This window comes from Podarcis filfolensis (genome assembly GCF_964270895.1).
Source record: "Podarcis filfolensis genome assembly, chromosome: 6".
Classification (NCBI taxonomy): Eukaryota; Metazoa; Chordata; class Lepidosauria; order Squamata; family Lacertidae; genus Podarcis; species Podarcis filfolensis.
Genome location: NC_139609.1, coordinates 40915019 through 40979018, shown reverse-complemented (window position 1 = coordinate 40979018; position 64000 = coordinate 40915019). Strand labels below are relative to the sequence as shown.

At 42.5% G+C, this 64000-nt stretch overlaps 1 long non-coding RNA gene across 2 annotated transcripts; it reads left to right on the top strand.

The window, feature by feature from the left end:
* Nucleotides 1–6060: 6060 nt before the first annotated feature.
* Nucleotides 6061–34602, top strand: LOC310764993. Of its 2 annotated transcripts, XR_014549400.1 has the most exons (3): nucleotides 6061–6209; nucleotides 28572–28651; nucleotides 33232–34602. It is a non-coding gene; the product is annotated as an uncharacterized lncRNA (long non-coding RNA). The 2 variants fall into 2 exon arrangements; XR_014549401.1 differs by lacking the exons at nucleotides 28572–28651; nucleotides 33232–34602 and adding an exon at nucleotides 11497–12174.
* The last annotated feature ends 29398 nt before the right edge of the window (nucleotides 34603–64000 follow it).

The window sequence follows — 64000 nt, the reverse complement described above, 5'->3', positions numbered from 1 at the left end:
TAAGGATAATAATGAATTAATAATTCTGTATAAGCAGAAGAGAATATATGTGTAGCGAGTGTTTTCTTTTCTGTTGTCTTTTTTTGCTTTTCTTTCTGTTTCTGTTGCAGCAAACTAAAGAATTTATATGCTATTTAAGATGGAAAGTAAAAGTTAAATAATAATAATGATAATAATTTTATCAATATTATTTTCCAAGTATATGAAGACCATAGTGTTCCCAGTATGACTTACATTAATAGCAAGCATATAAAAAGCATTAAAGTATACCGTTAAAATTGCAATAAGACTGTTGGTTTAAATAAACCAGACACAGTAAAATTCAATAATCATCAACAACAAAAATGGCACCAGACAAAAACATTCCTCTTTACCCTGGTCTTTAGCCATTAAATAATATAAGGCTTGTTAAAGCCGTGGGGGGGGGGCTGTTATTTTATCATTATGCTGTCTATTATTGTGATTTTTATTTTGTATTTATTAGTGTGCTCCCTAATGGAGCATCAGCTTTACCTCTTGCAAAGTTTTAAGTTTATCTGGTTTACCAACAGATAAAGTTCAATAGTGAAAGATCCTGTCAGTTTTCAGATTAGTTAGCCAGCGGCCCAGAAAGATTCCCGAATGCTTAAATTCTTTTTTTTCAACAGAATTTGGCATCCTGTCCAGATTGACACCTCATACTGTTGCAGCAGCTGTCAGAGCAATAGGACTCTTAACAACCAGGAAGGAAGCACTGTGCCTAGCCAAAAACAGGGAAGGAAGTAAATCTCTGTGAGATCAGAGGATGCAGTTGTAGATTGCAGCCTGAGGGATTCCTAAGCAAAACTGTCTGTCATTGTTGTGAACCTTTTGACTTCACTGAACAAAGGAAGTTAACCTTGCTCCCAGTCATCTAGCTCAGCTGGGTCTATAGAGGGTTTCCCCAGCTCTTTCTGGAAAAACCAGCAGTGACTGAATCTTCCACCTCCTTCACACATAGATGAAGCTTGACACCTGAGCTTCAGGTTCAAATGTGGGCTTATACAATTGTTAAAAAGCCATTGTTCACTTGGAAATGTGGCGGGGCCTCTGCAGAGTGGGTTTCTCCACCTACTTGCACTTGGCTGGCTCTTCAGGAAACCTATAATCATGTGCTGCACTTGGCTGATCTCTTGATTATACCTTCGTTACCTGATGCTGACACAAGGACACTAAAAAGCACTTGAGGTGGGAACTCAGGATTACCTCACATGGATTATAGTTACCTGCCAAAACAGTTTCAGTAGCCTGCCCTACACCTGGTGACAAAAGATTGTGAAAATGGCAGATAACATTTCTTCCTACCCTTTGGGTATATTGTAATTTCACTAAGCAGGAATATTTATAAGCCCGGGTGTGGTCTAAAGTAGGGGTGGCAAAACCTTTTCAGCCTGAGGGCTGCACAACCTTCTGAGGGCAACATGACAGTGTTGGGCAGGGGCAGAGGCAAACGTGAGTGGAGTAATGAATGTAAACTGTTAAGTTGTGGGTGAACATATCAGACGACACAGCGATTCTTCAAACAGCTCTTGTTTATTCACAGGCCAGAACAGAACTGAACTGAAGGGTTCAGCCAGCCTGTTTATATAGAGCTCCACTACAACGCAACAGTAACCACTTTCTGTAACTATCCAATCACTGAACGTCACTTTCAATTCCTTATTTGCATATGTGGACCTGAGTGAAAACTATCTACAGTATCCCCCTGCTGGCCCAGGGTGAGAACTTCAGTACATTACGTAAACTTTACCAGCGCACAGCACTCAACACTCACTCACACAGCTCTCCTGTCTTCCATTCAAGTAAGAGCCACTATCAGAGTTCAAGCACGCATTCCATCTAGGAAAAACATAGTGGGATGTACATAAGGAGCCCTTTTTGCAGTGCTATTTTTCTCACCATGAATGCCTCCCTCTTTCTCTTAGAATAGCAATGACACCCATTCTGGAACTGCATTCTGGTGAGGCTCCCCTGAAAAAAAGCCCTGATGCTGACCTAAAGACAACATTGTGGCAGCTTTGTTCCTGCTCTGGTCCTGCTGCTGCTGTCAGCGAAACCATGGTTTGACTTAGTTCAACCTGGGCTCAAGGTTTGTCTTCCTTTGCTCCACCTGCAGCAAAGTTTTGTTCTTGAGTTTACAACATGATGGAGGAGACAAGCTAAGCCAAACCATGGCTTAGCAGCAGGAGAATCTGGGAGCACAGGAACCTCCATCTCTTCCAGGAGCCCTCACACTTAATGTGTTTACACTAAGTCATGGTTTGGCTTTGTGTTATGTGCAAGCCAGCTTATAGGAAAAAGCATAATACTCTTGATAATGTGGGAAGTCGATTGCCATTTCACTTGCCTTTCTGCATCTGGAAACAGCCTAAATCTGCCTATATTTAAGGTGGAACTAAGCAGTACAAGAAGGGACACCCAAAAATGGTCTAATTTTGAAGGACAGTGACTTGGAGACAACATTCTGAAAAAGGAACAAAGTACAACATTCAGAGATCTGGGAATCATTTGCAAGGTGCCACTCTTCATTGGTTCTTTAATTCAGCTTTAGGCTGGCCTAAGCTAGCTAAACAAAAGAGAAGGGTAAATGTCTGTGGGGAAAATAATAGAAGGGCTCATCTTTCTTCCATTTTAAGACATGTTCGGTTTTTGTTTTCTCTTTTCCTAATCCCTTACATTAAGCATGGAGTGTGGGGTGATGTTTGGCCAGCCAATCCAGCATAAATGTCCAGGGCACAGGTGTTCAGTTTATTGCCAGTTGTTTTCAGGTAGACATCATCAAGGAAGTCACAAGGCCAGTTCCATGGTTGTAGCTTGCAGGCAATGCCGGATTTACATATAAACTAAACAAGCTATAGTTTAGGGCCCCACTCTCTTGGGGGGGGGGGGCAAAAAAAATTAAAGAAAAAAACCACTGGATGTACATTTCCAAAGTATAAGATAAAAAACAAATAAAATAAAACCTACATACAGCAACAGTGTTTTGTGTTGTGTAGGCTCCTATTTATGTACAAATGGCTTTAGATACCTATTAGGTCCATAAATCACCATATAGCATATATTCAACACAAAAAACAGCAACAATTTGTTGTTGACAAAGGACAGCTGGACATATAAAGGGCCCTATTACCTTCAGTATCTTAGGGCCTCATCAAACCTAAATCCAGTCCTGCCTGCAGGAAATAAACCTGTGGACCTCCAAATGCTGGATTCCAACTCCTATTAGACCCTGCCAGCATGGCCTATGGTCAGGGATGATGGGAACTGTCATTGAAGAACATAGGGAGGGCCAAAGTTTTCCCATCCTGAATGCAGTCAGTAACACAAACTTCTTGAACGGCTTGAGCAAATGGGATTACCAATTGAGAACCTGCATGGTCAAGGTTAGGATAATGGAAGTAACCTGAAAGGCAAAGAAAACGGTGTGCAAAAGAGAGTCCACAGGACTTTTTTGTGCCCTGCAATGCACACCTTTTAAACTTGGTAGTCAATGATGCCTGTTAAATGTTGTCTGGAAGCAAATGGTCTCTTCAGTTTGGTTCAACAGGTCTATAATTATTTCTTTGCACTGGCCACGTGTCAGACTTAGGCATAACTGTTAAGCCATTGAATGAAGCAAGTTGGGAGAGTCGCATTCATGCTTTGAAACCACTGAGCTATCATCTTGGAAGTATATATGATGCTTTAATAGAGAAGCTTGATGACACAAGCCTAAACGGTTTATCTGGAAATACTTCCTGAACTGAAGCTAAGGCCCTTGCTGATGCAGATTATAAGTTCAAGTTTGTGGTATCCCTTGTTGCATGGTACAACATCCTTCTTGAAGTCAATCTTACAACCAAGCTTCTATAAAACAAGGAAGCTGGTTTAAATTAAGCTACAAGCCAATTGCAAGTAACCAAGAATTGCCTTGTGGGCTGCAGGTGTGATGATGGGTGCTACTGAGCAAGTTTTGGTAGATGCTTCTGTTCAAACCTCCAGTCAATCGTGAAGCTTACTAGGTGACCTTTGTCCTGTTACTGTCAAATAGGCCTACCTTGCAGGGTCGCAGTGAGGATAAAATGAAGAGGGAAAGAAGCATGTGTATCTCATTGCTCATAAGATTTTGATAGTCTTATTAAAAATAATAAACAATGTTAACCTTGTATGTTGGCTTAGATTGGCAGCCACTGAGCTCTAGGGCTGGAAATGGTGATTCGTAGGTTATTAATCAATGAAGAGACTGAGCCCCATATTTGCTATTTACTGTTGCCCCACAGAGCTGTATACAGATTTCAGCCCTCTCCTCTAGCCTTCGGGGGGAAACACACACACACACACACACAAAATTTCTGGGAACCAGATGTTGTCAGGGCCTGCTTTTGTGCTCCTTGTTGTAATGTTGTTGTGTCTGGGAGCAGCAATGTCGGCAGGTTCATGCTGGAAACTGAATTGCTGCCATGCTCCATTATTTAGCTAGAGGCGGTTGTGTCTCTAGACAAACCAGTTTTGCAGGGTTTTTAAGCTGGATGCTGGAGAATCTAAAATTGCCCCCATAAACACGGCTGGCGCTGCAGTTTTGGTTGGAGTGACAGTAGCAGACACTTATTGGAATAATGCCCATGACCAGTAAAGCAAGAGCAAGGTTTGCAGCACCTTACAAGCACCTTTACTATGACATAAACTTTCATGGTCTAGTGTCCACTTTGTCTGAATGAGGCAGGAAGTGTAATCCTCGGTTCTTGGTGTATATAGACCGTGGTGTGTGTGCGTGGGTGTGGAAGCAGTGCAATCAGGGGAAAATGAAATGTAAAAAAGTACGGATGGTGACAATTCAATTAGGATTAGAATGCATGCAAAATAAGCATAGCAACCCTTTCCTAAAGAAGCGAAAGGTGATAAAAACACTCAACTTATTAATGCGGAGTTAATATAACAACTGCGGTGGAACACTGTATGCTTTCTTTGCATACATTCCTTCTATACATTGGGATTGTCACATTTCATTTTCCTCTGACCTCGTTGCTCGGTACTTGCAGCTGAGGGTGTCACTCCATGCCTCTGATGAAGCGAGCAACAAATTCGTTGTTACTGTTTCCCCTGCAACACGGGCGACTCTTCTGAAAAACATGACCAGAGCATAAGAAGAGCCCAGCTGGATGAAGCCAAAGACCCATCTAGCCCTAAGGTCCCGTTTGCACATCGGCCAGCCACATGCCTATGAGAAAGATGCAAGCAGAACCTCAGTGCAACAGACATGATCAGAAAACGGTATTTGGAGGCTTACTGCCTCCAGTAGCCATAGTGGCTAGTATCTCCTCACAGTCTTATCCTCCATGAATTTGTCTTTTAAAGCCATCCAAGTTCGTAGCCATCACTACCTCTACTTCGTGAGGACCGACAATAACCCATTCCCCCTGCAATGTCCAGAGTAATTCATAGGAGCCAACTCCAAGGGGGAAGGGTTCTTCAGCAGCCCCCCCCCATAAACTATTTGAAGGGGCATTCCCATTCAACTGGTGTGCATGCACTGTGTCATGTGATCAATTATGGGGAAGGGGGCTTACCTGGCCCCAATATTTTATTCAAGTTGGCACCCCTGTATCTGATACATTTTTAAATAAATAAATATTCACCCAGGTATTCATTTTTAAAAGAAAAGGGAGTAGGAAACCATGCAAACCGTCCCTTGGATGTGAAATTGATGAAGAAGGACTTGCTTGCTAGCCAGGCTTGTCAATTACCCCAGGCCAATAGTGCCTGTTATTGGGAGGGGGAGAGGGAATCCAGAGGAGCCAGGGTCCTTCTCCCACATCAGCAGTTCTCTCCTCTGCATCCCCCATGATGTTTGTGTAACTTGCATCCTGCCAGTGCCACTACAGCAGTCTGGGCGACAGTCTCTTCCATTCCCCCACAGAAATAACTGTCTGCAATACAATCCCCGAGGTCCCAGCTTCCTGGGCCGCCACCCATTCCCTACCGAATTGCTGTGGCATCACTGGGCATCTTCATCCCTCCTGCCTACCACCTGCTCTGCCCTTTCACTGTTTATTCAGCATCTTGGCTAGCAGCAGCAGCATTCTGTCAATGTGTTAGCTAACAAAAGCCCTTCTCAAGACTTTGGTGCTGTGTCAATAAATCGGGTGTTGCATTCAGAGGTGCCATAGATTGAAGTTTAGAAGAGAAGAGGCTCCCTCCAAAGACGAGGGCGTGTGAGTAAGCGTGCCGGGCTTAACAGCTTTTCCTTCTCCCCAGTGGCGATTGCAACAGGATTGCAACAGCCCAGCCTAGCTGAGCCACTGCACGTAGTACGGATGTGTCTGCAGTGCTAACTTCGAGAGAAGACACGAGGCAGGGATTCTCACAATGGTTTCCTGAGCTCTGATAGCAGCCTGGTTTTCACTGGAAGAATGCCTTCCCCTGCTCATTGTACTCTTAAGACTTTGTGGAGTTTGCTCAAGTTCGAGAAAGAGGACAACCTACCTGAGTGGTTTATTATATGCAGCCCTGGCTTGAAAGTGTGCGTGTCACTTCCTTATTTAGTTTGTATTTCCTGCCTCTGCCGTGCATGGTAAAATTCAACATAATAATTTTAAAGTATTTCTCCCAATATTGGTTCCACAATAATAACACAAGACTGTTGCTGAGTCACAAGAGTGATTCAAAGGCACCTGAATCCCAATGTATGTCTGCTCAGAAATAAATCCCATGCTGTTCAGTGAGGCTTACTCCCAGGTAAGTGAGTATAAGGCATCAAATACGCTCAGTTGCCTGGGACCCCTTTCCCAGCCCCAGTAGCTAAGGGCCATGACAGAGAAAAATCTCCAACAAAGTCTTGTTTCCTGGGTGGAACTCGGTTATTGGCATCTCTCCCCCCCCCCATTAGTTGTTCAGCTTCCCTTTTCTGATAGCTACTTGGTAAATTTTATCTCAGTTACAGATGTTGGAAGCTGCCTTATACTGAATTGCAGGGGCAGCCCTAGACATTTTGCTGCCTGAAGCAAAATGTCCCGCTTAACTTCCTCCTAAAGTCAATAATGACAGAGACAGACACAACCTGCCAGGGAGGGCATGCCACAAATGGGGAACCACCACTGAATAGACCCTGTCAAGAGTCAATGACAACCAAAAATAGAAGCCACCTAATTTTGACAACACAGGAAGTGTTTCAGGCAGCAGTTGTGGGGAAGTGAAATGGAAGATGCTGGGGTGCCAGGGGTTCTAGAAGGATGCTCTGAGTGCAATAAGCTTCCCAATATAATTACTGCAAATTCATTTTAATGTGACTATATATTCATGAGTAAAACTCTAATGTGATGGCATCATAACAGTCATGTCCACATTCACTCATCTTTTTGGATTGATCTCATTTCCTTGTTGCTTACCAGAAGCAGAAGCACAACTCTGACCTACTGTCTTTTTTCATCCTAACCCACCTCAAGGACCATGTTTGGTATGAGTGAGCACTGTCCTCTGGGTAGACAGCTTGTGGCAATGGCCCAGTTAATATGTCCCAAGTGGAGCAGTCACATACCATCCCGCACCCCACCTCTGGCCCTGTGTGGAGCAGTTCCACAGTCACAGAACATATCAGCCAATAGAACCATGCCACAGGTTAATATCCACATCACAAGGAATACCCTAATGTTAGAAGAAGAAAGGAGGAAGGTATTGGGTGAAACTCAACATGAGTTCCATCATGATACTCATTTGCATTAAGTCAATAGGTGAGGGACACGTTCTGGGTCACCGCCTCAAAGGGTGTGCACTTAAGATAACACAGTCAGATTCCAAGATATCTACATGGTCTATTGGTTGCGTAGCATGAAGATAAGATGCACATTTGTGTTACATATATGGTAGTGCTTTCCGTTTGAGAAATGGTTTTGTGTATTCACCTTTGACCACCATTACCAGTGTGTCATGCCTTCAGATCTGTTTGCTTTTGAAAACTTCATTTATACTGCCCTGACCTATTTTAGATAAATGGGCTCTTGGAAAGGCTTAAAAGAAATAGCAATTCCATGCATTTTACCAGAATGTAGAGCATGACCTCTCCCCACCAGTGTAATCCAGAACAAAACTCTTGAGGTTGCACAAGGTCAACTAAAACCCAGCAAAAGGAAATGCTTATTAGACACTTGCATGGTTTCATCTGTGGAACTGCCCTAGGATGTATTCTGCCCACCTAACATATATGGTTAGAATCCATGACTGCCAAAAATGCAGTCTTCATTTCCAGAGATAGGCTATCTTTGACTGTTGCTTCCTAGAATTCCTCCATCTCATCCTCATTGTTGATAGAAAGCTAACATTGAGCAAGAACCAGTCTGACTCAACACAGCAGTCCTTGTCTTCTTGAACAGCTTCCTTCCTCCTATAAGGTCATAATGGTAGTTTGAGGATCCACACTGAAGTTCATTCTTACAATCAAGCCAATTAAATGAGGTGGTTGTCCTAACGAAAGGCATAGTTTGAACTAATGAATACTTAGAAAAATGTACTTCCCAAGGACAAGCAGTTGCGAGCAGTTGCCCCCCTTCATTTTTCCACTACATTATTTTATCATCCCAATCTAAATACACAGACACATGCACACTCCAAAGCCTTAGTTTTCTCTAAAGCTAGAATCCCAAAAGTTGGCTCAAAAACCTTTCCAAGCGAGTGAGAGGAAGCTGGGGGGCGGGAATGAGGCTGTTTGTGAAATGGCAGATTCTCTGTCACTTCCAGGTACGAAACAGCAGCAGACAAATCTGGCAAGACAGAAATCAGTCACCCACAGATTGGATTTCTCCCAAGAGCTGCCTGTTGCTTCCTGCTGGTTGTATGAGGAGGAAACGAATGAATATTGTGTTGGAGATGTTATTGTAGTGCCAAGAGATGCTTAGGAAATCTTGGTACGAAGCAGAAAATGTCAGTATTATTGGCAGAGGCCAACAAAACATTTCTTTGCGTGTTCTTCCTTTTCATGGTACCATCGTAGTGGAATGTAACACCTCAAAGGTGCAAGCTTTTCTGGGAGTGAAGTTAGTTAAAAATGTAAGGCAGTCAAGATTATAGTTTTTTATTCTCCTTTCACACCTTGGGGGGGGGGGAGAGACTGTTTGGACTCAACACGTAGCATCTGTTCCAAATCAGTTAGTAAAGATTCAGTTTCAACTTACCTTTTTGTCTTTTTTAAAAAAATTAAACCTGGTGAGAATTGTAGGTGACAATTTAGTTTTAGCAAATTAAAAATGCTGACCAGAATCGGCAACTGCTGATACCAACTGCTCAAGGGACATGATCAGGTGCATTGCCTCTCTCACGCCTCACAATTATATCCTGAACAGTAATGAGGACTACTTGGCAGGCTAGGCAAACACACAAAGCAATATATCCACTGGAATTTTGCACACTGCTTCCAGTGAAAGAGCAGTGACGAGGTGGCACTAGAGGTCTCCATTCTGGGAGCACTGCCTGACCCCACCATCACACATGCTAGCATATCTCCACAATCATTGGGACCCCATGTTTCTGAAACGTCTTCTCTAGTATTATGCTATAATACACAGGCCTCTGGATTGCTGCCAACCATCACTACACTTTCGGTGGGTGAGGGACTATCCTTTGCAATCTCACAAATTAAGTTTTTAAACAACAGATCAGTGCTGCTCATTGCAATTCAACATTTCACAAATCAAAAGAGATGCAGACAACATTCTGGAGAAAACAATAAATGACACAAACAATATAATAAGCCATTATATTCTCTGCTTAGACCACAATCCAAACAATATCTGATTATTATTTACAGAACTGTGTTAAAAATCTGGTCTCTTTGGGATAATAGATGAGTTGGGTCACTTCAATGTATAAAATAGTTTGCAATATTCAGCATTTATAATTTGTTTCCTTTCCATTTTTATTTCTGGAAGTCAAAAGTAAATTGGTCAAATAACTAACTGATATTAGGAACAGTTTGTCTCTTTGCTGCTTCAGATTCTTAAATCTGCAGCCTCTAAGTTTTTTTGTTTTTTGTTTTTGTTATCACTGTAATCATTGTAATCTAAAATACTAAGAGGCGTAGTTTCATTTCTTCACTGCAGGATTAGTATGCACACAGAGGGACTAACCTGTTGTGCATTTTCTAAGCTAGAACCACTTTTGCATTTAGAGAACAATAATTTAACTATGCAATAGCCTGGTCCCAGAATCACTGAAGGGCTCTCTCGTCCAATCTAAGCCTGCCCAGTCACACTGATTGTTGCTCCATGTTTTCCTGACCACACAGGAAACAGCCTCCTCAGAATTTGGAATTCTTTCCCCTGGGAAGCCTGTTTGTCGTCTTCCTGATGTTCTGATGTAAAGGATGTTTGAAAATCATTCTTCCAAATGACACCTGGAAGCATAGTACTGGCTGCCACTGTATTTGCAGTGTCTGCTGCTGCTCATTGCTTTAAATAATTTTACTGCTTTTTTATGCTTTTTCGGTTTGTGTTAGCATTTGTTTTGGCTTTGTACCAGGTGGAATAGAAATGCTAATTATTAACAGCAACTACTACAATACAAAACACTGAAAAATATGGATGATTGCATGGTAATGAACTCTGATCCACAATACCAAGGTAGAATTGTGGCCTGCTTCTCCAAGGGTTGTTTCCAAATCAGGAAAAAGTAACCTTGATTAGTAAGTTTTGCTTGGTTTCTTGCAGTTGTGATAATGAAGTTAATCTCCGTTATGGGGTAGCATACCCTCCTGCATGTTGGATCCCAAAACTGGGGTGCATGTCTTCCTGTCTGAGCTCCCACACGAGTCATGTGACCCACACAAGACCACAGAGCCCAAAAGACATGCTTTTTAGGGCAGTGCTCTCACGGCACCCCAAAACACACATTTTTGGGGCAGTGTGTGAGATTGCGCCCCCCCCAAAGTGTTTTTTCTTGGGCGAGATCTCGGCGCAAAATTGCACAAGATCATGGTGCCCAAAATGCTCTCACAGGAAATAATGGGATGTGCCATGGTTTTCCGGGACACTTGTGGGGTATGGGGTAATAGGCAGGCTGTTTATGTATCAGGCCTGTCTTCCCACAGGCAGAATTGGAGTAGAAAGCTAGAAACAGTGGTAGCCCATGGTGCTAAGAGCTGGAGTCAGGATCCATTTGGAACCTGAGGAACAGGTGAGGGAGTAGGGGAGTCTGGGCTGAGAAAGGTAGTTTAAGCAGCAGAGCCATCCCGACTTGCTTGCCTACGTCACCAAAAGTATATATTTTTAAAATGCGCAGTACTGGAACACAGGAAACTGCCTTATATTGAGTTGGATCATCTTTTCCTGCTTCTAGTTCACTACTGCCTGCACTGATTAGCAGTAGCTCTCCAGGGTTTCAAACAGAAGTATTTTCCAGCCCTATCTAGGGATGCCAGAGATTGAATCAGGGACCTTTTGCCTACAAAGCTCGTGTTGAACCGCTACAAAGCTGTGGCCCTTCCCTGACTGGAATTTGATCTATCCTACACAGAGCTATACATGGCTGCCGGCCAATCAGGAGTCAAAAAGGAACTGAGTCATAAGGACGACCCGGATAAATTTGCATAGAACTTTGAACGCTTGAAATGAGCCATACGAATGCTGAGTATGATGATCTTCCTACTTGCCAGGCTTTCTACAGTAGCTGTCAGTAAGGCCTTCAAGTCTAGAAAATTCCAGATGAAAGTCCCACAGGGGCCCATAATCTGGACTGAGGCTATCACAGGCCCGAAGTCTCACCAACTCATTGCTGAGAAGTGGAAGTCCCGCTCCAAGAGAGCAGAAGGGGATGTCCCACAGTGCACAACACACAGCTACAGTTACCTTGCTGAAGCCCTTTCCACTGACCCTACACCGCCAACAACCTGGCGATTTGACCACAAGGCTCCCATGAGCCGGCTGTGAGTCTTGACCCACCATTTGGGGATCGCTGACACATGCAACGTTCAGAAACGAGAGAGTTTCACTGAAAGCTGTACCCTGGAAATGAACTCCACTAATCAACTGTTCATGATTCCAACAGATGTTTCTGTTTATCAGACAATTGGATCCTCATGTTCAACCCCTGTGTTCTCTCCCCCCCCTTCCTCTTTTAAGACAAGAAGCAAATGCCACTACACATCTGAAGCTTCAGAAACTTGCCATATGATACGAGGAACAAATTGCTAAGCCAGTCAGTAATGCTAAGGTTTGAAGTGGTGGTCCATCAAAGCTGCAGCAGGAAAAAAAAGGAGTGCTCGGGATGGAGGGTGTGTGTGTGTGCTGTACTACATCTCTGTGGTTTTGTTCATAGTGTGTCTGGAATTTTGAAACATCAAATGGACTCTGAGTAAACTTTCTTTTTCCTCTTTCAGAAGTATTGCTTTAGGATGCAGAGATAATGTTCTGTGATTATTATTATTATTCTAAAAAACGGAAATGAGTCTTGGTTTGGTCAAAACCACAACTACAAAAGGAGGTTATTGTTTCTCATGATCCTCTACAATCTCACATCTCATGAGAAAGTACTCACTTGGGTGACCAGAACACCAAGAAATATTGAAGCAAAACTTTTGCTCTGTTTGTTTGCAGAGACCTCGTAAAAATCGAGGCTTTCTTCTATTTAGGAATGACTAATCAGTGTGCAGGATCAACTTCTGTCACATCACTCCGAAGAGGAGCGAAATGTCTGATGGCTCAAAAGGATGTGGTTTAACCGCATGCCACCAAAACCAAAGACGAGGAGCGAAGACTAAACACCTGTTGGGCCCAACACAACAAAGTGATTCAGTTCTGCAGGCACTGGAGACAGAATTTCCTTGGAAATATAATCCTTGGAAATAAGTTAGCTCTTGCACAAACAGCTTTCAGTGACTAATGCCAAAGGTACTCCACTCTCTGCCCCCGCTTTCACTTCTGATCCGTCATCAATTGTTTCCTGAGTTTATCTTGGCGGAGTAGCTCAGTTCAGGAACGTATTACTATTCACAATGCACAACTGAACAACTTAAAGGTAGGGTTCCCCACCCCTAGCACTGAGTTGGAATAACTGGCAGCACCTTCAGACCATTGGGGCCTGTCCTAATAGGTTTTTGATGCCTAAGGCAGAAAATCTGAATAGAGACCTCAGGCCGCGATTTATTTATTTATCCCAATTTATATGCTGCTTGATTAAAAAGCATACTACAAGCTCCAAGCAGTTTACATAAAATAATATAAAAACAGTCATCAGAAAAGACTGATAAAACCTTACTGAGAAAAGAAGACATAATAAAATTATCAAAATATAGATACGATCAACAAATATATAACAAATATATATATTACAAATATATATATTTCATATCTGGGTAGGTTTGCCTAAACAGAAAGGTTTTTAGCAGTCAGTAGACATAGTACAAAAAAAAGGTACCTGCCTGGTTTTAAATGGCAGTAATGCATACCTTCTCTTGTGTGACCAAAGACAGTATTAAAGTTATTTGTTTAATTGCAAGCTCACTTTTCAGAAGACCTAAGTACAGGAACAAAAAAATAATACACGTTTTGTCAAGCGAAAAGCAAGAGAAAACACATATAAAATTTTAAGCGTTGCTTGCCTGGGGTGGCACTTGCCCCCTACCCATCCCTGGCACCGCCATGACTACCCAAAGTCAACTCTCCAGCAGAGAAGCAGAATACCTGAAGGTCAGCCAGTGACATTGGAAATGCATAGCTCCAAGCCAAGGCCTTCTTGCTAGCACTCAGATGAGGGACAGGGCTCAGGCTCTGAACAGGCCTGCTTTTTTCCTTTGCTTCTTCAGGCACATCAAAGCTCAGGCCAGAGTCAAAGCAGCACCTGTCTTCCTTGGGAGTTATCCTAGGTCCTGAAGGACCTGCCCTTGCTTTCTGGAGCCTGTACTAGCTAATTGTTGTTGTGTGACTTCCAGCTCAGTCCCCCGTGGGATGGCAGCCTGGTTGAAACAGGATACATGGTGCATGTGAATTCTCCCTTGGTATGCCAGCCACACTAATATAATAGCTTTGCTCCTGATATGCTAAGAGGCTCCTGAATCCTTGTGACAAGGCAAGGCTACGCTCTTTTAGCTGATTTCTTTTTTTGGATAAGATATACTACAGGATATTCTAAAGAAACAGTCAAATCAAATGGTTCTTTAAAACCAACAACCGTAGCATTTCCCTAAAGGATAAAAGAGAGGGGGCCATCCAGATGAGATAAGGGGCCACTAACCTGTTTTTCCAGAAGCAAGGCCCATTGTGTTCAGTGGGATCTACTTCCATGGAAGTGTGCATGATTCTAGCTAAGGTCCCGTACCCCATGAAAAACATTTTCATTTACCCAGTCATTTTTTTTGACTGAATGATATTCCCAACAACCTGAAATTATTAGCTGTGGGGCAGATGTGATTCTTTTTAGATGTTCTTAATTGTTCTTAAATGTTTTAAATAAGTTTTTATTTTATCTTCAGTTGTATTGTTTTACTACTCTGATGCCTTGCCTGGGCTCCTTTGGGAGGAAAGGCGGGAGAGACATTTAATTGAAGAAATAAAATAAACGAAAGTTGAAACAATTCACTTTCTTTCTTTTTTTAATTTTAAATTTTTATTGGAATTTTATTTGCAACATAACACAACCCCCCCACCCCCAATACACATTAAACGTGAACATAATGTACAGTGAACATAACATACAACAATACAAACAACCAAATAAAAGACTTCCTTTATCCTGTATCTGGCCTCCTTATTTACTTCTTATAAACTGTGTCCTTTATGAATAATTATTAAGATTTTTCTAATTATAACTTAAATATCCACAAAGTCTCCTGCAGACATTAATCGAAACAAGTCCAGGTATGTATTTTAGGGCGCTGTTTTGTGAAGCATTCTCTGCATTTTCCCCATGCTTTTTGAAACTCTTGTCTAGTGTGATCTCTAATTGCCTCTGTTAATCTAGCCAGTTCAATATACTCTTAACATTTTATCTTGCCATTCCTTTTTGAAACAATTCGCTTTCTACTGTCTCTCCGACTGCTGTTTGAAATATTTGGGATGGGAAGTGCTGCTCTTGTTCCTCTACTAGAAAAAGCCCCAAGAGCCGGGTGACTTATACTTGGTGCCGTGGAGATCGAAGGCATCTTTTGTGACTCATGCTGAACTGTCAAGATCATCCAGCAGCAGCCTCTGTCTAGTGGGCCAGGCATCCACTCACTGCTGAACGTGTGCCAGCAGCTGGCATGAGGACTGGGAGCCCTGAGAGGCTGTTTCATTGCTCAGGCCACTGGCACTTCCTTTTGGTGGTTGCCTTCCTGCCGGAAGGCTTGGTTCTTCAGCTGTGTTTTACTTTTTCTTTTGCACATTTGGATCCTGCAAGTTTGATTCAGACTTTTCTGTTTCCTGTTCAATTTATGGCTCTGTTTTTGCTGATGATTAGGCCCCAGAACCAGCTGTTCTGCTGATGAAGATGTCCTCAATTAATTCTAGCCTGTCTGGTTTTCCAGGAAGTCCGTTTGTCTCCCCCAGCCCCCTTCTCTTGTCATCCCTGACTGAAATTTATCAGAGCCGCAGCAGGCAGGAAATTTGCTTCTTTTACAAAAACATACTCCTCTGCTTTTTATTTTTATTGTTTTAATATTTTCCAGTGGTGGGGCTGGGAGACAAAACCTGCTTCCTCTTTAGAAAGCTCGGTTAACCTCTGAAGTGCTTGTTTCATTCATCACGGGTTGCTGCAGCTCCTGGTCACTTGCAGTGGAATTTGTTTCCAGAGTAATCTGAAATTTGTGTTAGTGTTCAAACACACACACACGGCGTGATCCTTCAAAGGCTTCCGCTGCCTCCAACTTCATGAAGTTCCCTTTGTTTCGAAGTCAGATTACTGTACACATCCTTACAGACTGAGGGGCCTAAAACCCAATCTTTCGGTGTTCAGGGAATAAAGGTGGGTTTATCAGTTCCAGATATGTGTCCTGGGAGGTAGGCAGGGGCGATTAAAACTGGAATAATACAGTAGTACCTCGGGTTAAGAACTTAATTCGTTCTGGAGGTCCGTTCTTAACCTGAAACTGTTCTTAACCTGAGGTACCACTTTAGCTATTGGGGCCTCCTGCTGCCGCCACACCACCGCCACACGATTTCTGTTCTCATCCTGAAGCAAAGTTCTTAACCTGAGGTACTATTTCTGGGTTAGTGGAGTCTGTAACCTGAAGGGTCTGTAACCCGAGGTACCACTGTACTTCCGTGACAGACAGAAAATTGAAATTTGCTACAGATGTGCTCTAAGTGGGGAAAAGGCTGTCACTCAGCATGTAGAGCATCTGCTTTGCATGCAGAAGGTCCTGGTTTCACTCCCTGGCATTTCTAGGGAGGGCTGCGAGAGAACTCTGCCTGAAACCCTGGATACCTCCTCTGTATCATTCTCATTTCAGTATACGTGCTGTCAAAGCGAGCATGAAACCTCCTGCCTGTCAGTATAATACAACTCCCTTCCCATGTTCCTAAGGTACACTGAATGTCAGAAAGTCAGATATTATTTTTGTTGGCATCTTTCTGTCTCGAGAGACAATGGAGTGCACTTCTAGGGGTGAAGTCAAACCACTGTGTTAGCAGTGACCAGGAAGTGACCTGCCTGGGGCACAAGCCTCCTCATGGTCTCACTGATGTGGTCTAAAGGAAAGCAGAACAATACTTTTGGCACTAGCTTTGAGGCATCTGATCAAGACTTGTATTTTAAAATGAGCTTAAAATATATATTTGCAGATGCTTGTGTTTTTTTTTTAATGCCAGGCAGAAGACCAGCTGGCTAAAAGACTTTGGCAGATGTTTATCCTCCTGGACAAGGGCCCCCCTGATTTATAGCAGGAGCCAAAAATTCTTAAAGTTGTAAAAGGGAATTACAGGCTGGGAGCAAAAGGTCATACTGACCATACATATTACAGAATACAATCAAGCTGCAAAAACACTAATTAAGAGTTGGTAAATAGTAGGATGATCACTGCAGATGGTGACAGCAGCCACGAAATTAAGAGACGTCTGCTTCTTGGGAGGAAAGCAATGACCAACCTAGACAGCATCTTAAAAAGTAGAGACATCACCTTGCCAACAAAGGTCCGTATAGTAAAAGCTATGGTTTTCCCAGTAGTGATGTATGGAAGTGAGAGCTGGACCATAAAGAAGGCTGATCGTCGAAGAATTGATGCTTTTGAATTATGGTGTTGGAGGAGACTCTTGAGAGTCCCTTGGACTGCAAGAAGATCAAACCTATCCATTCTTAAGGAAATCAGCCCTGAGTGCTCACTGGAAGGACAGATCGTGAAGCTGAGGCTCCAATACTTTGGCCACCTCATGAGAAGAGAAGACTCCCTGGAAAAGACCCTGATGTTGGGAAAGATGGAGGGCACAAGGAGAAGGGGACGACAGAGGACGAGATGGTTGGATAGTGTCTTCGAAGCTACAAACATGAGTCTGACTAAACTGCGGGAGGCAGTGGAAGACAGAAGTGCCTGGCGTGCTCTGGTCCATGGGGTCACGAAGAGTCGGACACGACTAAACGACTAAACAACAACAAATAGTAGGATTTATTGTTTAACAAAATATAATACCATGTGCCTCCCATTAGACTTGAGCCATATTTTCATAAGGTTAAAGGGCAAGAGCTAATAGAAACAGCAGCTGGCTTGAAAGGGGGGGGGGGTGTAAATTTAAGGAGTTGCTTTTGGAAAGTGTTTTTACTAAGTTCCTTTTTACTTTGAAAAGGCCTTTGCTTCTAAAAATCTATATATGTTATGTATGAAATATATTGGCTTAAATGTAATTATGCAAAGGATTTAGAAAGTAAGAAATGTTAGATTCTTATGTTAGATTCTTATTTCATTGATGGTGTGTGAGAATGTGAACCCAAGATCTGTTTTAGCCATCTGTTTTGGAGTGAATAGGGCAATAGGGCAATAGGGTAATAAGGGCAAAAGGTGATCTGGTAATTAAGGTGCCTTGTTGAGGCAAATGTAAGATATATGGCTACTTGTTTGCCATTTATAGATAGAAGGAAATATAGCTCTTTGTCTCCCATAAAAGGTAATAGGAAATGGGTGTATCTTTTATGATTGGTTCTAGCAAACAGCCAGTAGGAATTTCAACCAGGCTGATTGGACAGAGGCAGCCAAAGGAGGAGCAAGGGGGCTGGGCTGAGGAAATATAAGTGCTGGCCATCAGGGCTGGAGGGGCAGAGCTTTGTCTCTGTGTCTCTCATTTATTTGTCTGACAAATAAATTATTATTTTAATTTCTCTATCGCTGCGTTGAATATTTCATTCCAGCTAAGCGTTAACCACAAGCAGGGTGCTACAGCTTGGCTGCAGGAATTGCTGGAAGGAGGCATACAAGGCATCATCGAGCTATCTTAGGGAGTCCATATTTGTGTAGGGTTTACTCCTTCGCCTTTTCTTCTCCCAAAGATATCCCGCAAGGCAGCAGAGGTTTAGGATCAGAGTTTTCCTTCTCCTAGATAGGCTACCTTCTCAGGTTGATGAGCCCCATCTGCCCCTCACTTCCCTCTAAAGCACATGCAGAAACCACCTCCTTGACCATTAGACCCACTATTGGTCTCATCCAGTCAACCCACTGGAAGCTGTGTCTGTATGCAGGGGAAGTCCCAAACTTACTGAGGACTTGAGATCTATCAGCTACCCTCACCTGGTTCAGCCAGCCAATCGAAGCTGTTCCTGGGGTGTGGCTGCTGTGTGGACAGCTTCTAGGAGCCACAGATTAGAGCTGAGTGGAGTGGGGACCAGTTGGGGGAGGGGGGAGGGGACCTCATCCATTTGTCCTCTGGCACACTGCCAGTTCCTTCGTTACCCTAATGACCCATACTTAGGAGGCCATTACCAAGAAGCTGTCCTGGCTATTCCAGTAATTGAATCCTTGCTGAATGCAGGAATTACAAAGGACTCAAACCACACACAAACCCGCAAACTCACAACAATATAGAGGGCAAGGTTAGCATCAACATTAGAGGAATGGACATTTAAGGATCACTTATATGAAAATAGATTTTGTTATGTGACTGGCCATGACAATGGTGTACAGGAGCCACTTTTGCTGAGATGTAGGGGCTGACTTTGGTAATATAGTACCCTGAGTGAGGACAAAATTGCCCCCCTCCCCAAATCTTATTTTCACAATAATTCCTTTTGGTACAGTTACTTTTTATGGATTTTCTCAATAGGTACCTTTATATATATATATATATATTTATAAATATTTATTAAATTTTCCAATTTTATACAAACACAAAAAGAAAAAAAAAAGAAAATTTTTAAAAACAAGTCAATTTCAATAACAATTTTTCAATAACATGTTTCTTTGACTTCCTCGTACCTCCCCTTCTTGTTTTCTAGTTCGACTTGTTAATCCAGCAAATCCTAATCTCTTAACATTCCTTTTAAAATAACACCTTATTTTCCACTCAACTTTTTAAATTTAATGACTTAAACAATTTTAATCCCTATTATCTTTATCATAACAGCTAGAGACCACAAAAGTTCAATCCAACATCTTTTCAGAGTTCATTAATTTTGTAATATTTCTGTAAATAGTCCTTAAATTTCTTCCAATCTTCTTCTGCCGACTCTTCTCCCTGGTCGCGGATTCTGCCGGTCATTTCTGCCAGTCCCATATAGTCAATCAACTTCATCTGCCATTCTTCCAGAGTGGGTAGATCTTGAGTCTTCCAGTGCTTTGCTATAAGTATTCTTGCTGCCGTTGTAGCATACATAAAAAAAGTTCTGTCCTTCTTTGGCACCAAATGGCCGACTATGCCCAAGAGAAAAGCCTCTGGCTTTTTCAAGAAGGTATACTTAAATACCTTTTTCATTTCATTATAAATCATTTCCCAGAAAGCCTTAATCTTTGGGCACGTCCACCAAAGGTGAAAGAATGTACCTTCAACCTCCTTACATTTCCAGCATTTATTATCGGGCAAATGATATATTTTTGCAAGCTTGACTGGGGGGTACCTTTATAAATATAAGTGTTATTATTGTCCTTTTGCATCCCTTGGCTTGGTGTCCTGTGCAGGGTAACTGCCCATGTCCCACTAAATCCGGCACTGTCATACAGACAGGGCAGATTGGAAGGTTCTTTCTATTCAAACCATTGGTGCCAAGGAGAAAGAAGCCATGATATACCCTGCCCATGTGGTTACCTCATTCCCCAAACCATGTAGGAGCACACAACAGAAAAGGAGTTCCCATGTGACTATAACAAAAATGGCATAGTCCTTTCCCTCTTGAACACATCCATAACGCCCACATGTGCCCCAAGTCTGTGGATCTGAATCTAGAACGTTTCCCCGGGTGGCTATTTCTCCTGCAAGACATAATGCAAAGCAAAGGGGAAAGTAGAAGCAAATTTCAGTGTTTTCTGCTTCTTTTAAACTGCCTGAACTGAAGCCTGTATTATTTATGATATTTTGTGGCCATCCTTGAACCGTATCCCTTTGTAATAGCAACGGGGAGGTTTGGCTTGCACAATGGAGTCCCCCCCCCATCTCTGAGGCTGAAGGGAATGGTTTAATGGCTTCCTTCTATTGTCTTATCTCTTGCTATCTTCTCCGCCACTAATGGTCTTTGTTAGAAATTTTATCGACAGTGTGTTTTTTGTTCCCGGAGAACAATAAAGTGAATACTGCTTAGCCAATCAGTTTGGAAAGTACATATGGAAATCTTTAGGATTGCAAAACAGCTCCAAAGGATATTAGTGTGCTGGTTGCTCCCAGCATAGCAAATATTTGGTTTGCGATAGAAACCAAATATACAGGATTAGGCCAAGTAAGATTCCATCTGGGTAGAAATTCACCTAGATTTATGCTGGCCTCATCGGATATCAGCCAGATAAGAGAATACTTCTCAAACATAGCCCTGTCCTGATCTGTCCTTTAAAGGAGGAAAAAGTTGCTATTTTCAGCACATAATACAAGGCCTATGTCCACATTATAGATTTAAAGAACTAGTATACCAGTTTAAAGAGTCATGGCTTTCTCCCCAAATAAATCTGGGGAATAGTCATTTGTTTAGGGTGCTGAGATTTGATAGGAGCCGCCTATTCTTCTCACAGAGTTACAATTTCCAAGGTTCCCTGGAGACAGGGATTGATGGCTAAACCACACTGGGAACTATAGCTCTGTGAGTGGAACTGGGATCTCCGAACAGCTCTCAGCAGCCTTTAGCAAGCTATGATTATCCCATGATTCTTGGGAGGAAGCTATGACTGTTGAAAGTGGTGTGATGCAGCTTTTAATGTATGATGGCCTAAGGCTCAAGCTACACTTTATGTTGACAGCCATATATGAAAGTAGATGGGACGATTTTAGAGCATAAGGAGTGAATTGGTGGGGGTTGCTAAACCGTCCTCTCCCACCTTCCACAACTTAAGGCCTAGGACCCTTGTACCTACGGGACTGTCTCTCCTGGTATGTCCCACGGAGGAACTTACGGTCTGCAAATAACAACACCCTGAAGATTCCGGGCCCCAGGAAGATTAAACTAGCCTTGACCAGAGCCAGGGCTTTTTCGGCCATGGCCCCGGCCTGGTGGAATGCTCTCTCACAAGAGACCAAGGCCCTGCAAGATTTGACATCCTTCTACAGGGCCTGCAAGATGGAGCTGTTCTGCCAGGCCTTTGGTCAGGGTTCAGTCTGACTCATTTTCTCTTTGTATAAAAACAAGTATGAAGGAGGTTTCCCAGCCCGCTCACAGGTCCTTATAATATCAGTGGAAACAGTTGGTCATGGCGAGTATTAACCACTTTCAATTTCAACCTGAGGCTTGTCATTTGTCCAGTTTTAACTTTAATTTTAATTCATTTGAATTAATTTTGGGATGCATTTTACTCGATCGATTGCTTATTTTTATGCATATTATATTATTTATATGATGTTAGCCGCTCTTCTGGCCTGGGAGGGTGGGGTACAAATAAATTATATCCTCCTCCTCATCATCATTCAATTTCATGAAATTTCCCTTCTAGTGGATTCTGAGCCTAGAAAAGGTCCAGACATGGAGAAAAGCAGACCTCCCAACACTTAGTCACTGCTGCTTACTGAGGAGGATATGGAGGGGCAAGGTGGTGGTGGGAGATCAGTGCAGTGCAAATGCATCATCAGCAGCACTGGATTGGCACCGCTGGTGCATTTGCACCACCTTGACTTCCCTGACGCCTTGCCCCCCCCCCCCAGTAAACAGCAGCAACTCAGCTGTGAGGAGGTCAGCTGAGTGCTGTCGCCACACCACTCCATCCACTACTGGGTTAACCTCCTCCTTCATCCCCTAGTGCTGTGATTCTGATATGAATTCCCTCCTCCCCATCCCCAAGTCTGCTATTAAAACTAGTTTGGCTCTCATTGCATCATAAGTTCACTTCCACTTAATGTAAGCAATTAGATTTCAAGTGGCATTATTAATGAGGTGCAGACATTGATTTGCACCTACCCCCTATATGAGTGAGATAAACCACAGGCATTAACAGAAACCAGCTGGTAGCCACATTACTTTGCTATGACTTAATGTGCTTCTGTAATGATATTTTCCTTCTCCATCAACATTTTCCTGTGCCTTCATCTGTATATGTTTATGGGAAAGCAAGAAAAGTGTTGACATAGGATGAAAAGGCAGTTTGGGATCTGCTGTACATGGAAAAATAATAAATATTGTTTCTTAACACTCTCTTTTGAAAATGGTGACAGTTTAGTTTTTAAAATACAACTTACGGCATTAATCCAAGATTGTTGGTAGGGGGGAAATACCAGAAATCAGAAAATTATTACATTCATTTAATTCACATTCTGACCAGTATAAGCAACCTGTGGCTTAGTAGAAGCTTATACATTTTCATTACGATTTAGAGCAGGAGGGGAAATTTTATCTAGGGGTGATTTTAACGTGCAAGTCCCAAGTCATGTTAGTCACCAGTGAACTTCAGGGATCTTGGCAGGAAGATAAGGAAGATAATTTTTTTCATTGGTATTGCCCCCGCCAAGCAAATTCACACATGAAAAGAGGCTTTGTAGGTTTCCAAGGTCCTGACTTCACATTGTTTTCAGGTGGGGAGTTTTCCCCCAACCTTTGAATGACACAGTCCTTTTTTCAATTGGTGTTTCCAACTCATAGGGATACAGATATGTCAACCCACCCCCTCAGATGAAAAAGAAAACCAACAAGTTAAAGAGAAGGGGGTTTGGAATTCCTTAATTACACTATGCCACAACTGTTAACAACTACAGTGGTACCTCTGGTTACATACTTAATTCGTTCCAGAGGTCTGTTTTTAACCTGAAACTGTTCTTAACCTGAAGTACCACTTTAGCTAATGGGGCCTCCTGCTGCCGCTGCACCGCTGCTGCACGATTTCTGTTCTCATCCTGAAGCAAAGTTCTTAACCTGAGGTAATATTTCTGGGTTAGCGGAGTCTGTAACCTGAAGCGTATGTAACCCGAGGTACCACAGTATTTTGTTGCTGTGCTTTGCTCAAGCATCATGAACACGCTTTGGAATGTTCTCTCACCTTAAGGACTTCTGGGAGGGAAAACACAGTGTAGGAATGTAAAAGTAGCTTGTTTTCAACCACTCATAGCTGTCTGCTTCTCTTCTTCACTGTGCTTCAGGGCAGACATTGGCTTTGTAGTACAAAGTGTGCCAGCCAGGACTACTGAAAGGACACGCGGTTCCCAGAAACACACATGAATGTCGTCTGTCCCCTCAGTTTGGCTGCTGACCTCCAGAGTTGTTAGCATCTTGTCTGACACAGACCTGCACCTAGCACCTGCCCCTTCAGTTTGCCAGCCACTGACTTGCACACTTCAGTTCTGGTCATCTTCTAGGGGTGGAGGAGAAATGCAATTCAGTACACATTTGAAGTCGAATCTATCAAATTCGCACTTTCCAAAACAATATACTTACTCAAAACACAGCTAATCTTTGATAGTCACACTTAATTTTGCAGTGTGGCTCTCCAACTGACATTTACAAAAATGCATATATTTTGGGAAGAGTGCAAATACTACTACTACTACTACTACTAATAATAATAATAATGGAGACAATAGTGAATATGACATACAAACGTGCATTATAGTAAGGAAAATTGCTTGCTGAAATTTACCCTCTCAGATGAAAAAGAAAAGGACTAATAGTCAAAACTGCATCTAAAATTGTGTTTATTACAACTTCACACTAAAATTCTGATTAATTTTCATAAGGATTTTTTAAAAAATTAAAAGTAAAGAAGGTGTTTTCTTTTCTTATTCAAGATAAGCAAATGTTATGAATTGCTCAATATATTGCTCCATAGTTCTGCGCCCAGGCTGCATTTTATATCCATATGCACTTGAGCCCCAATGCATCCACCCCACCCCCCGCAGTCTGAGATTAGGGATATAAAAAGGGGGAAAAATAGCAACCATTTCTGGTAAATAGGAGGCATGAAATAGCACGTGGGATTGATACATAGGGGAATGTTCCTGTCTTTCACTCATTTTTTAAAAGAAAAGCCAAGTCCAGGGTGTCTTCAGTTGGCCAGCTGCTTGCAGGCTGGAGAACGGCCTGTTGTTGTCAGGCACGTTTCCATAGATCTTCAGTTTTATTGCTCTGCTGGGGCTACCTGGATGTGGGAAATTGGAATAAATACTCAAAGAGGATGTCTTTAGCTGGTATTTTCAGCCAAATTGATATGAGTCCAAGATTTAATACTTCCTCGCTTTCCACTAACCACATGTTATTGCGAATAACATGTTTTCAGGAAATTGGAAACCACTACAAATGCCGCACACTTTGAACTGGAACATCACCTCTTAATGTGGGAATCAAAAGGCACCTGAAGCCTCATTATGTCCCGTTTTCATCACAAGAGTGAGCTCCATTTATCAAACAGGAAAACTGAAGTGCGGAAAGGATACATTGTTCTGTGTTAATACTGTCAGTTGTGGAGTGCTGTCACAGGACTCCCACCCAGTGCCTTGGCTACAGCCTAGCTGCAAGGGCGCCTTTATTCCTTTAGAATTTACTACTTGATCATATATATATATATATATATATATATATATATATATATATTCTTAATTTGAAAGCACATTCTTATTGGAAAGCCACATCCTTAACTTCAAACATGTAATAATTGTTAGAGAATGACTTAATAGGAAGTACAACCACTGATGTGATATGAGAAGAAATCTTGAATAGTTGGAGCCCTGGGGTGCAGTTGGTGGGAGCTGCAGGGCACCTATGCTTAAAGGCTGTGTTTTTTAGTGGGCTTTATAGAAGGTGAAAGACTCTGAGGTTCATTATCAAGGCTTGAAAAAGGCTCGCATATTTATAAATGAGAGCAAAATCCTATGCATGTCTAATCTTATTAATAATAATTAACATTCACAAATAAGTCCCATTATGTTCAAAGCACTTCCTTCCAGGTAAGTGAGTCCAGGGTGGAAGTTTTAGTGCTCCAAGCAAATGGCTTTCGCCCAGTAAATCAGATCATCTACCACCATCCACCCTGAATAGATCAGAGGATCATCAGTGTACACTGTACAAAACAACTCCCAAGTATTTACTCAACAGACCATGGGTATTTATTGACATTATTCATCTTACATAATTATTCCCTGCTTTTTCAGGCAAGCCTTCGCAAAGCAGCATACAATAGCATAACAAAAACCAAGCAACCAAAACCAACCAACCAATAATAGCAGCATTCTAATATGTCACAAATAAATACATACATATTATTTAAGAACATAAGAAGAGCCTGCAGGATCAAGGCAACGGACCAGCACTTTAGTCACACAGTGGCCTTTTGGAAGGCCAGAGGCAGGATCTGAGAACCACAGCTGTACTCTCCCCACCTGTGAATTCAGCCACTGGTATTGAGAGTCATTCTGCCTCTGGTTGTGGGTGTATCATGTGGCACAGCAAGAAAGCCTCGGAGCACATGAGAATCTTTTGTCATCTTCTGAGTATTTATGGTGCCCTATAACAATGCCTAAACATGCCTGCCATGTTTTGAAATTGGTATTTTACATGCCTAGCCCCAGTAGCTTTGTTTGCAACCTCTGTGAACCAAGCACCTATTTATGTAACACCTGCAGGCATTTTAAACAGCTTTACTGTACATATAGTGAGCTGTTCATTCTCTCCCCCCCCTTAAACAAATTTTGTTTTTGTAGAAGGACCTATAACGTCTCTGAACATAAAAGTATGCTCATAACCCAAGAGTAAGCTTCGATTAGCTTGTTCCAGATGTGGGGAGAGGGAAAAAGCTGTTAGAAATCTCCAGATCTTAATATTTAATAAGTATGCTCAGTGGCTAAAGAAAGGAGAATAGAGAGTCATGGCAAGAGTAACTGAAATTAAAGTTGCAGCCATATGCACACTTATGCATACCATATGCAAAAGCCTTGGACGAGGCAAGAATGTGAGACAGATTACCTCACTTTGGAGGTATTTGGACTGCTTCTGAAGCAACTTGGGTCTGAAGTAGTCTGAGGTGATTGAATCTCTCTGGAAGCAGCAGCAGCAGCAATGCTCAAGGCTCCCAAATAAATGGCTTTGAAGCCACCACTACTTGGGACATGGTGTCCCACTGCTCAGTGGGTGGCTAACAGGATTCATCCGCTCACAAGGGGCTACTATGCCTGCAAATTTCAGCCAGTTCTGCCAAACAATTAAAAAGATGCAGGTGTTTGTTGATGTCTCATCTTAGTACAGTGGTACCTCAGGTTACATACGCTTCAGGTTACATACGCTTCAGGTTACAGACTCTGCTAATCCAGAAATAGTGCTTCAGGTTAAGAACTTTGCTTCAGGATGAGAACAGAAATCGGGCTCCAGCGGCGCGGCGGCAGCAGGAGGCCCCATTAGCTAAAGTGGTGCTTCAGGTTAAGAACAGTTTCAGGTTAAGTATGGACTTCTGGAACGAATTAAGTACTTAACCTGAGGTACCACTGTAAGTGGGAATAACAAATGAGAATTCAGAAAACAAGACGAGACTCTATTTCATTTCTAAGGTGAAGCATGAAGTCAGCCCTACTGTTCTAGCCTCCCAGGCAACACACTAACTGAGCCAATGAGACAAGTTCTGAAGTGAACAGACAGATGTTGCACAGCACTGGGTAGTTCTGATGAACTAATTAAGTAGAGCTTTATTTCTGCCATGGCTCTGTTCCAGCATCTCTTTTCTGTGCTCAGCCTTAACCTTGGAACCCATGAAACAGATACAGCTATATGTGTTCGGCATTTCCTTCACTACAAGTCTCCACACAACACAAAGGTCTATCAGATGATGAGTCTTGAGCCCTGGCATATTTCTTCTAGAAATTAAGAACTACTTCTAAGTTAGAATGCATAGGATGCAAAGCTTCAAGTGCCCTTCTTTAGAATTCACTGCAATCTCAGAACCAGCAGGAGACGTTTGTTATGTTCTACTTTTACACTATGTTTTTAAGCCTTCCAGGAGCGAATCCTGATGATGGATTAAACCTTTTACAAAGCAAATACATCTGAGGCCAAACAAGCTGAGCTATCGCTCTCTTGCCAATACTCTCAGATCTCATAGGTAAGGTCTAATTACAATTTACCTGTCTGGAAGCTGTACAGCAGCAGCAACACAATCCAAGACATATTTATTACGATTAAGTCCCATGGTCTCCAATAGGGCTTACTCCCTTGTAAGTGACACTACTCCTATAGTGTTCAACAAAAGGGGGGCTGGAAAGCCAACCCAATGCATTAAGAGACCTGGATATACGGTAATCCCTAAACAGAAAACATGCTCTATAGTGAAATCTACCATACCACTGGGGAGGTCGGGAAAGATGGAGATATTTATACTGTGATCATATTGGAACATAAGATTAAGTCCATCTGGATAAACCATGTCAAAGGCGCTGTCATATGCCAGAGATGAATTTCAAAGCCTGCCACTCTTGGGGCTGTATGCAGTTTAAGAACTTGGAGGTGGTATTTAGAACCAGATGTTTGGGTCGCTTTAAGTCTGACCTTGAAAAATTCTTTTCTAAATCCCCTGTTCAAAAATATACTTCCCAAGAGTCCCTCATGTCCCAAACTTTCCCCTTCACTTTGTCCATTGTCATTTGATACCACAATGGCAGTATCTCCTTTGACATACGTTCCTGACCAAGATCTTGGTGATGGCAATAACCACAATTAGGGTGGAGCTTGTCTTATGCACACTTGCACTTCTCATAGTCCCTATCTCTTGTAACTTATAGACGCAATCAAATTCCTGGTAACTTTTGCATAAGTGTTACCTGGTAAAGAGTTACAGTGGCACCTTCAGTCATCTTATTCATTCATATGGGAGCAAGGAGAATAAAGACGGGCTGCCGATAGTATATTTCTAAAAATGTAACCTAGGCAATGTGACTCATGATCCACACCATGTGTCATTCAATAAACAGTGTCTTTTGAAAATCTTCCCACCATGAATGGGCTGTGAGTGCTCAAAGGAACAAGAAAAATTGTGGTTCTGCCTACAGAGTGAGTGGAAATAGATGCAAAAACCCTCCCCTTTCACCTCCTTGCCCTTGCAGAGAATTGGATCAAATAGTCTGAGGATTGTGAGATTGCTACATCCCTTCTTCAACGATTCAAGGGCCTGATGCAAGGAAAGGTGTGTACTTTGAGAGGGTCTCTCTTGTTTTCTTGCTGCTTACAGCTGCTATTCACAAGTAGTGTTTCACAGGTTGATTTGTTGTCCTCAGATTAAGTTCTTAAAGGAAGCCTACCTACAAAAGGCCTTGAGCATTCACTGAAGTCAAATTACATTCCGCTTTTGTTCCTTGAAACTTCACTCCCTATTGTGTGGAGGGGTGGATAGAAAGTGCAAACACACACACACATACATGCATGCATTTTGTAGTTGCAAAGGAGTAAAACAAAAATGGAACAAACAACCTGTCTCCTAGCAAAGAGTTCTGCATAGATTAGAAGAGAATAATAACCTTTTGTTTTATCTTTTTTTTAAAAAGCCAACAATGCACTTTTGTTTTGCTTAAGAAAGGAATATTTTTAATAGTGTTGGAGCAGAGAAGTAATCATTTAAGTAAAGGGATGGACTAAGTAGAAACAGAAGAATATTTTGGAATTTAGCCATCAGACCAAATACCATGCCTGGTAATGACTGGTTGATGAGGTACATTTAGGGAAGGGTGGGGGGACCCACATGAACTACAAGTAAACAGGGCTTCTAGTTGTCAGGACCTGCAAATCGTGTTTATGCAAGAATAATTGTGCCAAGCCAGTTTGTGATTGCGGGAGGGGGCACGGTAGTCTACACAAATCATGAAATCTATGTAGACGTGGGGAGGCAAAATACATTGATCAGTCTTCAGACCCCAGGAGTTTCTGACTCAGGCTACAATATCTGGTTCCTAATAAACAAAAGGTATGATGCTCAAAGGTCCAAAGGAACAGGAGTCAGGATGGATAAGCATAGAAGAAGTCCTGTGGGGAAAGGCCCCTCCAGACTGGTGTTTTTTTCTGGGGGTCAGTTGTGCAGTAATGCTCAATAGCATGTCATCCAACATTTCTCTGATGAAAATAGGGTTCAAGCATTGAATTTTAGGCTAACTGGGTGCCATCTCTTCAGTGTTTTTTCCCATTCTGGTTTGTTTGGCAGCAGTTGGAGCAGCTGATTGGAAAACAAGCTGCTTCTCCTGACTTTGCAGCGTCACTTAGCCCTGGAGCAGCTGTATATTTAGAGTGAAACTGAAAGGTGCTGGGCTGGATCCATTTGACAAACAACCTGTCTGCCCGCTCAAGGGTGTGGCTATTTACAGTGTCTGCATTACAATTTGCTAATGCAAGTGGGTCAGGTAACTCAAACCACCCTTGGAGAGGACTAGTAAAAGTCTAGCCCTTAAGTAAACACTTCCCTTCCCTGCAGAGCGAGCATCCTTTGTCATGTGGTGTCTCAGTCGCTTCCTGGTATTGCTGTTCCAGTCAAACACTTCTCTTTATCTCCCTCCGATTATCACACTGGCCACTTCATCACCAAGGCTGTTGTTGCTGTAATCTGGAAGGTCAGTAAGTTCTGCTGAACTGGAAACTTACCCTTCTGAAGAAGAAAAAACACTAGTAGTGTTCTTGAAACACTGACCAGTGTCACATTTTAACTGGGATTTAGCAAGGCTCGGGATTTATTCTCAATGCCAAAGCGTAGCCCTGGAACAAATAGAGAACCAATAATCCTTCAGCCTGTTCTAACAGCAAACTTATTCTCTTTCGGCAGCCAAAGCAGCAACACCCGCACAAAAGACGGAGGTGTCAGTAGGCTTGGGGAAACTCCAAGGTTTGCAGAAATGGAAAGTAAAAAATCTTATGGCAAGCCTCAAAATGACCCAATGAGGACGGAGCATGCTCAGGGCTGGCACTGGAATGCCGAGTGAATATTGCAAGGAGATTGATGGACTAATGGTTAGAGTGTTGGACTAGGCCCTGAGAAACCAGGGTTCAAATCCCCACTCAGCTATGAAGCTCACTAGGTGACCTTGGGCCAGTCACCATTTCTCAGCCTTATCCTACCCCACAGGGTTGTCATACGGATGAAATGGCGGGGGGGTGGGGGAGAACCAGGGACAGCACTTTGAGCTCTTTGGAAGAAAAGGTGGCATATTAATGTAATAAATAAATATCCTGGAATGGGGCATGGTTTGCTGGCTGGAAACCTGAACAAAAGTACTTCATACTACAACGTTTTGTGGAAGGTCCCAGTTCCCAATAGAATTGACGAACAGAGCTGTGCTCTGGTATACAAGAACATTTCACAGCAACATAGGAAGTTGCCTCATATTGAGTCACATCCCTGGTCCATCAAGCTCAGTAGTGTTGACAGTGACTACCAGCAGGGTATAAGGCAGGAGGTATTCCCAGTTCTACATGGAGAAGTCAGGGATTGATCCAGGGACCTTTTGCACACAGAACATGCCCACTACCACTGAGCTTCCTCAAGTCTCCCTTCTTTGAATGGGAAAATGCTCTACATGTACAATGAAGAAACCAGTTGAGGAGACAGTGGCTGTGTACACACCATGCATTTAAAGCACACACCCCCAAGAATCCTGGGAAGTGTGGCTTGTTGAAGGTGTACTCGGTGAGGGGTAAACTACAGTTCCCAGCATTCTTTGTGAAGGAGGGATGTGCTTTAAGTGTATGATTTGTGCACAGCCAGTGAGGCAGCTCTGACAGACACTTTGCGTGGTACGTTTTCCTGGGCTGAATCTCACATCTGCAAAAAAAAGAGGAAAACATTTGAACGGATCCCATGTGAATGTGAGTTGATGACAGGCATGGCACAGAATGTACTCTTTGACCATGGACAGACATCAGTTAGCTAGCACTGGCCCTCCAGGAACTGGAAGATTAGAACTGCTAGATTAGAGATAACTAGATTCCTGGAGAACTGCTATCCTGAGGTGACCATAAACCAAACCCTCACAGAACAATGCACATCGGCTGCAGGCAACAGCTTTTGACTGCCTGGCTTCCTTAGCAGAAATTCAGACCACTGAGATGACTTAGCTGAAAGATTCTGCTTGCTTCTACAGTGGTACCTTGGGTTAAGTACTTAATTCGCTCTGGAGGTCCGTTCTTAACCTGAAACTGTTCTTAACCTGAAGCACCACTTTAGCTAATGGGACCTCCTGCTGCCGCCGCGCTGCTGGAGCACAATTTCTGTTCTCATCCTAAAACAAAGTTCTTAACCTAAAGCACTATTTCTGGGTTAGTGGAGTCTGTAACTTGAAGCGTATGTAACCTGAGGTACCACTGTACTTGGATAAGTGATTCCTCCTGAACTCAGTTCTCTGAGGAAGGTTGTATAGCTGACTCAAAGCGGGTTGGGAGTGTAGATGCACTGAGATCTCACCACACAAAGCATGTGCGTCTGTAGGCAGACCAAGAGTGATGTTTCTCTGCCTTGAAAGCAGATCTTTCAGAATACAGCAAAACTTTGTCCAGACCACTTCCAATTCACTTCAGCACATTGGTATTCACTCTGCAAATTCTCTCTTCTTTTCCACCAGAGATCTCTCAAGTGCATAGAGGGGACTAATCTGTTATCTTTTGGGAATGTTTCCAGCTGCTCCGTTCTGCCCACACCGGCTCTGTTTTGTGTTACCTCAGAAACTGAAACTAACGTGACACCAGTATTGAGAAACCAAAACAGGAAGTTAACACAGATTGCCATATATGGGCCACACAGGGTGTGGAGTAACGTTCAGACTAAAAATACAGCGATATGTAGCTGCCTTCTATTTTCAGTTTGGCTCAATTCCTACTTTCTACACTTCGATGGCATTAAATATAATCTCTCATTCTTGGCATTCAGCAAGGAAGCATTTTGTTTCCTCTCATTGAAAACTTGCATAACTGTGGCTACGAAGTTAGTAAAATAATGCATTTTACTTCAGTTTAGATTGGTGCAAGCTTTAGACAGGCACAATGGAAAGGCAACACAAGAAATAAAAGCCTGTCTCATTCCTCGTCCCCTTATTCCTGAAATTTTGCTATCTCTGGTTTGATGCAGGGTTTTGTGAAACCTGAAAGCTTGCATGCAAGTAATCCAGGACTGTGGAACCTGTGGGCCTTGCTGATGGGAGTCCAGCAACATCTTTCATGCTTAACAGAATGTAGTATATTGATACATTTCTTTTTTTCAAAACCAAAAAACCAAATCCAGTTATAAAAACCCTGCCAGGGTTAACTGGGAGTTAACTGGCTATCTCATACTGGCTCAAGCTCTGAAAGTCTGGGGATTGTAAGCTAAGGCTGGTGTCTTACTAGACATGCACCACGCTGAGTAATGATGCTGTGCAATGTCACAGATTGTACTTGCTTACAACTTACTCTACAAGCACCCCCACTTTCCCTTGGCCTCTCAGGCCCAAATCCAGATGGGGATGATGGAGTGCCTGAGACCAGCAAAAATGCCCCATGTTGCCCTGGTCCTGTATTGTCTCACAAACTCTTAAGGATCATCTGCTTCTTCTGGAACTGTAGTTTGTTATGGGAATGGTCAGTCTGTGAGAAGGGAAACTACAATTCCCAGGAATCTTTGTGGGAGGAAACAATATGCTTTAAACGTGCACTGAATGTGCTTTAAATACATGGTGTTGATTGTGGGTCAACAGAACTGGGGGAAACCAGTCCACTGTTGTCCCTGATTATACTTTTTCTTCTTCTCATCAACAGGGAGGCTCCTATATTATTGACTGAGGGGCTACACCCAACTGACAACAAAGACAGAATGCCATTCAGTCATCTTGTACTAACAGCCACTGCTGTCTTGTTTTTCCTTTTCTAACTCCAGCAGTTGTGTCATTAAAAAAATAAAAATAAAATGCTGGCCTCTCAGCTTTCACACAAAGGTATGCCATATTTGCAGAGAGAGTTGCACTATTATGACCTTGCTTCATGTAGGCAGCTTCACCCGCCCACAAATTTTATGTTGCCTTAGTGCATGCCCTAGAAGCTTTGCCCAATGCCTGTGGTCCTTGCAGAACTACAGTCGCTGCCAGGCAGCAGCTGAGCTTCTAGGTGAGGGGCAATGATAGAACTTGCTCATACAAGTGCTGCTGAAACTTTCCTCCCATTTAGTGAGCGGTGTTGCATTTCAGAAAGGAGATAGGTGGGGCTGAGCAGGCTCATTTGTCCAAAAAGCACTTGGCAAAACTGGAGTAGCATATCAACAAACTCTGGGTTTTCCTTCTGCCCCTGTCTTGGGAGGTTTTCTGTGTTTGCAGGACCTGGAGTTGCGGGTCTGTGGTCATTAACTAGAATTGCATGAAGAGAATGGAAGGAGAGGGGGATTAGCAGTTGCCTATTCTAGTATTTTTGGAGGTGAGAGGAAGGGTAGCTTTCAATGCACTGCCTCGTTCTGCTGTTAATCTTCTCCCCATCTCTTCTCTCTGATCCCTCAAGGCTGTTAACCTGGTTGTGAAAGAGATACGCCACTCATGCTTAGAGCAACTATATTTCTGCAACTGAGCCACAGGATTCCAAACAAGTTTTAAGTCCAATTGAGCCTTGGCATAAATTTAACCCTGTTTAGTGAAGTGAAATCATTGATGCTAGAGAAAAGACCTGGTAACTTTAAAAGAAAAATCAGATGGGATTCTAAGCACTAAGTTACATGGGATGCTCAATGTGTCAGTCAAGCTGCAGGAATCTTTATAAAAAGCTCTAAATAGGAGTCATATGGGGGAGTAATTGGGATGGTGACACACCGAAAATAGCGATAAATCTGCTATCAGGATTTACCCATTTTGGTGTTGTGTAGCTATTTACCACGCAACTATCCTTTTCTACTCTGTGTTCAAGAACTCTGAAGCAGGATACTTCCATTCAGAGGGTGATCATAGATGGATTGCACCTCCCTCCCACCTCAAATCCTGGTAAAATGCAAGCTCTTTCTTTTGTCCCATTCCACCCATTATAATGACAAGCATTGTTAAAAATTCATTTTGTTGTTACTGAAGGGCATAAAGAGCTAGGATAATGTGGCATTTTTTCACACATTAAATGAAAAGCATTTGTGCTGTTGTGAATGATGTTAATAGAAGATAGAAAGCTGCATTTATTTATTTATGTTCAGCTGGATTAAAATTGTATGAGAACACGTGTCTTTGGTTTGTAAATATAATTTTAATTTCTCAGTAGCTAATACACACACACACACACACACACCTCTTCCTAGGGTGTAACATATGAATTAGATGGGATTGTATCCAATACAGCATTTGTGCAAGAAGAAAAGACACATTTTAAGTCAAATGTACATTCTTAGCCATTTTAAGACTTGTGCTGCAAACCAGTTCAAGCAAAAAACCAATATTGAGCATTATGTGTCAAACCGTTCTAAAAGGTCACCAAGGGCGAAATGAGGAGTGTGTGTGTGTGTGTGTATAAATAAAACAAACTGAAAGGGAAGGGGGTGATATGTTTGGGGAACCCCTGAAGATGTGCAGAGATACTACGGTAATTGGTCTTCTGAGAACGATCTGTGTGGCTGTTTAAGCTAGGTAGGCTAAGAGAACCAACAGGCAGGAATCAATCACAGAATTGTAAGTCAGAAGGGATCTTGAGGGTCATCTAGTCCAACAGAAGGCATGTGAAAACATGTGAAAACAGACTCCATCCAAGCTGCTAAGTGTGGGAAAAAATGGAAAATTGTTGACAAAGGGCGTGGGGCATGCTGGCCAGCTAAGCTGTTTTTCTGAATTTCAGAGGAAGACAGCAACGCAGATGTTGATGTTAACATCAGGCTCTCCCTTTTGCTTGGGGAAAAAGAGAGAGAGGGAGAGAGAGCTGCGGTGGATGTCCAAGAAAGATACTGCTATCATTATGCCTTTCCAGTTCTATTTAAAGTCCGCGTAGGAGCCAAGAGGAGAAGCTCAGCATAAACACCACCAGATCAGGGTAGTACCAGGTGTCAGCTAGCCCTGCAAAGTCACTGAAATGTCAAGGATTGTTTTTCCTCTCCTCCCTTGCTTTCGTCTGACTGGGAACTGCCAGTGTTTATTTAAAAGATATCCTTCGCATTTGGCAAGGATGCCAGTGGGGCAGACGTTAATGGATTATTATTTGGAGCTGGCAGGCTGCCAAGGAGACAAGGATAGCTTGGGCTTGCTACCCAAAGCCCCTGCCATTAAGCATGAGAAAAAGAGTCCAAGTATTGGAACTGCCGGGCCTTGTGGTTTTCAGAGTTAGCCTGAACACGGCTTTCCAATAAATGCTCTTTGCTCTTATATTAGATCTGACCTACTAAAATTCCGTAGGGGAGAATGGAAAGAGGTTGGGGGGCATTCAGCTACAGCTTCAAGGTCCCAAAGCAATAATGCCCTAGTTTGGCTGGTTAGTCCGTTTGGTTTTCGTCAGCTGCAGCGTCATGCCGGTTAACGGTGCAAGGAATGTCTTTTTCCACAGACAGAGAGGACCCGATCAGATAGCAGCTAAATGAAGTGGAGGTTTCCACACTCGTTTCCGATGGGTCTTTGATGCAACAAGTCTGTAATGCTGAAACCATCTGCTCTGGCTTGTGGAACTTGTCATTCACATGGCATGTCATTCACATGGACATTTTGCATCAGGCAAAGCTAGCAGTTTCACTCATCTTGTGAAAACCTTGACATACAGATCCACAGGCCAGGAAAAATCCTTAGGAAATGAATTTCCATGGGCAATTGTTGAAATGTTTTTGAGATGCTTTCTGGGCACATCTTAAGCCATCTGCCAGAACAGGACGACATGTGCAAACCACACAAAGTCAGCTGGTGTTTTGACCTCAGCAGTTAAATATCTGTATTTGAATTCAGCCTGGAACTACTGGATCCGGCCACTTGACTCAATGGCACAGGCAGATAATCAAAACATTGGGAAAACTAGAAATTGAGGCATATATATATCACACGTTTACATGAAACTACAAACAGTTCTGTTAATTGTATGAGTTAAACCATCACAAGGCTGCCTCTGCCAACCTGGTGCTATCCACATATTTTTGAACTACCGCTCCCTGTGGTTGATGGAAGTTGTACTCCAAAATATCTGCTGTACTCAAAGACCATAATTCCAAGCCATAATGACCTGGAGGAGAAAGAACAAGTTTCTGTTCTGGCAGAATCAGTCAGTCACTGGGGTCCTCCAAACAGGTTTGGGTTATATAATACCCTATGTCCCATGATCGCTGCTATTTCGACAATGCCCGGTTAGTGCAGGTCCGTGGCACTCCATTCTTCACAGGAACCGTCACAGACAAGTAGCAATGGCTTCAGGGCTTCTTGTTGAGAGGCAGGTGGATCATTCAGCTTCCCAGCATGTTTAGGATTTGCTGGAGCTTCCCTGCCTAAGCTGGTGCAAGGTGAGGAGTTGTCATCAGCTCACAGTGGTCATAGATTGCCCTGTATATGATTTGGAATAAGTTGTTTGGAAACTAAGTTATTCTATAAAAATCATTCCAGGAACAGCCTGTGATTTTGTAGGCCAAATAGACACACTGGGGCATATTTTGATTACCAAACAACGACAGCAACAACTTAAAAAAACAACAATTTTGAGGGGCCTTTTTAAAAAAATAAATAAATCTGGGTCTCTCAAGCTTGCTTTTTAAAAAACAAACAAACAAACAAACAAACAAACAAACAAACAAACCCTTTCTGTTCTTTATATTGGAACTGTTTATTATTTCTTCCACGGAGCAGGGGGAGCCATCTGTACATGTCCTGAAGTATTATATAAATATATATATTTACACAGACCTCCGTTCTGATGACCCTGAAAACAGGTTGCACATTAGCACACGAAACCCATTGCAGCTTCAAAGAAATTCTGTCACATTCCACCAATGCTCTTAGGCAAAGGAATCCTACTAGCAACTCCAGGAGTTAATTTGCTACTGTCAAAAATGATGGGGCAAATGCAAAGTAGTGTCTTGTGTCCTGGATATTTTTAGATCAATATTGTTTACTATTTTGCTTCTGTTCTACAAAGTCTTCTCTTTCATACACACACACACACAGAGAGAGAGAGCGAGAGCGCAAAACAAAAAAACAAAACCCTGCATTCCACAGTTGCAACATCTATGTTCTTTGAGAGTCAACCTTCCTTCTAGTCCATCAGGATGTGTACGCTATAATTAAGGTGCTGAGAAAGACCATTTAGCAAAAGCCAGTAGCTGCAACACAGTAACATTTACTGCTGTGATTGAAAGCATCGGAAGGTTGGGTGGAATTTTACTATGTAGTAGTTTTATCTGCTCAGCACTGGCAAAGGAGAAGAAGAGAAATGAAACCTTAGGCAGAGATTTGTCACTAATGAAACAGATAAAGCAAACAGTTTTACACTTGTTTTCAATGCAGGCAAATAACTATTAGCCCTAGCAGATGAGATATTTTGTGCTGGAAGGTTATTAAGGATTCATTTATTTTACCTGAAGTTCAATTATTTCGTTTTCATTCTTCAGTATTATTGGACCTATAGAATACTACCGTGCCTGGCTGTGGTTTAGTGGGCTCTTCCTCTCTAAGAGATGTGTTTATTTGTTAATTTATTATACTTATCTTCCACCTTGTAGCATTGAGAGGCTCTTGAAGTGGCTTACGCAACATTATGAAAAGTAAGAAACACTGTGACTCACTTCTAGTAAAGGGACAGCAATTGCACGGCGTGCATATGGAACCAGGATCATTCAGGCAGCATTTTCAGCAAAAGGTGGATCATTCAGCTTCCCAGCATGTTTAGGATGGCACTTGGCTTAGCTCATGATGGAGGCAAGTCTTCCTTGCTAGTAGCAGCCAGACAACAGCTCCCTCTGAGGCAAGGGACTGGGGCGGAGCAGCTGGATCTTGATGGAAGCAGTCTCCTCTTGCAAATGCCAAACATCAGCTCCCACTGAAGTCAAATTTAACCATGCTCGCCAAATGGCGGCCCAGCTAGGGCTCAATCCAAAAGCCTATCTATTTTGCCAGAGGTCTCGGAAGGTGTGAAATAAAATGGTCATGTGCAGAGTGCCTATTCCGCTCCGCTGAGTCATTAGCCAGCTCCCATACACCCATAATTAGGGGTTCCCTCAAAAGCCGATTGTCAATTGGCTCAGTCAGGTAGTACTGAGCTTACTTCCAGTTTCCAACCCCATGACTTAAGTCTCTTTGGCTAGCTGTCCTTGAGAATGGCAGCATTTCTTTAAAAATCAGCCTTGGCCATTAAGAATGTACCTGACGGCCACATCCCTCAGCAACACGTCTGTTGTTGCAAGACACGTTGTAACCTTGCAGGACACGTTGCTCTCCATAACTTACTCTCCTGCTTGTAGTGGGTGTACCAAGCTTGCTCCCTATAGCCCCAATGGAACCAGTGTTTACTTTTTCATTGCCCTTAACAGCCACTCTTCATTAAGCCTTCTCCCAGGCTATTCCCTTCCTCCTTTCCCCAAAGGTTTGTTGCTGCCCAACTGGATAGCCTCCCACTCTCAACAGCTGTGCCCTTGCCACAAATGCCAGATTGCTGGGGTTGCTGTCCTTTTGATATAATGAGAGAGAGAGAGAGACACCCACAATAATGAAGGGCATGTGTTTCTTTTTATGCTGTTGGTGCAGGAGCCAAGAAGCAATTGCTGCTCACCAGATCTTTGGAATAGTCCTCTTTAAGCTGTCATGGAGTTTTGTTCTTGATTTGGCATTTTGCTCCTTTCCAAGATTTCATAGGCACATGGAGGGAGAAGGGACTTTGTAGGCCATCAAGCCCAACCACCTGTTGTGGGTAGGCGTTTCAGAGCAATGGCATCCCCAAGAAATGGCTGTCCAACTTCTGCTTGAAGATCACCAGTGAGTTCCATCATCAAACTGATATTATTATTATTATTATTATTATTATTATTATTATTATTATTACACCCTATACCCGTTGATCTCAGGGCAGTTCACAACATAAAATCACAATATAAACACCACAAAATACATACCGTAATTAAAACAAAGACAACCCAATAATCCCCCCCCACTTCCACAACACATTTTAAAAGGGCATCGGATGTCAATCAGCCAAAGGCCTGGTTAGCAAGCAATGTTTTCGCCTGGCACCTAAAGGTATATAAAGAATGTGTCAGCTGAACCTCCCTGGGGAGAGTATTCCATAAATGGGGAACCACCACAGAAAAGGCCCATTCTCATGTTGCCACCCTCCAGACCTCTCGTCGAGGAGGCACACAAAGAAGGGCCTCAGATGATGCCCAGAGGGTCAGGGTAGGTTCATATGGAGAGAGGCGATCCTTACCATTAGAAAGTTTCTTCTGATGCTCAGCTGAAATTTACCCCCTTCTAACTTAAGCCCATTAGAGCTGTTTTTTCACCCTGTAGCAGCAGAGAACAAGGTCACATCTACACCACACATGTAAAACGCACAGCTTCCCTCAAAGAATTCTGGGAACTGTAGTTTGTTAAGGGTGCTGGGAATTGTAGCTCTGTAAAGGGTGAACTACAGGTTCCAGAATTCTTTGTGGGAAGCTTTAAAAGTGCTTTAAATGTATGGTGTGGGTATCAGTTTTAGGAAATAAATAAAAATAAATAAAATGATGCCTTTTGTTCACCTGATGATTTTCTTGTTCAATGAAAAGTCTGATTACCAAATCCAAGAAATGAGGCGGGAGGAGCTAGTTAATGAATTATGAAGATGACTGGCAAGTCTTGGCTACATAGCAAGCTGCCTTCAGCTCCATCCAAAGTCCCCCACCCCCTGCAGCTGCAGAAATAGCAGAGCACATGAAAGGTAATATTTTTTGCTATTAGCGAAGAAAGGGAAAAATGTGATCTTTGCTACAGCCTTGGGAATAATTTTCCAAAGCTACATAGAAAAAGCCAAAGTGAATAGTGCTTTTCTTGGCACTGGCCTGACTGCTTAGCTCACATCAATAATTTTAATGCTTTATTTGTGGTTTGGGTTGTAGCAATTGGTGAAAACCTATGGAGAAAAAAAAGTGACAAAATCTACTAAATATCTCCAAAGTTCATGAGTTGCATTTTTTTTGTGTGGGGGGGTGGGAATACTCCATGTTTTTGAGAAGCCTTAGAAACTATACAGGCTCATAAAGTGAAGCCATAAAAGCAGTTTTACTTTACATTTTCAAACATTGCTGAAAAACATTTTATGAGGTTTTAATTAGAGCTTTATGGTTTGAGGAGTTACAATGACAGATTGTCCAATGTTTTTGGAGATGTCTAAATATTGCACAATAGCTCCGCCACCGGCTAAGCACAAAATACAGCAATTTTATTTCTGGAGCGCACATGTGCTGCATTATTTCCTCTCCATTACTAAAGATTGCCCTGGTACAATATGTGCAGCTGATTTTTGTGGTCAGCAGATAAGATTATCTCTCCCCAAAAAACCTTGGAGCACCATTAAACTAATGCTTCAGCTGGCACTTGCAAGTACAAACGGTTATCAAAATATAGTGCAAATGCAGCATTTTAATCTAGATGTTGGCAGAGGTTTGGGCACTGATGCAGAAACTGTGGACGGGAGACAGTGAATGTGAATAGCTACAGTGTAGATTTATGAAAGGAACTTCCTAGCAGTAAGAACACCTGGCCAACGGAACAAGTTGCCTATGGAAGTTGTGGAATCTCTTTCACTGGCACTTTTAAAGGGAAGTCTGGAGAAACAACTGCCAGAAGTGGATTAGTTTAGCAGAGTGGTTTTCAACCATGGGGCCCTGCATCAGTCACTGGAATTCCTCCTGCCACTCCAAGGCCAGAGACCTGGCTGAGTTTCCTCCTAGTTCTCAAGAAATGGCTCTCTCCCTCTGCAGTGTATGTATCATAACACCCGGCAAAGACAGGTCTCTCTTCACTTGCTATAAGGGACTCTGCAAGGAGTTACAGCTCAAAAAATGCATGCTTTCTCCGAAACGATTCAATGGGGCTTACTCCCAAGGAATAGGACAGTGGACTTAATAACTGTCAGGGTTGTCTTTTTCTGCTGTTGAAGCAATAATTTTGAGAAGGTTGCACACTCCTCACAGAACATCATCATCATTATCATTATCATTTAATAGCCTTTCACACACCTGTCTCAAAACAATGTCCAAAATACAATAAAAACAGCAGTTTAAACCGTTTAAAACAACACAGAAAATAACATCAGATAAATTTAAAAACAGAAGTAGAGACCCATTCACCCAGCTGGGAGAGCTTGTTGGAACAGAAATGTCTTCAGTTGTTTCCAGAAAATGCAGGTAGTGGGTGCCTGTCATATTTTTAGCAGGAATGCTGTGCCACAAAAAAAAAGGTCCAGCTCCTATTATTATTGGTACTAATACTACTAGTAGTTTTAGTAGTATTCTGCTCTTCCTTCACAGGGCATAGGGCAGTGCCTCTGCAACAGTGAGAAGCTAGCTGGTGGGTAGGATATTAAAAGCAGACAGCCAGGTTTTTCTTATGTATCTGAGATTAATTGTTGCAACTGAGATGGAAGAACTATGTGCAAATCTATCCATCTCTGCTAAGAGCATAAGCGGCAGGGAGAGATACTATGTTGGTGATTCATGCGTAGCCAATATGATGTCCTCCAGATATTATTGGACTCACATTCCCCTCAGACCCAGCCAGCATGGCCAAGAGTCAGGGATGAAAGTAGCTGCAAGTCAACAACATTTGGTGTGTACCACACTGTCTACCCCTGGTTTATTTCATAATTTCTTCATACTGACTACTGCTAATTGCACTCGACTGCAGAGGATATTAGAGGGAGATCCAACACATGAAAGTAAACATACAGCCCCAAATATAACCCAGTTCAAAAGAAAACATAAAAACCATTTATATTAAAGAACTTGATGAACCACCAAAAGCACAAGCTAACTGAAAAGACTTCACCCGACGGCTGAAAGATAGCAAAGATGATATCCGAACAACATTATTTGTGGTGAGAAGGTTCCACAATAGGGTACAACCTCAGAAAATGCTATTTTCTCCAGTAGCCACTCGTTTAACTTTAAAAACAAGACCATTCAGATAAAGGCCTCTAAATCAGTGTTTCTCAAACTTGGGTCTCCAGCTGTTTTTGGACTACAATTTCCATCATCCATGAGCGCTGGCTTTTCTAGCTAGGGATCATGGGAGTTGTAGTCCAACAACAGCAGGAGACCCAAGTTTGGGAAACACTGCTCTAAATGAAGGTCTCAGCTCAGTGGCAAGTTCCTCTGTACGGTCCTTAAAATTCTTTGGTGCCAGAGGATGTAGGGTTTTATTGGGGGAAACCAACCCTTCAGACTGTCTGGAAATAAAGTGGATGCCAAGGAAGTTATTTACAGTCAGGTGAAACATGCTCATTAAAGCAGGACTAAGTGCACAATCTGGCTGCAAAGTGCTAGAAAGAGTTGAAGTTTCTGAAGACTTTTTGGAGGCAGACCCTTTTATAACACATTACAGTGACCAAGCTGACCTGTTACTAGGGCATGGCTAACTGTAGTGATATCATAATGGCTAGGATCATGTGAGTAATAAAACATAGTTTTATTGGGGCCCTGGATCCAGTTCAGCATCAAAATGAAGAAAAATGCTTCGGCATTCTTTTCCCATTTAAGGAGAGTGCAGCTAAGGTGGCCTGCAGGAGAAGGGACAGATCAGAGGATGCAATTTCAATTTTGACAAAAGCAGCACCTGTTATAGGTTCCAGCCTCCCACCCAGGACTATAAATTTAGACAGATGGGGAGCCTCAGGTAAAAAATACCTGGCAGCGTACAGCAACCCCTCCCTGATGGTATAATAAAGAGACTGATCAGGTTATCGCAGTAAGATTAAAAATAACCTTTGGCCATGACTTTTGAGATGAAAAGAAAACATTGGAAGGCAGCCAGATTGATCACATGGCACCTGAAGTGAAATGGTTTGAGAAACTGCCAGTGCGGAGCAAATCAGCTATGGGGAAAATATGAACTATACAAACATGTTTTATTCTTTACTTTGGGCATTCCAAGAGGTTCGTTCACATTGCCTTGTCAGTTTGGGAAATAGCCGCAGAACAAATAGATTCCCTAGCAATAACAAAGAGTTCTGTAGGGAGGGAGCTCTCCATTTTTAAGCCATGGCATGAGCAGACAACAGCCCCACAAAGCTTCCATTCAATGAACAGGAGTGATCTGATTGACAGCAGTGCTTTCCAAAATATTCTTGTCTGGAATTTTGGTGGAAGGTGTTACATAGTTCCAAATATTTGTTGCTCTGTTTCTGTGGTAACAAGCCACAGTGGGGCGGCTTAATGCTGAGGCTACGTGAATACGCAGGGTTTGGAACATTTTGGTGAGGTTTTGAGCTTTTTTAACTTCTCCATTGGGCTCCTCTTCTACCTATCTTTTTAGTCCTCCTTTCCAATCAAGCTGTAGGTATCTTTTAATATTAAAAGGAAAATGCACCACCCATTACAAATGAAAGCTAGTAAGTAGTAGAATGTCTACGGGTGCATTCCAGTGCCTGACTCTTTGACTAGGACTTCATTCATGAGAATAAACTGTAGTCTTCTCCTCCTCCTCATCATTGTGGAGGTAGCTTCACCACAAATGATAGATTTTGTATGCTTTTCAAACAAGTTATCCCCTGCGTCATACAAAGGAACCATAAGAACATACATGTTCGGAATTACATCCAAGATGGTACCATTCCTATCTCCTGCACACAAGTTTGCTAGAGTGATTATTCTTCAGTGGCACCATCTTGCACAAGGTAAGACCACTCTAAAGCAACTGAACCAAATGCACAGATACAGCACTGTCTCAGAATTACATTCTTGCACCAGCTAGAAGAACAAGTGCGGAGAAAATAGTTGACCAGGTGCTTCTTGGTTGAGTTGCCTAGATTAGATTTTGAAACCCTGTAAAGCTGTTCTGCATGAGGAGCTTCAGATTGGAAGTGACCACCCCTCCAAGGTGCTGGAGTGACTCCATCCATCCAAGCTGTCCAGTCGCTATAAAGGCTTTCTGCTTAGGCTGGAGTTTTACCTGCAATAATAGTATTTCCTTGCTTTCTAGATGTTTCCTGGTTCTGACTGCCTGTCTCTGGCACTGAGGAGAAGCAGTGAGCTGGGCATTTAATCCTTGATAACACAAAGGTTAGACCACAGAGCCTAGGACTTGCCGATCAGAAGGTCGGTGGTTCGAATCCCCACGACGGTGTGAGCTCCCATTCCTCGGTCCCTGCTCCTGCCAACCTAGCAGTTCAAAAGCACGTCAAAGTGCAAGTAGATAAATAGGTACCGCTCCAGTGGGAAGGTAAACGGCGTTTCCGTGTGCTGCTTTGGTTCGCCAGAAGCGGCTTAGTCATGCTGGCCACATGACCTGGAAGCTATACGCCGGCTCCCTCGGCCAATAAAGCGAGATGAGCGCCGCAACCCCAGAGTCGGTCATGACTGGACCTAATGGTCAGGGGTCCCTTTACCTTTTTAAACACAAAATTCAGCATCAGTTTTCATATACACTAGTATTTTCATTTCTTTCTCTTTTGGCTATGCTCTAATGGTGTGCATATGGTGACATACAGTTTTCCTCACTGTACTGTAGGCTCTCTCGTGTGCACCCACACACATAGGTAGCTGCTTCTACCAAATATCTGTGTCGTGAACCATTGCTGTGAGCAGCTCCCCATGGTGATTTTAACCATATCAGCACAACCACTGAATACTCAAGTATCTGGAGATATGCCCTCCCATTTTCAACTCCTCTGTGACTCTCAATAATGCTAATATACTGAAGTGAACTTCTTCTGCCTATTCCATCATTATTTCACAAGTGATCTCACACTTATTCCTGAGTTTCATCTCTCTCCTTCCCCTTCCAGCTTGAGACTGGCCTTTATTTATCATCATCCTGTTGTTCCCAAGCTACTCCCATGTTGCTCACAAACAGGCTCAAAATGTCTTGCAAACTACAAAATCCAATAACAAGAATATATGGAAGGGCTTATTTATTTATGCATTTATTGTTCCATTTTTACCCCACGCTTCATTTTTTAAAATACAGAGCGCTTCACAAACAAAAGCATTAAAATACACCACACACACACAGCTGAAATAACAGCATCCAACAGACGACACCGCCTATTAAATCAGCTGTCTCAAAGGCCTCCTGCCACACCATCACAAAGCTCTCAAGACTTTGAAAGGTTTATCTTAAGCAGGATGTAAGACTGAAATGAAGGAGGTTCCTGATGCACCAGCATAGGCAACGAATTCCATACGGAGGGCGCCCAAGGGTGGGACCACAAGGAGGACCCCCTCCACAGATCTCAAAAGCTGGTGCATGTCAGGAGAGGCATTTCATAAAGTACTTGGGCCCTGAGCTATTTATATCAATAAACCTGGGTCCAAAGCCAATATCAATATCTTTAAGTAGGCTTGGAACTGAACAGGCAGCCAGTGCAGGTCACAGGGAATTGGTGCCGCATGATTTTGACTTAATACACCACAGAGTTGCTGAGGTGCCCGCAGCCTCTGAACCATCTTCAGACGCAGGCTTCCATAGAGTACTTTGCAGTAAGAATGCCAGCACATGGATCACTGTGGCAGATCTATCCTAGTTCAGAATGGCTGCAGCTGGCAACCCAGCCATGGTGGGAGCAAGTCCCCTTCAGCCTCATGGGCAGGACTCTGAGGAGACACTGCCCTGCTTGTCAGGTGGTGTGGAGCCTGTTTATTTCGAGCAAAGGAGGTGTTAAGGCAAAGGGAGCCAGATGACTAAACTTTGAATTCCCAGACAAAAGGTGTATTTAGTAGACCTCTCATTTAATTATGAAGGGTCAAACAACTTTCTAATTTACGACTTGGTTCATGCTTAAACAAACACCAAAAATGGAACACTGAAACTAAACAAATTGAGCGATTTGGTGAAACATGTGAAGAGTTTTGAGCATGTGCCAGGAGTAACGAAGTGGAAAATGTTCACACCACAGGCTACATTACAATACACCTGTACAAATAAAATGAAAGCCAGGTCCCTCTGATAATCACCTACTGCCTCTATAATGGCTTCTATAACATCATATACTGCGGCTGATTAGGCTGAAGAAAATGGCAACCCTTGAAATTTAGAAGGTGCACTCACCTCTTCCAGTTGAAGTACACACTCAGTAGACTATTTTCAGCACCTAATATATTACCCACAGATCTCTCTCTCGCTCTCTCTCTCTCTGTGTGTGTGTGTGTGGAAAAAAAATGTTTCTGCTAGAAATAATTGCAAAGCTCAAACTCACCTGGCAGTACTTACAAACAAGTTTATAACATGCAAGTGGGGCTTCTGTGCATGGTGGCAAATGGTGGTCATTGCTGTGCATAATGCTATACGATTTAACTACAAGACTAGTTTTTGTGTGGGTTTTTTTGCAGACAGTTAGCTATTTTTATGTCACGTGTTTCCTGCAACTTTTGATTCTGAGTGAAGATTCACCACAGCTAAGTCACATAACTTTAATTTCCAGGATTCAGATTTGAAGGATTGGATAGAATTGTAAAGGAACCTACCTTTGAACAGAGTCACATTCCTGCATCGATGAGTAGCTACAGTCTGCCTTCACACACCAGGAATGAAAAAGCAAAGCAGAGAATGTGGCTTTCAAGGAAATCTAATTGCCCACACATCTCATTTTATGAATTTATTACTACCGATGTTGCAGATTTGTGTCTTGGCCCAAGTTGCTTAATTTGATTTGTTTCTCAAAAAACAAACTTGTTCTTTGTTCTTTTATTTTTTAAGATTTCAAATAAGAAAGCAAAACAAGAATGCATCACAATAAGGATAGAAAATATTACGGGTAAAAAAGGGGGGGGGAGGATGAAAATGAAATAACAAGAGAAGATAGATCCTTAAATTAACAGATCAAAAAGTTCTTTGTTAATCTTTTTTTTAAAAAAATAAATAAATCAACTATTTCAAATCAACCCTCTTTAAATGAAATATGTTGTTTTAAGCAGTTAGCTGCTTTGTTTATGTACATAAATGTATCATTCAGGCAACTGCTTCTTTTTTCCTTGGCTTGGTTTTCTACATGGGGAGTAACAACCAGGGTTAAAGAAATGGTTGTCCAGGTCAGGGGTAGAAATTCTAGTGTCAAGTCTTAGGGTGATATGACTTGACCCTCATTTTTGGCCTTTGAATTAATTTACAATCCCTTTCTTCCTACTACTCAGTGGCCCTCATTCATCTATGTACCTTTATCATAGAAGGAGTAATGGCAATGTGTTTCTTGTTGCCCTGGATTCCACTGGCAGGCCAAAGATCAATCGTGGGTCTTCTACTCATCGAGTCTCTCAACGACTGAGAAGTCTGAAAACCTGTGAAACTCAACAGGAACCCATTAAAAGCAACCCCAGCCTGCATTTTCACAATGATCACTGCCTATGAGGAGGGAAAGCACAGTTAGAAATATCTGACTGAAACATTTTGTGTTGCTGGTAGACCTGTGAATGCTTGCAGACTCGACCATGACGTCAGAGTCTAGCCATCAAGGTTCAGAGTCAGAAGCTGCAAAGTCTCCTGCTAAATCATCAGACCAAGTTTGGGGCTCGGAGTCTGCCTATGGAGATTTAGGGGTCACTAGATCTGGAGCAGATAGATGGGGGCCCACTGAGCAACTTCCCAGATCACCAAGGTCTGCAGGACCATAGCCAGGACCCTCATGGAAATCTTCTGTTGAGGAACCTAATGCTTCTTACAGCTCCTCACCAGTCCAGCGACACAGGGAGTGCACCTAGAGGCAGACAATGGAACAGAGGGGGAGAAGTGTCCTCAAGCCAGAAGTCTGGCCCTTTAAGATCCTAAAGTTGTCTACAATGGGGCTGACCTTGGAAGAGACAGTTGGAGGGCAAGGGCTTTAAAAAGCTCCTCTGTTCTCAACCTTTGTCTGAGGAAGTTGTTCATTTGGAGCTATCCATGGTCCTGCAACTTCTCTCTCTCTCTCTCTCTCTCTCTCTCTCTCTCTCTCTCTCTCTCTCACACACACACACACACACACACACACACACACGATACAACATCACACCTAAACATGACATGTTTGGAGGTAACTAGAGCAGGTATGTCCAAGGCCCATTCCTGTCATTTCACATAAACATTTCACATAGTTTCTGGCCACTGCCACTACCAGTCCATCTCCAGGCAGCAAGAAGTCCTAGAATAGTCCTAGGAGTGGTCATTCTGAGGGAGTATAGAACCATTTTAATTTATCTTTCCATGGATTTTTGTAATACTAAAGTATTGTTTAAATCAGGTTTTTCCTTTGACGCTGAGTCACTAATTTGGGCTAAAAAAAGAATAAATTAAAATGACTGCAGTTAAAGCATTTCTAGCAATGCTCTGAACGTTTTTGAAATCTTCAATGGCAAGGTCACAGGTGTAGTTTGTACAAACATAAATGGGCATGACAAATACCATGACTGCTGTTTTATGCATAACTCCCCCACATATATTTTTGTGTGCGTGCCTTTATCACTGTGACAGCAGTGCTTAGCAATTCTTGTTTTGTGCTGCTCATATCTGAATCACATGTATCAGCTTGGGTAAGAAAGAACATTCAAGAACAGATGGCGCATAGCTCTTTCAAGCCGTATCCTTGTATGAAGAGCTACCAACCACTTCAGATGTGGCTTGCAGCTCAGTTTTCGGCAAGTTCACTCAGAAGCAAGTACCTGCTGTCAGGTAAACATGTATGAGATCTGTCATTGTTAAAGCATTCAGACATGGCAGTACAAAACAGGGAATGATGTGTTGTCCATAACTATTTCACTGAACAAGCGGAAGCTACGGTAACTTGTAAATGATAACAGGGCTGCCGAAAGGAATGCGTAAAGGCTTCAGCAGTCAAAATGTGAAATGTCTGGCAATGTCGGGCCTCAACCCTCTCACTGAACCTGTTACAGTTAAGCATAATACAATGGGAAGCTACAAATGGCTGACCACTTTTATGTACTCAAAGTAGATGCCAGAGCACCACAGGGGGCACAGACTAGTCCCCACACTGTGGGCATGCTAAGCCCTCTTCCCACCCACTTTTTAGGCATAGAAGGTGCTCTATTCACTTACTGAAGTACAGTGGTACCTCGGGTTACATACGCTTCAGGTTACAGACTCTGCTAACCCAGAAATAATGCTTCAGGTTAAGAACTTTGCTTCAGGATAAGAACAGAAATTGTGTTCTGGCAGCCCGGCGGCAGCGGGAGGCCCCATTAGCTAAAGTGGTGCTTCAGGTTAAGAACAGTTTCAGGTTAAGAACAGACCTCCGGAACGAATTAAGTACTTAACCTGAGGTAATACTGTACACAAAGAGAGGATCCTCTTTGCACTGAGGAGCTCTGCATGCATACACTGGTACTTGTGGGCAAGGCCAGGAGCTAGCACACACAGACCCCCTCAAGTGTTTTCTGACTGCCTTGGGGACAGGGTCACCTGAATCTCCCCTACTGTTGCATGTTCCTCAGTACTGTTTCTTTGCAATATTAACTTCATTTACAAATATACAAGCAGAGCATAACAGATGTAAGAATACTCTCCTTCAGGAGATACCTTAGCACCAGAGGTAACTTGTGCAGCAACCTCAATTCCAGCTGGAAATTCTCTGCTCCCTCTTTCTTCCTTTCCAACGCCAAACTTTACTCTCTATCATACTAATCTGATGCCATCCCAGCAGGTTTCTGCTCAGCAGAACAGCCACATCCATGAAGAAATACTCACATTATTTTCTGAATGCCCTCACTACTGAGTCACAGCCATGAAACCTGTCAAACCCACAATAGCAGGCCCTGACCCCACCAGAAAAGGCTTGGGTTCCATTCTGAGAGAGTTAAATGCCTCACATCAGGAAGATTCCTGAGGGGAAAGACTAATAGACCAGGCCATAGCAATTCAACTTGGACTCTCACACACACTTCACCCTCTGTGTCTGCAACTTGATAGGCAGTCAGAGGCCAGGAAACATGGGTAGCCTCACATTTCTAGAAGTAAGGACTCAGGCAATTTGATTCCTCACTTACTTTCCCCCTTAATCCTGCAAAGTAACATCTTACCTGAGATTTTCAACAGTGCTGAGCTGAACCCTGTCCTCCAATTTTCAAACGTCTTTTTCCTCTGAAGGAAGCTTCTATTTTTCTGCTTTTTAGAATTTCATTGGGTGTGGGCTTTTGAGGTTTCCTTACCATTGCAATGTGGCTAAGGGTAGTGGTGTATTTTTCCTTCCAGTAAACATTTACCCAGCTCTCTGCAACCTCCCCAGCTACCCACACTTCCTGATCTGAAAAATCTCCCTGGGAGGAGTTACCTCCTAGGCTTTAATTGAAATGTGGGCATCCAGGAAGGCTGCACAGTGCTGACCATGAGAGATGATTTGTAGGATTGAAAGAGGAAATACAAACACCCCATGACCACCTCAAAAGTAAGGTAAGCACAACAGTAACACTGCACCCTGACCTTAAGAATTCCACCAACATTTTTTCAGCCCTTTGCAAATCCTCAAATGCAAATTCTTTTCTCATTAATTGATGGAGATTGGTCAAAAAATGGGAAGGAAGGAGGGCAGATTTCAGGCATCTGATGATCAATTCCCTCTTCAGTTCAAAGATGAAAAGAGGGCTGGTTGTGACTTACAAGTTTTTGTGTGAAAGACAAAATGTTAAAATAATTCCATGAAGCGTACTTCCGAACAATGAGGATTTTCTGAAACGGAGTATACCGAATCTGCCATGGTGTCTTTCTCAGAACTAATAAAACTGCTTTTTGTTCGGGGTTGGATGGGGGTTTAAAGTGAATGAGCAACTAATTCTCCTCATTTAAAAAGTAATGAGTGCTACAAGAATGAGTGCTATGAAAATAAGCACGTGGGAGTTCTGCACAAAAGCAACAATGTGCCATTTGTTGTGTGATTGATGTGCTGCAAAGAGAGTAATAGCATTACTTTGCTGTTCGGTTTATGCAGGTGCTTAAACCTTACCAAAAAACTTTCAAGCTGCGAGGGTTTCTTGGGCAGGATCAAAGTGTGACTCATGTAGAACTGGTGTCAGTAAGAATAGGGTGCAGTGAGAATAAATGACAGCAGTCCAGGTAAAAAAATGAACACCAGCTATCAGAGCTGAATAGGCTTGACCAAGGGCAGAATTTACTCATGTAAATAATACTCTGCACTCCTAAACAACAGCTGATGATGGATGAGCCAGAACAAGGATCTGCAGAGCAAATTAATGAAACTAAATGTTACGTGTTCTCTCTCTCACTCTCTGTTTCTTTGGTTCCCAAACTATTGTTGAAGAGGACCCATCAAAGGAATTCTCTCTGAAGCATAGCTATTGAAACATCCTCCCTTTGAAACATCATGCCACCTAATCGAGACATTGTTCACCCTCGGATCCTTTCATGTTGTTATGCCTACAGCACAAAACTGGCATCCTGTGGACTCATCTCAATGGGGCCCACAGATCCCTCTGAACTCAGCACTATGATATTGCTTGTTTTAGCTTATAATGTACAAAGAGCAGACATATTCTATAATATAGTGGTATTTCACACAATGGCACTTTTGACACAACATTCTGAGTTTGTCCGTGGGATGGCCTTGGGGTGATTCTTCTTCTTCTTCTTTTATATTTTTCCCCTCAGGATTCCAACTGGCTTATGAAATTAAAGTGCTAACATAAAAAATAGAGGGCAGAAAAGAAAAACCATTCCACTACATCTACTTATGATCAATTACATACTAGCCACATTCTTATTATCCAAACCATCACTTGTTTAAAATTAAAGTTAAAAAAATGGTATTGAAAAAGGAATGTCATGCCATGTTTTCGAAAAGCAGGCAGAGACAAGTTCAGCCAGGCCACTGACAGAACGTAAGGAATGTTTTATATCTTAGACTGCTGCAGCTGAATACAATCTCTCTTATTTCAATACACGCGTTCCAGAGAAGTCTTCATTATTAAAATGGTGGTCTGGTAAATCTCACCACTGGAAAATTTATGTAATGCTTTAATTGTCGGTTTAGAAACTTGGATTATTGGGTAGCAACACTGAGGACTGTATCCAATGTAAGGCATACTCAGTATAGACCCACTGAAATTAATTGATGTAACTGAGGCCTATTAATTGCAATGGATCCTCTCTGAGTAGAACTTAGTTAAAATATTAGAATCATATAATTGTAGGGTCATCTAGTCCAACCCCCTGCAATGCAGGAATCCATGACAGATGGCCGTCCAACCTCTGCTTAAAAACCTCCAATGAGGGGAACTCCACATCCTCCCAAGGGAGTCTGTTCCACTGTCGAACAGGTAGGTAGGTAGGTAGGTAGGTGTATAAATAAATAAATAAATACAACTGAACATTAATAATAATAATAATAATAATAATAATAATAATAATACTTTATTTATACCCCGCTCATCTGGCTGGGTCCTCCCAGCCACTCTGGGCGGCTTCCAACAAAACACTAAAATACAATAACCTATTAAACATTAAAAGCTTCCCTAAACAGGGCTGCCTTTAGATGTCTTCTAAAAGTTTGGTAGTTATTTTTCTCTTTGACATCTGGTGGGAGGGCATTTCACAGGGCGGGCACCACTACGGATAAATACCGATAATAAAGCCCTATAATAAAATAGTAAAGAAACACTATGAAAATTCAATCTTTCCCCCTCGGGGCAAGATGGTCCTTAAGTGCCCCTGTGGTGGCAGTTGGGAGAAAGCAGGGTCACCTCAGCTGGCACACTAGAAGCTGGAGCAAAGGTGGGGTAACCTCCAGGCTGTGGGCCTCCCCAATAGGCTCATGAGGCCATTTTGGCCAAGCCAAGCCCACATGCCCTGCATCTAATGCCATATATCTAAATGGAAGGGAGGGCAGCTGAGCAGGCTGTTTTGCCTCCTCTCTCTCTTCCCCTCAAGGCAAGATGGCATTTGACTGGTCCAGTGGGAGCCATCAAGGAAGGAAATTTTTGTTGTGGCTCTGTCTATATCCCAATGTCACAAAGACAATTGGTAGAAGAAATCCCACCTGCCCCATCCTATGCGATAAAGGCTACTGTGCAGAATAACATTAAATACTTTTTGATTGGATGCTGTGAGGCATACATGGCAGAGGTCAGTGTAACAAGACCTAAATCAATTTAGAGTAGTTCAAAGGTAAGGGAAACTGTGAATCTGTGTACGTCGTAAAATTAAATACAATAGCAGAGATGGTTATTTCGCATGGGGAGGCTCTGTGTCCTGAAACACAGGACATCCTTTTGCAAGAAGGGGCCACCTTAAAGGGGAAAGGGCACCCATCAAATCATAATTCAACTTCTGATGGGTAAACATTCCTGAATTAATGTGTGATATTTTAAGTAAACAGAGAGGATGGAAGCCTTTAAGAAAGGAGCATAGCTGCTTTTTTTGAACATATATGCAACAAAACTGGAAGGTAGCCAATTTTGTAATAAGATTTTATTAAAAGGCCTCTGAAACTGGAGGCTGCTTGCTTGTCGCTGCAGTTGGGCTCCAGCTGAGGCTCTAAGAGGGAGTTGCAAGCTTGTGTTAAGAGCTGACAAACCTAACATGTCTGAGCATTTTTACTCCCAGCTGTTGAGTTTTTAATTGTCCTGCCTGAGAACTTAAGTAGGTATTTATGGGCTTTGTTTCCAACCTCTTGGTAGTCTTTCTGTTAATTTTTGGGAAAGTCTCCTGTGTCTTCAGATAAACACTAGAGTTTGTAAAAGGGACACCAGCAATCAGATAACAACTCCTTGGAGAAAAAACCACACACACCAAAACAAGCAAGACATATGGCGTGTGGAGGAGGAAGGACTCCTACATTCCTAATCTCAATGCTAATATGCAGCATCTGTGCAGGATCAGGAATGACAGTGATAAAAATGTGTGAAACTATTAGCAAAACTGAGATCTGGCACTTAGATAATGGGGTGAGAGAGAGAGAGATTTCAGAAGACTGCAGCTTTTAATGGGATCTGAGGGCTGAAGTGTGTGGGGGGAGGGGGAACAGTTGGGCTAATTCAGAGACCTTGTATTAGGATCCAAAGCCCTGTCTTAGCCTGGCGCCTGAACAGAAGAAGAAAATGTTCTTCATAAGACTCTGGGGGCAAAGTCCCGGGGCAAGCATAATCAGGAGCGTTGGGGAGGGCTGGGGTTCGATGGGAAACACCTGGGGGGCTGCTGTCGCCCATTTGCAGATACTTACCTGGGATCTGAAGGACAGATCGTGAAGCTGAGGCTCCAATACTTTGGCCACCTCATGAGAAGAGAAGACTCCCTGGAAAAGACCCTGATGTTGGGAAAGATTGAGGGCACAAGGAGAAGGGGACGACAGAGGACGAGATGGTTGGACAGTGTTCTTGAAGCTACAAACTTGAGTCTGACCAAACTGTGGGAGGCAGTGGAAGACAGGAGTGCCTGGCGTGCTCTGGACCATGGGGTCACGAAGAGTCAGACACGACTAAATGACTAAACAGCAACAACACCTGGGACCTGCTTGCACAAAGGCATGAGCCAAAGGCCTCTCCTGTAGATAATCACTGAGCTAGGCAATTTTCTTCTGCCAACCATGCCATAACACCTACACCTGCAGACAAAATGATCCTCCTTATCACTCAACTCAGAATTTGGCAAGGGGTGGTGTTCATGCATCCAGTTCAGCCCATGGACAGCATTGGTGAAAGTCAGCAAAAGTAAAAAAATAATAAAGTTTCTATTGCAACTGATGTCTAATAAGGTGTTTAGCCAAAGGGTGTGTAATATTAGTCCTACTAGGATTTGTCCTGTTTTCAGTTTGTTGTTCTTGGAGCATTATTGCTCTTATAAGAGAGAAGTGTTTTGTTTGGATTTGATTGACTGAAATACTCCCTGCAAAATTTTGAGGGTCACATTTGTGGGTGGCTGTGCTTGACCTCCTGTGCTTCACCTCCCTAGGTGAGAGTTGAGAAGAGGGTGAGAAATGAGAAGGGACTGGTTGATTTTTTGGCTTTCCACCTGTTGGATTTATACATGGTTATAGGCTGTTAAATTTTTGAGTCCTTTGCTGAAGTAAGAATTGAGTGGATGGAGTGATGTGATGGGTTCAATGAGTTGAATGAGTGGGCATGACTATATGGTTTTTTAATTATTCCATGTGATGATGCTTTTTTCTGTAATAGTCATGTGATTTTCTATAGCTATATAGCTTAATTCCACTGCTCTATTTTTGTTTTGTGTATATTTCACTTTTGTTTTTCATTTTACGTATGTACCTTGTTTAGATACAGTGGTACCTCGGGTTACAGATGCTTCAGGTTACAGACGTTTCAAGTTACAGACTCCGCTAACCCAGAACTAGTACCTCAGGTTAAGAACTTTGCTTCAGGATGAGAACAGAAATCATATAAGGCAGCAGACAGTGCTGAGAGACTCTCTTGGGGCTCTGTTCTAACATATAAAAGATTGTGGACTTGCTTGTGATTTTCCCAATTCATATGTTTCCTCTTACAACATGAGTTGCACATTAGCATTTAGATATTTATTATTACTGACCTTTGTACGTCTGAAAGGCCCCACATAAACACAAACTGCAGAACTAGTACCTCAGGTTAAGAACTTTGCTTCAGGATGAGAACAGAAATCGCGCGGTGGTGGTGGCGGGAGGCCCCATTAGCTAAAGTGTTATCTCAAGTTAAGAACAGTTTCAGGTTAAGAACGGACCTCTGGAACAAATTAAATTCTTAACCCGAGGTACCACTGTATTTACTGCTTAATCATGTTGCTTTAAAGCCACTACCAATGTACTAATATTCCACCAGTGACACGTTGCAGAATTTACTTGCAAAAAACCCCACCAGTCTGGAGGGGTCCTAATGATCTGATACACAGTATCCAACAAGAACTTGTGATGTGCTTCCTCAACCCAGTATCACAATAACAATGAATGAACCATTTGGAAAAGGACTACTGCATTTTGTTAGAAACAATGGGTTGCAGCATCTGGGGGGTGGTGGGAATGAAACATTTCTCTGTTCTCTGCTACACTTTGAAGGAAGAGGTGTGGATTGTGACCAACAAATGGAAAAGAAAATGTACAAAATATGTGGTAGGGTGCATTATCTGCATGCTGAAGGGTCCCAGATTCCAGCTCTGGTGTTTCCAGTTAAAGGGTGATCTGATGGCCAGTGACTGAGAAAGACCTCTGCCTGAAACCCTGCTACCAGGCAAATACTGGGCCAAGTGGACATATAGTCTGCTAATATAAGGCAGCAGACAGTGCTGAGAGACTCTCTTGGGGCTCTGTTCTAACATATAAAAGATTGTGGACTCGCTTGTGATTTTCCCAATTCATATGTTTCCTCTTACAACATGAGTTGCACATTAGCATTTAGATATTTATTATTACTGACCTTTGTACGTCTGAAAGGCCCCACATAAACACAAACTGCAGATGTTCTTTATTACCAATAAGCAGAAATGGATCTCATTATCTCCAAAAGCGTTTGAATTTAGAGATTAATTTGGGCTGACAGCCTAGAGGTGCTTTGAGTTTCATGTGTATGTGAGATCTATGGATTTATTAGCATCAGCTCTGGCTCTGTCCTTATCGATGCACAGATAAGCAGTTGAAGATAGCAGTGGGGATATAGAAGAGAAGCAGAAGAGTGGCAAAGCTTAGCACCAAAGCACATCCTTTGTATGGATGAGCTTCAGGGTTCAGTCTGTGGCCTATCAAGTTTGAAAAGGACCTCAGCCAGCTGCACATGGAATGACATCTGTCTAAAATCCTAGAGGACTTCTGCCAGTCACTGTTAATGGAATCAAGCTATATATCCTCACTTAGTACTACACAGCTCTGAATACTGATTGATTGATTTTCATTATTGTGGTCTGCAAACCAGACTTAACAATGTTCCCAAGGCAGGTTGGAGGCAACAATGCTTCTGGAAACCTGTCGCTGGAAACTGCAGGAAGGGAGAACGCTCTTGGGCTCGGGTCCTGCTTGTAGGTTTCCCCACAGGCATCTGGTTGGCCTCTGTGAGAAGATGAAGCTGGACTAGATGGGCCACTGGCCTGACCCAGCAAGCTCTTCTTACGTCCAGATACAATTGCTCTTAAAAAAGCAGGATGCAAATGCAGTACAACTTAATCACCTTGGACAACACATAGTAACTCCCTGTATCTCAGAAATGTAGGAAGCAGTGACAAGGCAACATTCAGTCCTTTCAGAATATACTTGATGGGCTCACATTCTCAGGGAATGCTCAACCCATAGCATAGAAATGTTTGGGAAGTTAATCATTGTTTACTTACAAACTCTCCAAAGGTCAGATTCATGTGCTTTTCCATACAGCATTCAGAAATAATAATAATGATTATCATCATCATCATCATCATTATCCATCTGACTGCATTGCCCCAGCCACTCTGGGTAGCTTCCACAAAGTATTTAAGCACAATAAAACATAGACCATTAAATACTTCCATGAACAGAGCTGCAAGCAGTAAAACTTGGCTTAGTTACAGTGGTGAAAGTTCCTAAATTATTGTTCTAGGAACACAATAATGGCTTGTAAGAGCCATGCGGTCTGGGCTTCAGCAACTAACTCAAACCCTCTTCACCCGTTGAGCTGCTCTGGGAGACGTCCAGCCAAAATGAGAGGAAATGACCTAGCTAAACCTGGCAGGGCAGCTTACTCTATGACATTAACCCCTTCATGCATCAATTGGACTTAAGCATGTTGTTTATCCCATACCCTCTCCCTCCTCAAATGCAAGGGTCAGGGCTATCTACTCAACTGCTCTCCATTTGGTTACTGAATCAGCAGCTTTGCAGCAGGGAAACACTCTCAGCCAGAGAAAGATGTCAGTTTGATGGAAGCCAGCATCTGATCTTCCATGCTGGTAGTGTAAGTTAAGGATTTAAGTCTGTTCAGTGCTATTCAAGCCCCGTCTGAAACACAATAAGAGGGTAAGGAGGAAGCTGTGATTTCCGAATTCTGCTTTTTTCTTTCTTTCCATCTCTGTTTTCTCTGAGCGACTGAATTACAGCTCCTTGGGGCAGCACATATGGCAGACTGGTGCCTGCTGACCCACTTGCTGGAACAGGGAGTCTTTCTCATGCCCTTGGCTGTTGTGTTTTTCCATGTGTAGCCCGAAGCTTTCATAAACCTTGCATACAGTCCATGCTAATATGCATTCTGGTCCAGCAGTGGATCATCTGGTCTTTTGTTTCGAGAACACAGCATGCACCCAGACTTGCTCATAAAATATCCATAGCAAAATCATGCGATGCCTGTCCCACTTATGCATTTTTAAGGGCTGTGCCCTAAATCCATTAAAAGATTGTGAGGCATGAATAGAGAAGAATAATCCCAGCTAACATATGGGTAGATAACAAAGGAGTCCAGCTCAAATGGCAGCACGTGCAAAAAAAGAGACCAGAGTGAACTATTTTATTCCCCTCTCTTTCCAGCATCTGTTGGAGAAATATAGAGCCTTTGTAGGTGATATGTCTTAGGATACATTATCTATATTTTCAGCAGAATCACTGTAATGGTGGTAGAATTTTAGATTGGGGGGGAGGCAAGAAACAAAGCAATCAAGCATAACTCCAGCTGGAAGGTATAAATGGCATAAGATGTCTTTTCCTGAAATTTTTGCTTGTTGGTTTTCAGCGTAACTAATATTGGGAGGTCTTGGGCAACAAACCTGCTTCCCCCGAAAGATCAGACTTTTTGAGATACAGGAAATGGTGGGGGAGAAGTGTGGGATAGCACTTGCTTTGACCCTACATTGTCTGACCTCCCTGCAAACAAATCAGAATGATTTAAATAGCCAGTGTTCGCTAACCTCTCTGCTAACAGATCAAGATGAATGCTCAATAAACAGGTCATCTGGAAGCCTCTACTGAAAGAAACAGAATGGGACTTAGTCATAATGACTAACTTAAATGGTCCATGAATTGCAATGGAAGGTAGTTATGGTTAACATTTGCTGGATTGTGTCCAGAATAGAATATAAAAACCCAGGGTGCTTCCAGATAGGGACTTAATTTGCAAACAGGCCATCGAACTACCACAAATAGATCATCTGCAACATGGTTTGTTTGTTTTTTCAACTTATCTGATTTCCCCTCAGGCAGGGTATGTCAAGATAAAATTGGAGGGGTGAGGAGGGGTGAGAGATAAATTGACATCTTGATGCCAACAACATTGTGTAGATGCTACAAAAAACCTGCATGCATGAGAAGCACAATAAACTCCTTCCCAGCACTTCTGAAGAGTTCCACCAGCATGTCTTTCATACCTCAATTCCCACTGATACAGCTAGTCTTCCTCTGAACCTGAGTAGAGACTGTGCCTCAAACTTATGCTGCAATTTAAAAAATAATAATCAAAACCAACTGTTTCTTTTTCACTTTCAGTTTTAAGTTTCTCTTATGGGTTAGATAGCGCCTCTTCAGTAGATAGGGTTATGTTTATGTTACAAAGATAATTGGACTTGACATGATGGATTGAGCAGATGCCAAATTATATATAAACTTACTTGGGCCATATAAAACAATCTATACCTTATTGCTCACACATAGTTCTTTTACAAGGATGCCTCTGTAATTAGTTTCCAACATAAAAGGAAACAAAACATGGAGAAGAAGCAGCAGAGTCCACACAATAGGATTGTGCTTTTGTTTTCATAAGCTGATGTCCTGATCCAGCAATCAGATTCTGATGGTACTAAATTCCTTACATTTAGTCTAGGGTTCAGTCTGCAGATTTAGCAATGAAATTTAGTACTTAAGGAATGCAGACCTGTCAACTCCAGTTACAGTACAGCCATGCGATTTCACCTGTGTCTTGCCCAGTTTGATTATTACAGTTTCACCTTTTGGCTTTAATTCTAAAAAGGATTGCTCACCCCATTTGTAAAAGCGATTCCTGGAGACTAAAAGGTATAACGAGACTGAATTCCAAAAACAATTGGCTGAGTAGACCTCTTTGCTCTTGGATTCAGGCTCTTGCAGTGCCCTGCTTTAGCCTGTCAACAATTTGTGCTGTATCCCTTGGGTCTTTTTCGAGGACCCGTTGCTCTATGGGGCTATGTGTGAAGGTATGCTTGGCTTTACTGAGGTGGAAAAAGCAGAGATGCAACAGACTTATTTTATAGAACCAGTGTGGCTCCTGATGATGCTGTACTGACAATGGGTACAGAATTCTCACTAATATGCCTCAAAGCGGCATGTTAAATGCTCCCAAGACAGAGCATATTCTTTATTTGCACAGGCCTGCATTTCAATATCAGGCGATCATTTGTTTGTGCATAAGCCATCCCACATTAAATGCTCCAGACAGAAATAGAACAGATGACTTTCCCTCAGAACCAGATAGTGGCCACCTCTCATTTAGTGCCTATTATAGAAGGGTGTCTCAAAACAGTACAATTCCAAAACCTGTGATTTGTTGTTTTAATAGATTGCCCTTGGGCACAATCAGCCAAGCCCTCCTACCCCATAATCCTCATTAAATACGAGCAGGAAGCCCTTCACTTCATTGTGCCTTCTTCATTGGAGTTTTGTCCCCATTACAGTACAAAGCTTCTGTCTCAGTGGGGCTGCCAATCAAAAGGTAAGCTTTCACTTGGATCAGGTTCGTTTGCAACAATCATGAACTTGTTGACCTGCATCCCTATTAACAATTGATTTAATGATGCATTATTTAGCCTTCATTCAGCAGACAGGGACATTATTACCAGACAGGCATTTGGCAGATGGGTTGACTGATAACATCCTTAAAAATGTCTCGTGTTCCACTTGGGCAGTACATAGGAGGAAAGCTCGAAGGAAATGGAAAAGGCTAGCCTTGAGAACAGACAATCAAGTGCAGACAAGTTAACATTTTCACATACTTTACAGCCTTCTATTAACAATTAAAAAGTTCCCCCTTTCCATTGTTACAGAGGAATAGGAAAGAGGCCAACAAAACCAGCTTGAATAAAGTATACTTACATTAAATATTAGGGAAACTCTGAACAACTGAGAAATGGTCACAGTTTCCTACTGCACAAGTGAAAAATGTACTGAATTCTCTATCTTCCCATTCAGTTTCTGGATTCTGAGTGGTGGATTGCATAGGCCTAGTCTGTAATACTCACCATTATTCTAAATTTTTAATTAAAGCAAAACTGAAGAAGGCTTGGTGTGCAAAGGTTGAAATAATGCAGGAATAGCCTCCAGAATATGTGGTGCTCATTTGTGCATATTTCTTAGGTGGGTTATGCCAAAGCAGAGCATATTTTGAATGGTTGCTGGAATTTTTTTAAATCCAGAGATGGCAGGATACCATTGCTTGAACCAAATTCTGGCGGTTTTATTCTTCCGTGTATTCTAATAGCAAGGCTAATTCCTGAAAGAAAAATTCATCCATGGGAAGTGTCTCATTTCCATACTCCATGCTACAGGAAGAATTGTGTGTGCTGCTAAACCACATCTGAACTGCCCACACCTATATACCCACACCTCCCTGGCAATGTTTGTTATATAAAGAGTGATGTGGCATAATAGAGTGATGTGGCATAATTGTGTTAGCATTTCCACATCCTCCCCTCCTCCTGTGCGTGCTTGCATGCATGCATACACACACACACACACACACACACACACACACACACACACGTGACTAGTAATGTAGTGGAGAAGGGGCAAGAAAATGTAAGCATGGTGACATCCTATCACACATTTGTGTGTGTGTGTGTGTGTGTTAACAGGGAGATGCTTATGGAATCATAAGCATGTCAACAGTGTCTGCTTTGATCTGAGCAGAAACTGCATAGATGTGGACAGGGACTTTGGGCAGTCCCTCTCTCCCAAGGATTTATATTATTCATGGATAATCCCTTTTAAAAAAAATACCAGCAAATAATTACTGCATTTTGGTTTGGTTTTGGTTTTGCAACTCTATGCTATTTAGCAACAACTGATTTCTATCTCCATGCCTAGTAAATGGTGTGTCCTGTGTTTCAAGGCTTAGAAGAATGCAGATGTGTGATAGCCATCTCACAGAAAACCATGCCTCTGACGTAAAGCCCCCAGTGCAGTCGTTTTGTCTAAGGTTCCACAGCAAGACAAATTAAAGTGAAGTGGCTATAATTGAAGCCATGCACACAAAAGCATATATAATACTTCATAATTGGAAAATGGCTATTTAGCCAATAGCCCAAGACAAAGAAAAGGATGCCATGAGCTATGCACACAGTGTAGAATAATATATATAGGCTATTATATATAGGCTTATTAATAAATCCAGGATAACAACTCTGTTTGTGACATTTTATAACTGCTCTCAACATACCTTTTCACAAGGGTGGACAGCATTCATTAAGCTGCATGACTTGGGTGGAAGAATCTATATGGCTCCATCCCACTGTTAAGATAGTTTTGATGGGGCTCTTTGACTGTGGGAAGAGTGTGTCTTTTGCATTTAGAAGACTTAAATTGATAGCAACCTGCAGTCTGAGGCGCTACTGCCTTCTGTGCATTAGTTCGGTCAGAGACTTTGCTCATTCGCTAGTCCTCCTCTAGGCTAGCTCAAGCCTGTGGTATTTCTGACAGAGCCTCGAGATGTTTAGAGATCATGAGCAGGGCCTTCAAGACAAAGCTAGGATCCAAAACACAGAGATCACGGTTGTTAACACACTGCAAAAGTCTGCGCAACGTGTGTAAGAAGTTAGTAGCATGCAAAGCAAGAGGTATAGGGAGAGAGAGAGGAACGCCAAAAAGACTTCACTGCCGCGCTACAGATTCTATATTCCCTCTTCCCATCAAGGCAAAAAAGATGCAGTAGAATAAAGTCAGCTTTGACTGGAAGGAACTGAGTGAGATCCAAGGACAAACACAGGGTTTCCCTAGCAGCTAGAGATGTCAATTCATAACCAAAGCTGGCGGTGTGGACTTTCCCATTGCTTTGCCAAGTTAAAAAAACATGACTTTGACTCACCTAGCAGATGAGGCCAGGAAGCACCTTTAATGGCACCGAGATGCACAAACCAATCAGCACATGCCAGGCCACTTAACACACTTGAGGCCAAGCCAGTTCAGTCTCAGCAACTTATTTCTTTGCTCTCAGCTTGACTTTGTCCATGTTGCCTGTCTCTGGCACTTGTTTTTCCTATCTGCCTCCTCTGGAATTGACCCTCAGTCTGACTTTGATCAGGCCTTCAGCGTCTGGCTGTTCCATCCTTGCTGCTTTCCCTCCCCAACTGTAGCCTGCCCCAGAGCAGAGTCAGACCTAGAATACGGCAGGATTCTTCAGAAGTATATAATATTACAGATTCCTTGGCAATACGGTTAGAAGGAACTGACGTATAGCAGGATCTGACAAAGAATACTGTACTCTACTGTACATCAACTTAAAATTAATTTTGGCAAGTAATATTAGGTTAGGAGAAGTTCAAGTAAAAAAAAAACACGACCCCACAGTGTCCTGCAGAAACTTCAGATGGCC